This window comes from Lathyrus oleraceus, chromosome 7, assembly GCF_024323335.1.
Source record: "Lathyrus oleraceus cultivar Zhongwan6 chromosome 7, CAAS_Psat_ZW6_1.0, whole genome shotgun sequence".
NCBI classification, from domain to species: Eukaryota; Viridiplantae; Streptophyta; class Magnoliopsida; order Fabales; family Fabaceae; genus Lathyrus; species Lathyrus oleraceus.
The window spans coordinates 151,065,352-151,137,440 of record NC_066585.1 but is presented as its reverse complement, the minus strand read 5'-3'; the positions used below and the strand labels follow the sequence as shown (position 1 = coordinate 151,137,440).

Sequence of the window (72,089 nt, the reverse complement as noted above, 5' to 3'; positions counted from 1 at the left end):
CATTGCTTCACCATACTAATGTCGGATTCCGAAGCAAATGACCATTGATCGCTCAAAGGAAAACAACCATTTAGTGTTTGAATGAAAGAAACAGAAACAGTATATCATATATACCGTACTTTGCATTAGGATTACTTATATCATATATAAGTTGATCGGTCTCAATTGCGTAACCTATGGACGATCGATGTATCGCTGCTTCACCATACTAATGTCGATTCCGAAGCATAGTCAACATCAATCATCCAAATCGTACACACATGATGCCAAATTTAATTACTCGTTTATTCTTTGATTCATTCTGTCTTTTAATCATATTTATACAGAAAATAAACAGTTATCCGATGCATGGTTTTGTAAGTGGCTCTGATACCACTGAAGGAGAACGGCGATCCAAAACGCAGCGGAAATTAAAATTTTCTCCTTTAATGATCCTTACGAATGGGCATGATCAGTGATAGAATATTTACCTCTTGTGACGATTGAAACCTTTGATGCAGATCTACGGAGCGATCACGAACGTTGAACGACGACAACGCCTCTACTCAGTCCACACGAACGGATTCCTTCAATCTCAGTGCTAGCTGCTATGAATGAAGGCTTTGAGTGAGAGAGAGAGAGAGAGAGAGAGAGAAAGAGAAAACGAAAATACAACCGCAATGAATGCTTCTACACAAGGGTTCTATTTATAGAACCACTTGTGTGGGCTTCAAGCTAAAAAACCCATTTAAGTGTATGTGGCCCATATCTTATAATATGCCCAAAATCACTTAAGCATGTGGTACCTTACCATATTTTGTATTCTACTCAAGTACACCGTACCTTACGATGTTCTACAATTCACTTAAGTGCACCGTACCTTACGGTGTTCCTTAGTTACTCTATCTCTCATCAATCTGTCCTTTGTGTGTGACCCTGTAGATTTTCGCGGCATTGACAATTATATTAAATCACGTATTTAACATAATAAACAGTGAGCGGTATCTAGCAACACATCACTGCTACCCAAGACATGAAAATGTCATGTGATCTGACAAATCCTTCTGTGATAATACTTATGTGCATAATTACCCAAGGCATAGACCGTGTCATCCTTGTCCAGTTCAATATTGGGCCCATAAACATTTATCCTGTTATGCAGGATGGGCAAATTCCATCTAGGTCACTCATGTCCCTCAGCATGCTTCGTGGAGTACCCATCAATTGTCTTTATGGTTATCCAGTTACGGACAATGTTTGATCAGCAATAAAGCACTTGACTCTACATCTAAGGTCCATAGTGGTTTCAGGTCGAAGGGTGGTATACACCATTATCACCATGAGAATAACTTATGACACTTTGCATAACATTTTATATAGTATTCTCATAGCGGATCAATCCGGTATAAATATTACTCTTAATATTCATACCTATGTTTAAGACTTGATAACCCCTTATCCATGATCCATGAGATGTGATCATCAGTCTATATACATAATAGTCTTAATGCTTTAATGTTATCCCACTTCACAATAAAGCTCGACTACGAATACTTTAAGAATAGTGTCTTTATATTTAATGTGATCTCATGATCAAGTCACACTTGATACATTAAACGGACTAGCTATCTAGGGACTTTATTAAACAAACGTAATAAAGAAAAGGCCTTTTATTATTAATAAATATTGGGTTGTCACCAACAATTGGCCTCTAGGGCTTACACCAACAATTGGACTCAGGATGCTCATCACACATGTCTAGAAGAAAATATTGGGTTGTCAACATAAATCCCTCAATGAAGAACATGGTGAAATTTTCAAATGACAACACTCTAGCAGCTGAAGGTGTTGGTGATGTCCTGGTTATGAGGAAAGATGACAAGAGGTCAGTAATTTCAAATGTGTTGTACATACCAGGCATGAAGAGAAATTCTCTCAGCATATGGCAGTTAGTCGAAAATAACTACAAGGTGTCTATCGAAGACAAGATGATGAGAGTTTTTGACTCAAATGGAAGGTTGATCTTGAAGGCTCCAATGTCTCAGAATAGAACCTTCAAGATTGAGCTTAATGTGATAGAGCATAAGTGCCTTGCAACAACAGCCAGCAGAGATAAATGAATATGGCATTATATACTTGGTCATCTCAATTTCAAAGACATCAGAGATTTGAAGAGAAAAAAATATGGTTTCAGGATTACCAAAAATCGACATTTCAAATAAAGTGTGTGAAGAATGTGTGTAGTCGAAGCAACACAAGAACAACTTCAGTAAGGATGCAGGAAGCAGGTCGAAGACAATTCTTGAAGTCATATACTATGATGTATGTGTCCATATCCAGGTGGATTTGATTGAAGGTAACAAATACTTTGTTACATTCATAGATGATTTCAATCGAAAACTATGGACTTACCTGATCAAGAAGAAAACTGAAGTTATCAAGGTATCTGTCAAGTTTAAATCTATTGTCGAAAGACAAATCGGTCGAAAGATCAAGATTCTGAGGACTGATGATGATGGAGAATATGTGTTGAAAGACTTCGATGCATTATGTGTGAAAGAATGTATTGCGTATGAGGTGGTGCCACCTTACACTCCACAGCAGAATGAAGTCACAGAAAGGAAGAATAAGACCATCATGAATATAGTTAGAAGTATGTTAAAAGGCAAGCATCTACCCAAACAATTATGGGGAGAAGCTATGTTGACTGCAACATATATCCTGAACAGATGTTCGACAAAAAGCTAGAAGGAATCATGCCAGAAGAATGTTGGTCTGGTGTCAAGCCTAGCTTGAGTCATCTGAAGGTGTTTGGATCTATAACACATAAACATGTGCCAGATCAGTTGAGAAGAAAACTTGATGACAAGTTGAGTCAGATGATCCTGATAGGATATCATTCGACTGGAGGATACAGGTTATTCAACCCAATGAACAAGCAAATGGTGATCGGCATGGACGTGATCATAGATGAGCTTAAGGAATGAGATTGGACTGAGAATGTTAAGAAGGATTCAGTGAGAATTTTATGTGATGAACCAGCTAGTGAAGTCGAAAGCGAAGTTCAAAAAGAAGTCAGAGGTGACGTAGGGCCAAGCAGACCTCAAAGAACAAGACATCTGCCTGCAAGGCTACAAGAATGTGTGATTACATCAGATGATGTGGTAAATGAAGAAGGTGAGCTGGTACACTATGCTTTCTACGCAGATGTCGAACCAGTCAATGCAGCTGAGGCATTGAAAGATTAGAAGTGGATGAAAGCAATGAACGAAGAACTGAAGTCAATCGAAGTTAACAACACTTGGTCACTTGTTGAATTGCCCCAAGACAAGAAGGAAATCAATGTGAAGTGGGTATACAAGGTGAAGTTGAATCCCAAAGGATAAGTGACTCGACACAAGGCGAGACTTGTGGCGAAAGGATTTCTTCATAAAGAAGGAATCGACTTCAAAGAAATTTTTGCACCCGTTGCTAGGATTGAAACAATCGGGTTGGTTATTGGTCTAGCAAACATGAACAACTGGAAGATGTGTCAGATGGATGTGAAATGTACATTCCTGAATGGCCCCTTAGAAGAAGAAGTTTATGTTGCACAACCAGTTGGATTTGTGAAACAAGGCGAGGAAAGAAAGGTGTACATGTTGCATAAAGCCCTGTACGGACTTAAACAAGCTCCAAGAACTTGGAACAAGAAGATAGATGGATTTCTAAGGGAGAAGGAATTTGTGAAGTGCAAAAATGAACATGGAGTATATGTAAGAAGAAGCAAGAGAGAATTTCTTATATTATGTCTCTATGTCGATGACTTGTTGATAACAAGTAGCTGCAAGAAGGAGATCAAAGACTTCAAAGATAATCTCAACAAGGAATTCAAAATGTCAGATCTGGGTGACATCTCATACTTCATTGGCATGGAATTCTACAAGAGTGGTAGAGGTTTGATAATTCATCAAAGAAGGTATGCATGCGAAATACTCAAGAGATTTGAGATGCAAGATTGTAACATAACTTCGACCCCAACTGGGCCCAGATTACAACTGTCAAAAGATTAAGATGACGTCGACCCAACCCAATATAGAAGACTTATTGGATCACTTCGATACCTTTGCCACACAAGGGCTGACTTAACATACACTGTAGGTATGGTGAGTAGATCATGCAAAATCCAAAGGTATCACATCTAGTAGCGACGAAGAGGATACTAAGGTATCTGAAAGGAACTCTCGACTATGGCATTTTGTTTCCTACAACTGATGAAGGAAAATAATGCAAATTAGTGGGATACATCGACTCAAGTTGGTGTAGTGATGCTGAGGATCGAAAATTCACAGATGGCTATGTGTTTATGCTAGGTGGTGCACCAGTTGCTTGGAGTTTGAGAAAGGAGCCAGTAGTGGCATTATCTTCGTGCGAAGAAGAATGCATAGTTACTTCTCTTTATGCATGTCAAGAAACGTGGATGGTGAATTTGATCGAAGAAATAACAGTGTAGAGTCATGGAGCAATTACCATGAAGATCGACAGCATGTCCTCTATCAATTTGACGAAGACTCCGATAGCACATGGTCGAAGCAAGCACATCGAGATGAGGTTATCTTCGAGAGTAGGTAGCAGATGGGAAGATGAATGTGGAACACTGCAGAATTGAGAATCAAATTGGAGACATCATGACGAAGGGAGTGGAAGTCGAAGTGTTCAGAAGACTAAGAGCTATGCTGAATATAAATAGCTTAGACACAATGAATTTGGTGGTGTGTTGAATTGTAATTCCTCGTATCAAAACATGTTGTTTGACATAAGAAGGAAGTATCGAATCACCTAGTGTGTCAAGTTGTACTAGTGTGTCGAAGTGTCGAAGCATCTTATTTTACACTGGTTTTCAACTTAGGCCTATTTTTAGTAGTGTTAACTATTTTGGGATTTTATAGGTTTGAGCTTTGACTGAGAGAGTAAGTTAACCTAAATCTATAAATAGAGGGAGTAACCATTATTCTTGTAATGTTGTATTCATAACATTGTATTCACAAAATTTTGTAGTTGCAAAGTGAATAAAGAAATTTTTCACAGGTTATAGGTAGAGAGAAACTCTGCAGAAAATATTCTTCTTCCTCGTCGTTCTTTCTTTTCTTTCTAAATTGTTCTTCTCTTTTTCATAGAAATTCTCTATAGATCGTGGTGAATTTAAAAAAAAAACAAAAAAACAAATAGATTAACTCAACCGCAAAATGTTATTTCTGTTTTAAAAGTACTTATTGTACATAGGAACTGCACTATCCCCTTAGTTCTAGAGGCTTGCTTCCATCAAATCGCATCGGTTCATTATGAGTGTTAGTCAAAGCAATTGCAAGCACAAACTCAGTCTTTTTAGTCTATATATCAAGTACATGATTAAGACACGCCATATATATATATATATATATATATATATATATATATATATATTATATATATATATATATATATATATATATATATATATATATATATATATATATATATATATATATATATATATATATATATGGCGTGTCTTAAATTGATGCTCTTTCCTTTTTAGCAATAGATCTCGATGCAAAATGTGTCTTGAACAATGATATAATAGGTAAAAATTTGAATTAAATAATGACAAGTGACCAAGCTTAATTCATCTAGCATGTTGGCAATCTGCTAACGCGAACAACAGATGAACACAACATACCATGTCAATATTTCTTTTCTCCTAATCATGATTGGTTATTATTTATTAGGCATTCATAACATTTTAATAAAAACACTTCCATACAGGAGACCATTAACAGAAGAAAAAAAATGTAAAGTGTATATAACTATAACTGTATATAACTAATAACTGTATATAACTAAATATCCAGCCTTGACTAAACTAATGTACATTGTAATTTTATACCACAAAATGTTAAGGATGAATACACACGTGTGCATTTTACAAGAAACAATTACCATATGATCCTACAACCAAAATTTTGCAACCAATCTTGAGTAATGACAGCTCCAATCACTCCTATCCAAAAGTTGATGATGAAGACAACTTTACAAAATTATTAGCAACCAAGCCTTATTGGAAAGCTTTGCATGAAGATAATTATTATTAACGGAAGCTGTCTTTGTGTCAGACAACTGCGAAGATGAACTGCGAGGATATTCTTTGTACATAATGCATACTAATTAGATAATCTAACTCGGAGTCTCGGAGATATTCTAGTGCACAGCAGGGAAAGGAATATATCATTAACAAAACAGGAAACTATAATAGCAACAATCTTCTGTTAGAAAATTCGGTAAAATTAAATGGATCCAGGACTGAATCGTGATTGAGAATCACTTTCCTTAAAAGTATTTCAAGCACTCTTTTATTATGTCTTAGAGTTGGAAAATGTAAGAACACTCAGGATAATATCAGCCTTAATTTCGAGTCTGCACAAGACAAGTGAAGAACCCGAAATGCAAGGAAGGTTTTTCTGGAATTTGGAAGAGAAATACGTTTTTAGTTCTTGTGTTGTTTTTCTGAATAGAATCATATATTTATAGGAGATATGAATGTTGTTTCAAAAGTTTGCAACCTTTGATGAAACAACATCATTTCACCATAAAACACAATGTTTCATATATGACACTATTTCATGAAAAGATATGAAAATTGAATTCAAAATTCAAACAAAACAATAACTAAAAAATTCTGAGTTAAAGTTCCAAAGCATTAAATGCTATTTAACTCTTTTGTCATTTTGGAACTAATATTGCAAAACAATTTCCAACAATCCCCCACTAGTTCTAATAATGACAAAAATCATTCCAGATAGTGAAATATAAAAAGTGTTAATACAGTTATGTATCTTTCGATTTTAAACTTAACCTTAGTGAGGATAACGCAAAGTTTAATCGGAATGTTTGGTAGCAAAGCTTTTAAACCATTAATGCATGGGATCAGACCGGCGTTACCTTACACACACTCTTTAAAGGTTCTTCCTTTACATATCTCGCTTAGCACTTATTTATGGCCATATGCTATCCTTTTTCATGAATTTTTCATGAGAGAAACTCCAACTCTCACTTTGAGACGGCACCATCTCAAAATTCACATAGGTGAGGTTCATATAGCATCCTTTCCAATAGATACTCTTCTTCGTTAATGAACTTCATTAAGAGGTTTTGGAAACCTTAACCCTCAATTCAACACAGTCAACCTTATTTCTCAAATTCTTGACTTACATCCAATTCAACGACTTGTTGTTACCCATTGAATCTTGAAGTTAATGTTTTGTTAACATAAGATTGGGTTGTTGCCGCTGTCGGAACTTTTATTTAAGGAGTTTCAACCCCATTCCTCTCGAGGTTGTTCGTACTAAGTCTCTGGCCAGTGGCTTAGTAAACGGATCTGCTAAGTTATAGCATGTTCGTATGTAGGTGAGTGAAATGATTCCATCCTTAATCAATTTTCTTACGAACGAATGTCTAAGTCCTATATGTCTAGACTTTCCATTATACACTTCGCTGAATGCTCTTGCTAATGTGGCTTGGCTATCGCAATGTATCATCACTTTTGAGACGTTGTCTTTAGCCAATGGAACTTCCAACAGAAGATCCCTCAACCATTCCGCTTCTTGACCGGCGGAAGCGAGAGCCACGAACTCTGATTCCATGGTCGAAAGTGTAATGCATGTTTGTTTCTTGCTCTTCCAAGAAATTGCTCCACCAGCAAGTGTAAATATCCATCCAGTTGTAGATTTATGGTCTCCAATATTAGATATCCAACTCGCATCAGTGTATCCTTCTAATATGGCAGGGAACCTTCCATAGTGAAGACCAAGGTCCTTGGTTTTCAGTAGATAGCCAAAAATCCTTGTAATTGCCTTCCAATGTTCATTACTTGGATTACTAGTAAATCGACTCATTTTACTGACTGCAAATGATATGTCGGGTCTGGTACATTGCATTAGGTACATTAGACACCCTATTGCACTTGCATATTCCAATTGAGCCACTGATCTTCCATTATTCTTTTGAAGTTTGTTGGCATGATCAAATGGAGTGGTTACTTCCTTAAAGTTTAGATGTTTAAACTTATCAAGCATTTTCTCAATATAGTGGGTTTGACTAAGTTCATAACCCCCACTATTTCGCTTAACCTTGATCCCTAAAATTGTGTCAACAAGTCCAAGATCTTTCATCTTGAAAGTGGATGTTAGAAACTTCTTTGTTTCTAAGATTCCTTTTAAATCATTACTAATGATCAACATATCGTCGACATAGAGACAAAGGAATATTACAGTGGTTTTGCACGTCTTTGTGTATAAACACTTGTCACAAGAATTAGGAATAAATCCATTTGAGAGTATTACAGAGTCAAATTTTTGATGCCACTGTTTTGGTGCTTGTTTTAGTCCGTATAAGGATTTGACAAGTTTACACACCTTTTGTTCATTTCCAGGAAGCAGGTAGCCTTCCGGTTGTTCCATGTAGATTTCCTCATCGAGATCTCCATTTAGGAACGCTGTTTTAACATCCATCTGATGGATTATAAGATCATTCAAAGATGCTAAGGCAAACAACAATCTAATAGTAGTTGTTCTTGCTACTGGTGCGTAAGTGTCGAAGTAATTTATGCCTTCTTTCTGTCTAAATCCTTTTGCCACTAATCTGGCTTTATAAGTGTTTAGAGTACCATCGCTATGGTATTTCTTCTTAAACACCCACTTGCATCCAATGGGCCTTGATCCCTTAGGTAAGTCAACAAGTTCCCAAGTGTGGTTTGATACAATTGAATCCATTTCATCTTGGATAGCATCTTTCCAAAAAGTGGAGTCCCTTGAAGTTATTGCTTCCTTATAAGTTTTTGGATCATCTTCCACTTGAAGAATAATCGGAATGCGTTGAACAAAGTTCTTACAATTTCCCTCAACAAGATAAAAGGAAATAGATTGAGAATCAATCTCATCTGGTCCTAGATTCTTTGTTTTCCGAATTCTCTTGCTTATCCTAGGCTCGGGTTGTGGTTCAATGATTATAGGAGTGCCTTCAGTTTGTATTTCTACAATCCGAGAAGAGTTATCTTCATGAGATTCTTTATTAGTGGCCGACTCCGATCCTTTATCCTTTGTGATAAGGTTTTCAAAGAATTCTACATCCCGGGATTCAACAATTACATTAGATTCTAGATTTAAGAGTCTATATGCTTTACTGTGTTGTGCATATCCTACAAAAGCACATCTTATTCCTCGAGGACCCAACTTGGTTCTTTTAGGGTCCATGTTTTTGTAGTATGCCACACACCCCCACACTTTAAAGTAACCGATATTTGGCGCTCTGCCTTTCCATGACTCATATGGAGATATACCAGTTTTCTTTAACGGAATTCTATTGATTATATGACAGGCGGACAATAATGTCTCACCCCACAAGTTAAGGGGTAATTTAGAGTGCATCAACATGGCATTCATCATCTCTTGATATGTTCGATTCTTTCTTTCTGCCATGCCATTTTGTTGCGGTGTTCGTGGTGCCGAACATTCATGTATTATACCGTGCTCTTCACAGAATGCATCAAATTCAATTGAAAAGTATTCGCCGCCCCTATCACTTCTAAGGACCTTTATACTTTTATTTAATTGATTTTCGACTTCTGCTTTATAAGTCTTAAAGGCATTAAATGCATCATCTTTATGCTTTAAGAGATATACATGAGTGTATCTAGAGGAATCGTCTATGAATGTAATAAAGTATCTATTCCCTCCACGTGTCAACATGCCATTAAATTCGCACAAATCTGAGTGCACAAGATCAAGTAATTTCGTTTTTCTTTCAACACTTTTGAAAGGCTTCTTAATCACTTTTGATTCAACACATAATTCACAATTTTTGAAATCCTTTATATTACATGAAATTAGTCCAGATTTAATTAGTCTCTTCATAGAACTAATACCACAATGTGCTAATCTATTATGCCATAAGGAAACAGAATCAAGCATGTAAGCGGAATTAGAAATTTCATTAATAATATTATCATTAGTACATAGTTTGATCATTCCCTCTGCGGAATATCCTTTTCCAATGAATACACCATTACGGGTCAAAATAAGTTTGCCCGATTCATATACAGATTTAATACCCGGTTTTCCCAATAAATCCCCACTAACAAGATTCCTATTCATGTCTGGAACATGAAGCACATTTACAAGTGTAACTTTCTTTCCAGAAGTGAAGTTAAGTTCGACCGAACCGGTTCCAACAACTTTAGAGCGACTTCATTTCCCATTTGTACCTCTTGTCCATCAATTGCTTCAGAATAGGTTTTGAATGCAGCCTTGTCATAAGTAACATGCACCGTAGCACAAGTGTCATACCACCAACCTTGAACTTTTCCTTTGATTGCCATAATTTCGCTCACTGTGGCAATCATGTCATCATCTGATCGAATTGCATTGATCTCATTTTTTGCTTTATTTTGTCTGCAATCTCGAGCATAGTGTCCAGGTTTACCGCATACGAAACATCCGTTCTTTGGACCTTTATGACCGCCAGAGTTCTTGAACTTGTTATGTTCTTTCTTTGGTCCAAGATGACTCTTCATGCCATCACGTCTCTTCTTTCCCTTGTTGGTCACAGCGTTTGTTTTGAAATGAGTAGGGGGTTCTGATTTCTCCCTCTCCTTCGATTCCTCCTCGATTCGAAGATGTTTCTGAATTTTCTCCAAGGAGAAGTCCTCGGAACTGTGCAACAATTTCTTTCGGTAGCCTTTCCATGAAGGTGGTAATTTTGCAATAATTGCACCGACTTGGAAGGTCTCAGGGATGTCTATTTTTACTGCCTTTATTTTATTGACCAGAACTTGCAATTCATGCACTTGGGGAAGAATGGGCTTAGAATCTAAGAATTTAAAATCGAAATATTTAGATATTAAGAACTTCTTCGTACCTTCCTCTTCAGCCTTGAACTTGAATTCTAGTGCCTTCCATATTTCTGTTGCCGATGGATTGTCTGTGTAGAGGTCGTAGAGACGATCAGATAAAGTATTCAGAATGTGTCCACGGCAAAGCAGTTCGTCCTCCTTGCGTTTCTTGCGCTCCTTCTTGAGTTCTTCCGAATCATTTTTTGTTGGTTCAGGTATTGGTTGTAGGTCGGGATCAAGAACATAGTGAACCTTCAGGGCAGTCAATAGGAATGTCATCTTGTCTTGCCATCTTGTGTAATTTGTTCCATCAAATCGATCTAACTTGACAAGATCCTGGTTCATCACTTTGATGCTTGAAACAGCAGCGTCTGAAGCCATTATGTTACTAATACTTTTAAGATTGTTAGAAAATTCGGTAAAATTAAATGGATCCAGGACTGAATCGTGATTGAGAATCACTTTCCTTAAAAGTATTTCAAGCACTCTTTTATTATGTCTTAGAGTTGGAAAATGCAAGAACACTCAGGATAATATCAGCCTTAATTTCGAGTCTGCACAAGACAAGTGAAGAACCCGAAATGCAAGGAAGGTTTTTCTGGAATTTGGAAGAGAAATACATTTTTAGTTCTTGTGTTGTTTTTCTGAATAGAATCATATATTTATAGGAGATATGGATGTTGTTTCAAAAGTTTGCAACCTTTGATGAAACAACACCATTTCACCATAAAACACAATGTTTCATATATGACACTATTTCATGAAAAGATATGAAAATTGAATTCAAAATTCAAACAAAACAATAACTAAAATTCTGAGTTAAAGTTCCAAAGCATTAAATGCTATTTAACTCTTTTGTCATTTTGGAACTAATATTGCAAAACAATTTCCAACATCTTCTGTTTAAATTTTCTTTTATAAAAAAAATTCCCTTGGAAACTATGTAAACAATTTTGGAGGACTTCAACAGAAGCCTGGCTTGAATGTACGAATGCATCTTTTACAAGCTGAAAGCTTTGAGCAACGGCTCAAATGTATAATGAGAAAGAATAAAGGGTAGTATCTGATATTGGTGACATGATTATAGATCAGTGTCAAGACGGTAATTCAACAAAACTCTTGCTTCCTTCTGAAAATGAAAAACATGATAGGATTCATATTAGATTGTACATGTATATAATACAAAATTACAATTTAAAAATTAATAAAATTTAGGTGTCATAACACTGCAAATCGAGTTATAGCTGATAGCAGCAGAACTACTAATACAAAACTGGCTCATAACATACATAAGATGACAACCCAATACAAAGCTAACAGTCAAGAAAACCAAAGTTTTATGCTTTGCAGAAGGGTAAAGGTCTAACAGAGACCATTTAATATTATCGTACTATTACCAATCCCAGATACAAGTTCCGAATAAAGAAGAAGATTAAAAAACCTTACTTCCTTTCAATTATTATAATCAACAAAGGCAAGAATAATAAGAAAATTCCAATTCATATTAATATTGGTGATATATATAGCAAGTATCAATTTTAAGATTCACTAACATGATCAACCCTCCAATATTAATGCTGCTAGATTCAGCAAAAGATACCGTATCTTCTGCGCATATAGACAACAAGGTTTCACATGATTGTTCCAATCTCTCCAAAGAAAGGCAAAAGAACAGCAAAACCAAGAAGGTTAACTTGAAAATAAAGTCAGCCACAAAATATTAATTATTTCCAGTTAAAAAGTAGTTATTGTACATAGGAACTGCACAATCCCCTTAGTTCAAGAGGCATGCTTACTTCCAATCCCATGTGTTCATTCAATATGAGTATTAATCAAAGCATTTTGCACTCTACAATTACAAGAACAAACTCACCCTTTTTAGTCTAAATATAAAGTACATGATTAGGACACGCCGTATATATAGATTTACAGAATTTAAAGCAGACAAATCAATGGATGCTCTTTTCTTTTTAGCAATAGCTCGATTCTTGATGCAAAATGTGTCTTGAACAATGATATGATAGGTAAAAATCTGGTTTAACTATATTAAATAACAATAGTATATTGTGTTACTATTGTAGATGATTCATAAATTCAAAGGGTACATAACTATCAGGTTCATTCATTGTATGAATTTGTTTGGTGTCAAAACCATTGAAAGAATAACATGGGTAAATACTATTAACAAGTAGTAATGGCTAAAACGAAGGCAATACAAAAGAAGAAATGAGCAGAAGGCATAAAGTTACAAAATTCACTGCTTTTTCAACAATAATTGATAGTTGGTCAAAGCTCAAATTTGAGGAAGCTATTGAAGCATACACTAATCTGATGAAGTTGATATTATAACCTTGTTTCGCACAACATGCTAGATAGAATTCTGATCCTCAGGCATGAACTTAACCCTTGAAGTTGACATTTCACAAACGAAAGAATAAAAAAGATTTTGGTTGCTTCAGTGTTTAGCTTGGATGAGCCTAGTTGGCTTTGAAGATTCTTGCCCAGTTGCATCTCACTCTATAGTCGAGTTGTACATACACGGTTTGTACAATTAACAGAAACTATTTTTGCATAAAGACTTAGGAGTCCCTATCTTCCATTGAAATTTACTTAAAGATAACTCTAGAAATAAAATAAAATTGTCAACAATTGTAGTTCGGGTACCATGATTGAAGACACTATGAGAATAATAACTCATAAATATTTTATTTGTAGAGTGCCCGTGAAAGGAAATTTCAAAAGAAGATAAGAACTCTTGTATAGTCTTTCGCATAAAAGCACTGTGTAAGTCAATTGTGCAAAGATGAAAGTACAACCATGCTGTAAAGTAAGTGCAGTATGAGGGACAAGAACATTCAAAGACAATCAAACAAATTCAAGAAAAACAATAGAAGAGCAAAAATCTTTGTTAAACTTTTGGTGTAGACTTATCATCTGTTTTTGTAAAATGTCAACTTTTAAAAGTGTCAAGTTCATGCAGAGAAACAAATTATCCATAGTCAATAACCTCATGATCTGACAAAACGCGCACAAGTCACAATTATGTTCCTTCAAAGTAACTACTTTCTCTCTGCAGATGCTCCCTCCAAACTTCCCATTAACAAAAACTTATGATATTTGTGATGCAAGCGGTGACCTCTAAGATTTATAGAGAAAGTTACTACCAGATCTTAATGGGTGATGATGAAACTCCAGCATGCAATCTGACAAAAGTACCGTAATGATCTAAATATGCAAATTACTTCTAGGAGCCTATGAGTAACATACACTGGATGTTTAGAAGATGAATCACTACTTTTTAGAAGATCCAGCTAGATCCGTCTAAATATGTAGTGTACCTTTACTCATGGCTCACCGAAAGTAATTTGCATATTTTAGATCACATTACAAGAACCCGTCACTTGCATAAGCATAAACTACTTACAAAACCTCACGGACCAGGGTCGCATTCAACTCCACGCAATGCATAACTGTAATTATGCCCATAGAAAGGCAATTGTATAACTGGAAAAATAAAATATAATTAGTAAATTTTCAGAGTAAATGCATTATATCAAACAATTGTACTGCATCCATGGAATTCATAGTCAAATGCTGCCACTCTTCTTTTCCGTTTAATTTGAATACAGGAGATTGAAGCTACAAACAAAGGAAGGGTTTCAAAAGAGACTCACCATAGCAAATGAAAGAGTAATGCGATCACGATGTTGTTTGCAAATTGCATAGCTATATTTGCATTGGGGCTTCTTCCATGGTCTTTCATCTATTTTTGTTAAAATATTGGAAGGAACTTTTGGGTAAGTGGAAAAAGACTAAGAATTTCGGAGAGGATGTGAAATTTTTGGGAAAGATAAATACTTACATTATTAAGTGTTTATAATTTTTTGTTTTGATATAAATTCAACTAACTCATCCCTATTTATACTAAACACATTTTCAAATTAACGGTTAGGATTTTACCATCATAAAATCAATCTAATGATTATAAATTACTTTCTAGATTTTCTCTAATATTTCAAACAATACATGTATTAATTTATACTTATCTTTTAAAAAATTTCATAGACGTTTCTAGAATAACCTTCTAGAAATTGGACATATAATATAAATTTGGATTTCTATTTTCTAAGGCCAAAAAACTAACAAATCCAAAATCAATTTAAACTTTTAGCACCCCTTTAAACTTAATTTTACTACTCAATATCTTAATTTTATCTGATTTAACTGGGGGCGGGTGCAAGATAAACCTGATTTTTAATTACAGAGACGTGGGCGAGAGATACTAGTATCGTCCCGCACGCATTCCGCCCCGGCCTATTAAATTTATTTTATTATATTTATTTTTTAATAATAATTTTACTATCCATTTACTTTTCTTAATCTTAAGATAGAAAATTTATTATAATTATTATTCTTTTTTTTTAAATAAAGATTAAATAAAAATGATCAAGTATTATCTTTATTATTAAAATGATCAAATATTTAGTTTCATTATTAATTTGTATGTATATGGAGAAAGTATATGCGTTTTAAAAAAAAAAATAAACTTTAGCAGGTGGGGGCGGGGCGAGGAAACTCACACTCTATAATAGATTAATAGCTTGTTTCAAGGTGCCTACTTTGATCATGGAAAACTGGATTATTTGCCAAAGTTATTGTTGACTTGTTTTTCACATATATCTTGGTCGACTCCTTTTGCGGAAAACTCAACTCCCTTTAATAGGTTTCGTTTTCTATTGTGTCGCTCTTATATTGTAACACTGGGTTGGGAATACCTTATTTTGTTATTCTGATTTATTTCATTGAATACTTTATGTCAAGAATGAAGTTTGTTTTCTGCTTATGATATGATTTTGTGAATGTGAGAGAAATATGACACCATTTTTATATCTTTATATTTTCTGCATGCATTATAAATTATATTTTCGGGTTTAGGGTGTTACACCTTCAAAATTCAGGGGTGATGTCGGATACGCTTCGAGTGTCCGACTATAACAATCAACTCCTCATAGTGCCTGATGTGACTTCAGAAGACATGGGTGATGTAGGATACACTTCAAGCAACCGATTATAGCAATCAATTTCACGCATAGCTGGCGCACCCTCCCTTTGGGTCTAGCTAATCTTAGGGTGGACGTGATGAAGCCTGAAGACGTCCACCTCGATCTGGTTTATAGCCTCGGGGTAGGGATGTGGCTCATCTACCTCTGGCTGGTTAAGATCCTTTGTGACGTGTAACATAGTTCAAACCTTAGCCGTATCTAGCCGATTTCATGTCCCTCGTCTTTAAGTATAATTTGAAACACCCCCACGACTAACCGAACGTATACTTTATCCATGTGAACATGATTAAGCACAATCGCGTCTAGCTTGTATGAAATGAAATACTTACAGGTACAACAAAGAGCATAAATGATTGAAACCGATCTCGCGTTCCACTATTTTGAATTCGACATACGAACATTTCAAACTGCAAAAAAAGCTTCCTTCGAGCAAGCATATTCCGAGCACATCCATGCACTACTACCTCGACATTCTATCAAGACATTGCGTACACCTTAATGCAACTAGCTTCCGTGTGAAACAACCATACACGGATCTGCAAAAGACTTAAGCTCATTTACACTTTAAGAAATTATTATTTACCATTTTCTACAACAAACAATTATGCAAATTGCAAGATTCTAAAGCAATTCATAGTTATCCTCGGATCCAAACTCTCCTCGGATCCAATCCGAATAATGATGATTGTTGAAAAAGGAACAACATCGTACCAAAAAGCATAAATATGCAAAGGTAAAAATTGAAATACATATATGAAAATATTGTTTATAAGTTAAGGCTCAAAGGCCCGACCAATATTACAAGAGAAAATAAAAAGGGAAAAAACAAAACGACGCTTAGACGTCGGCGCCTAGCTCTTCATACCCAGGACCACCTATGGAATCCTTCTCAAAAACATCTGCCAAAGGGTACAGTTAGTCAGAGGTGATGGCATGTCCGAGACAAAACATTCGAGCTTGCTTCAACATCTCATCCTGAACTCCTCGCATGGATTCTAATGCTCGTTGGGAAGATTCCTAAGAGTTTTGCTGAGAAACAGCGACCTCCTCCTTGAGAGCCTTCAAAGCATTGATTTTTGCTTCTCTTGAAGAGCTTCCCGACCCGCTTCGAACGTCCGACACGCTTCAACCGCATCTTCAGAAGCCTTCTTACAGTGCTTCTCCCCGTCAGCAAGAGATGCCTTCAACCTTTCTATTTGAGCATCCAAAATGAATGGTCGGCCATACCGATCCGCCTCTTCCCGCAAAGAGCCGATAGCATCAACGTTCACCCAAATCTATACCAGTTCCTTCTCAGCATCCGAACTTTTACGCTCTAGGACTTCACACATCTCCCTCAACTCATCTCGTTCCCTTAAAATCTTGCCATAACCAAGAACGTCATCTTGGCCAGTAGGTACAACAGAAACAAGGGACCCGACCCTGAATAAATTACATGAAGCATATGCAAAAAGACTCCTTATGTCAGTCGTAGATAAACCCCAAACGAAATTTAGGTCCTCAATAGCCACGACCCCAGCAAACTCTTCTGGGGTGCTAGGTACCCGATATGGTAGATATAAGGAAGCCAAAAGAAAGGATTCAAAACATCTTGCTCGCCACCCTCTGCCAAGGGATCCCGTTTGGGAGAACCTCCTTCTATAGGAGTGGACAAACTATCACCCGACCCCTCTTGGCAGAGGAATGAGAAGGTGAAGGTCCCCAAGCTGATAAATCAACCGTGATAGTAGTTGGATGACCCATTTTAGGAGTTGGAACAGGGATAATAGTTTCGTCTACCTCTAGGGCAGTCACCACATCAAGAATCTGAGCCTCCAAAATAGAAGTAGAAGCAATGATCGGGGTCGTCGACACCGGAACTGACAAGCCAAGAGTAAGGCCCTGATCATTCGCAAGCACTAGAGGTTTCCGCAATTGACTCAACTCATTCATGTTATTAGCGAAAGAACAAGTTGCACGATTATAAAAATTATAAAAAAAAGCACCTTGATCCCTATCCTCGCCAAAGAGTTTTTATCTCTCGGAGTGTTTGTAGGCATTAATAGTCGCGTGGGTATTTATTCGTCTTTTCTTTTGCTGAAAATAAAGTAATTCACTAGGACCAAACCCTTCTTCATATCTGAGTCCTTGATACCAGTCATATAAATCCTCATTCATTTTCACTTCCTCGAAAGACAGGGCAGTTCGCCCAAAATGATAAGAAGTGATAGGCGGGGAGAAATGAACTTTGGACCAGTATTTGCAAAAACTACCTCTGCAAGAACGAGAACTCCCCACTAGAGCCAAAGACGAGCAAAAGGACATATGCGCCTCAGAAGTGACATGTGTCACTAGTAAGAAACACTTCAGAAAGTCCCCAAGTCAAAAGCGAAAGAGTTGAACCAAAGTACTTAGGGATAAAGAGAGATAATCCTTGATCTCGAGCATCGTCCAGTGAAGTCTGAGCCATAAAGAAGAGATAAAAAAGAGCCCCAATAAAGGTTTCCAAGATTGGTATCCAGCACAAAGCTTGAACAACACCATTGAGGCCCAAACTTTTTCCGTTCTACGAGGGGTGAAATTTTAGATGGTTCATCATGGCCACCTTAAAGCCAAAGGAGGGAAAACATATTCCCAACCGGGTGAAGAGACATTTGTATATAGGAATCGAACAAACCTCTAAAGAGTTGCATACCCTCACATCCGGACCTACTGACAGAATCGCCCAATCTAGAGAATTGCCAATTGTGATGTTGGCCTAGATTACGACCTAAATGGTATTTAGAACTAAACGAGTCTTGGCTATTTCAGAATCTACCCAATGAGACCTACTTGCATTAGTCGGCTTATCAACCGATTACCCTTGTGAGCCAACACATTAGATCTATGATGATCACTAAGATTGACCCAGAATACGTTATCATGTCGCCCTTTGCACTCCAAGTGACGATCAATCTCAACACCACTAGGGTCATGACCAGTTGACTCCCGGTGTGTTTGAACAAAGTGATCGACATGTTCCCTCCTTTGATGCACAACCACTATTTCCACCTCTGTCAAAATAGGAGGAGACATTGATCCCTCAACAAGGTTTTACCCCCCGTCATATGTCACATGAAATAGAGATTATGAAGTATTCATGGAGAGAGCATAATTTGACATAGATTCTCCAGACGACTCTTCCATCTTCGGATCATCACTCAAGATGATAATTCCCAATTCAAGACCCCCACTGACATAGGGGAAGGAATGCAATTCATACTCTATTCCCTTTTTTGAAGATGAAGAAATACTACCCTCCAAGTCACTATCAATGATAATAGGGTTACCACTCATCGTAATGAAAATTCGATAAAAACTTGAATAAAAGCTAAGGAAAGGAGAAGGTACCTTGAAATAGGAGGATAGAGGCGCTGAAACGAGAAATTGAGCTGGAAAATCGAAGCTTTAGTGTTTTTAAAATTATGAACATGCAATGATGATTACTCTAGGAAGTAAGTGCTCTCAGATAAGAGGGAAAAACTTGAAGAGACCATGGAAAGTTAGTCTACAATAGGGCTAAAACGTTTCTCTACGATCTCTCTCCATCTTTATATATGCAAGGGCAATCAAACTGATTGGGTCGAAAGTAGAAAATAAGGACAAGTCAATAATCAAATTTTATTCGGGGAAGACAACTACACTCGAGTACACAAAAAGTTGTGTCACATCGCCCTATATTTTTTCAAGCCACACGTAAAAGAAAAACAACAAAAGGTTTCAATGATGGGATTACACTTAATATTCGCATTCACATCACACTTTGGCAAAACCAAGTCGGCGCATGCCATTCGACACCTGGATGTAATTTCTTTGAGGCTGACCACTATTAATGAAAGACTCTTATGACATCAAACATGCCCGACGAGTCTTGAGGGAAATTATTTTCAGGACCAACTGTTCTGTGTCGGCCAAAGACCTGATACCCAATGCTCTGCATCGATCAATGACTCAATAGCTCGAGGCCCATTATCTAGCCTACTTCGTCAGGCTCAAGGTATAAATACCTTCGTAAAGGGTTCTAAGGTACAGAATATCTAATTTTCACTATCTTGAACTATAAACTGACTTAGGCGTTGGAATGCTACCTATATGTAGGTACCTCCTGAGTCCACCGTATCGAAGATAGCAACACCGACTAACAACATCACATCAAGATCGATCTCTCTGGTTCAAGAAGCATTGTGATCACAACCTTTGACCCACATTGTTGTATCAACACAGTGCATCGAAAGCTCTGTTTCACTATAGTTTCTACAATCATCATCATTTCTGGTTCTGCAACAAAACAATTGTATTATTTGTATTTTTTTGAACAAATTATGAATCGTGGTAATGTTTTCGATTAATTGATTAAAGTTTGGATTTACATTATTGTTTGAATTTATATATGACATCCCGTAATTACATTAGTATAATTAGCATGATGTTATGATATCCTTAATATAAATGACCTAAAATATAAGTTGACCTAAAAAAATATCAATTTCAGGACAATCTTACTGCCTAAGAGTGATGTTCTAATTTCTGAGGGTTTTTCGGAGATGCACTTCCAAAATAACATATTAGCTATGCAAAAACACCCTCCCATCAGCTTAGAATGCTTTCAAAGGTTACTTCAGAGACACACTTATAGACACACCCTACCAAAATTACGGAGATGCATTTTCGAAGGCAAATATGGGGACTGAATGACTCACTTATGAAACAATATGTGCATTTAAGATGTGTTCGGAGATGCATCTCCGAAATATAAAAATAATGAATTCAAGTTTTCAGTGTGTTCACGTTCACTCTATGGTGTTGATAAAATAATGCCCTAAATTTCCAAAAAAAAAAAAGAGAGAGAAAATGTAACAAAAATAATTGCATATAAAAATGAAGAATTCAAGTTTTTATGCTCCCTCTATGATGTGAATAAAATAATGTTCTAAATTTATCGCAATTAAATTTCCAAAAGAAAAGAGAGAAAATGTAACAAAAAATAGTTGCATTATGTTATTCTCTTCTTCTTGATTACATTTGAATTAAATAATGACAAGTGACTGAGCTTTATTTATCTAGCGCATTGGCAAATTCAAAATTGTTCATCAAATCCGAAGTTGTTAAAAAAAATTGTGAACCAAATTGAATTGTTAAATTGAACTTAATTAAAGTTAAATTAATCGAATTGTTATCTTTGATTAATAAATCGAATCAATCATTTATTAACGATTCTAGAACCGATCAAATTTTAAGTAACCATATATAAACCAAAACTGGACCATTATTTTTTAAAAGAAGAAAATTGGAAAGAGTATTAGAGCACTAAACTTCTAACTAACGTGAAATGATAAAAAGAAGAATACACTGCATAATAAAATGAATTGTTTCAAATTATAAATTAATAAACATAAACATAATCTTAAATTTTTTATCTCCAATAAATCTAACACAAGTTAAAAATAATTTTATATAACTAAAAAAAATGATGTGAATTGAGAATTTAATTTCAATTTAAAAATATTTTGGTCATTTAAAATATAAACGACTTTTAAAGAAAGTAACTAAAATAATCACTGTTTATATTTTTAAAAATACTTTATTGTAAATATATAAACAATTTTGTAAATGAACATCTAATTATACTTTATTCTTTCCTTACAATGCAAATATATATTTATAAATACATATATTTTTATAAATGCAAATATATTTTTGAATGGATTTGTGATTTGAATTGATTTGCAATTCTAATTGTCAAAAAAAATCATGTAAAACAATATATTAAGAAAATGTTTACCAACAAAAAAAATGAAAAAAAATTTAATTATATTTTTATTAAAATAAATTCAAAAACAAATATAACGCTTCGGTTTTTTTAACAAATGGTTTGGTTTAGAAAAAAATTGTCTTCTAGTGGTTTGGTGCGGTTCAGAATTTCAAATTGTTATATCAAACCAATAATTTTGGTTCAGTTCAGTTCTAAACCAATTAAACGATTTGATTCAATTTGAATAACATTTTACTATTCGTACACTTCAATTTTTTTTTTAATAAACTGTATCATGAACAACCTAGTCAAATCTTCTGCAAATGCAAAAGTAGAGGTCTGACCTTAACAATACAGTTGAACAAAACATAATATGTCAATATTTCTTTTCTCCTAACAATTATTGGTTGTTATTTATAAGGCATGCATAACAGTTTTAATAAAAACACTTCCATAATGGAGGGCATTAACAGAAAGAAAGAAAAAAAGTAAAGTGCAAGAATAACTTGTAACTCTGTATATAACTAAATATCCACCCTTGACTAAACTAATGTACATTGTGATTTTATACCACAAAATTTTAAGGATGAATGACCATATGATCCTACAACCAAAATTTTCCAACCAATCTTGAGGAATGACATCTCTTACCAACTCCTATCCAAAAGTTGACGATGAAGTCAGCTTTACAGAATTATCAACTTTGACGAAAGCTGTTTTTTTTCCAGTCAACTTTCTTGATGAAGTGCAAGGATATTCTTTCAACATAATGCATATTCTAATTAGTTCTAGTGCGCAGCAGGGAAGGGAATATATCACTAACAAAACAAAAAACTATAAAAGCAACAATCTTATGTTTAAATTTTCTTTTATCCACTAATATAAAAAAATTTCCCTTGGAAACTATGTAAACAATTTTGAAGGATTTCAGTAGAAGCTTGACTTGAATATACGAATTTCATTCTCTGTGCAATGATCCAAAAGCATCTTTTACAACCCAAAGCAACGACTCAAATCTATAATGAGAAAGAAAAAATGGTATTATCTGATATCGATATCATGATTAATAAGTTTTTAAAAGTTTTGTTGAGTTCTGCTTATTTTTTGAATAAATGCTTAGTTTCTGAATAAACAATTATTTACATCTTTTAGTTGTGCATGTCATAACTTGAGTTACAAGAATCAGATTGACACGTTCTAATATACGTTGTAAAGATGAGAGGATAACATAAAAGTTTTGTGCTGAAGTCAGAAGAAAATTCGGAGTTCAGAAGAGTCGCATAATTTGTTTTCAGTTCCGACTTAAGAAAATACTTAGTTTTTTGGTCGGTGTTGTATTTTTTTTTGGTCGGTTGCTATTAGGCCCGAATTCCCTTACTCCGTTTAAACAAATTAGTAGTTTTAGGATTGATTATTCAACATTCGCGGAATAGAGAATGAGACATACAAATTCTATGGAGAGCTGATTTACTGTATTCTAATTCCATTTTGAAGTTTTTATAAATTTCAATTTAATTTTGATTTCTTTTGCTTAATTCTATTGTTGCTTATAAAATAAAGTTGATTAAATTCTATTGTTTTTATGATCCTTAACTATAATCACACTAATGTAGTTTTTTCGTTATCGTGTTTGATCAAGTCACGCTTGATTAATTCAACGATTGCTTAAATCGGTTTGCTTAATTCGGAAATTAGGAACATTCATCATATAATACTAATTGTACTTGTCAGTGGGTATTATAATCGAATAAGATCGAATCCTCTTAGGGAACTGAAATTATAAGAATTGTTGATAAGTCAGAAATTGATACAATAGATTAGCTTATTTATAAATTTTGCTTTTACCTTAATCATCTTCGATTTAAGTTCTAAACCTTAAAAAAAAACTCATTGTTATGATCGCTTGGTTAAAATATTCAAGAGTCTTTGCGATACGACTTGAGTGTCGTTTCCGTTTTATTACATTTTTAATTCTCATTTTTGACCCGTGTGCAATAACGAATCACGGGGCATGGCTGGTAATGTTAAATTTTGCATATGCCTCGCCTCGTTGCCATGCCTAATATCAATTGCTTGGTCATGCATCTTCACATACTCCAAGAGCACATCGTTGTTAGAAACACACTCTCTAATAGAGTGATAGTTTATGTCATGATGCTTACTTCGATAATGTAAAACTGGGTTATTTGCCAAAGTTATTGTTGACTTGTTTTCCATGTATATCTTGATCGACTCTAAAGCTAGCGGAAATATACCCGAACGCGTCGCACACTCTAAGATACAATAGAGTCGTCATCGAAATTTATTTATTTCCGAAGGAAAGGAAAAATATCGATAAAACCCGGGGGAAAGAGAAATGGGTAAGAAAGTAGGTTATGCAAGGAGAATGTATTAGCACCCCTCACATCCGTTGTATTCAACGGGAACCATTTTTTATTATTTTATGCTCGGATGGGTGTTCTATATAAATATTACTCGCAAAAGAATAAAGGAAAAAGAAAAGAACATATAGAATGCTCGGTGAGGATTAAAACCCTCTTGGTATCCTTATAGTGAAATAAGGAATTAAGAGCTTCGTATTTCATATAACTAATGGTGAGGGATGAAAGAAGAGTGTTAAATGTATGGTTTGAACCAAAGGTTAATGTGGTTTGAATCCATGAAGTTATGGAGTTTGAACTAGAGAGTAAATGTGGCATGATCCAATACGTGGGGGGCCAAGGCATGAACCATTATATGGTGGGGCCGAAAACAAAGGGAATTAAGTGTTTGATATCAAGGCAAACATCTCTCGGTTCAAAGGCAGACAATGGATGGAGCTCAAAGAAATAGTATATTTGGCTCAAAAAGAGAGTATATCACATGGAGTGAATGATTGGTAGAATATGTTGAATGTAAGTAATGAATGGTGAACAATGTAAGTGAATGGTAGGAAAGGGAGAAATAATTAAAGTAGAAGGAATTGAAAGATTGGGTAAAAGTGACAGAAGGGTATAACTTGGGACCAAAAGATAATAGTGTTATTGGGATCCATCAAGGAAATGAAATTTAAACCATAGAGTAAACAAGAATCAAGCCAAAAATAAAGGAATTAAGTATTTGGCATCAAGAAAAACATCTTTTGGTACAAATGTGGACATTGGTTAATTGTCCTAAAATGGTGTATATGAAATCCCAAAGAAATATGGTATTTGGTTTCAAAGAGAGACAATACGTCACTGTGATGGATGGTTATGATTAAAGATAGATGGTATGGATCATAAAAGGTATGGATGGTACCCTAAGGCAGAAGAAGGAATAATTATGCTCGCCAAGGGTTTGAAGCCTTGTGCCTACGTATTCTCACCGGAAAATGATATTTGGTCAAAGGAAACAATATATCACTATAGGGGAACAATCAATTTGAAACCAAGAGATAATGGTAAATTGAATCCATGAACGAATAAACTCTGAACCAAAGAGAAAACAGACATCAAGCCAGAAAACAAAGGAATTAAGTGTTTGGCATCAAGAAAAACAACCCTTTGTTCATGAGGGCGGACATTGGAATTGCCCTAACAGGATATGCATGGAATCCAAAGGGATAAGATATTTGGTTTCAAAGAGAATACATTATAATAGTGTTGAGGCATGATAATGATTCGAGAACTGGAAAGAATAAATAAATGTGCTCGCGGAGGATTTGAATCCTCGTGCCTACATATTCTCACCGTGCAATAAGAAAGTTAGAGCTCAGTAGTTCGTGGAACTAAGATAGAACAAAAAAAGAATAAAATTGCCAGGGTATACAACCCTATAAGGCCGAAAAAGGAATGCCAAGGTCTATAACCTTACATGGGAAGATGAAAGATTTCCATAGTCTATAACTCTACAGGTAAGAAGGAGTTTGCCAGGATCTATAATCCCATGGGGCAAAGAAAATGGATGCCAGAGTCTATAACTATATAGAATGAAGGGTTGCTAGAGTCTATAGGAAACATGGAGTTTGACAAGGTCTATAACCTTATTGGAAACAAAATATTGCCAAGGTCTATCACCTTAAAGGCAAAATAATGAATTGCCAGGGTCTATAACCTCATAAGGCATGAACATAAATGCCAAGAGTCTATAACCCTAAAGGCTAATTAAAAGGGTTTTCATGGTCTATAACCCTACAAGCAACAAAGGAAGTGCCAAAGTCTATAACTCTATAGGCACATAAAGAATTTTCCAAGGTCTACAACCTCATGGGGCAGAGAAAGACCGCAAATGTCTAATACCTTATAGGCGAGAAATATTGCCAAGGTTCATCACCTTAAAGGCAAAGGAATGAATTGCCAAGGTCTATAACCTGACAGGCAAGAAAGATCGCCAAGGTTTATCACCTTAAAGGCATAAAGAAGGCATTTGATTGAAGGAGGGTGCACAACCACAAGGTGTTTAAACCACATGATCTGAATATCAAAGAGAATGTGACCTAAAGGGAGGGTGTGATTGATGTGCTTGAAGAAGACCTTGTTAATTACTTGATTCAACTTACACTAAAGTCTATAAATGAAGGTGAATGCTTTGAATAGCTAGGGTCTACGCCCCGTATGCAAAGGCACTCTAGAGAAGGGTAAGAGAAACTTCATCTCATCATTCTTCGCTGCTTAAGGCTCGTGGCGTGCAACTCTTATCGTGATTGACAAGTAGCTGTTAGGAGATTCTGATTATTGATCCTGATGATGCAATGTTGATTGTTGTAAGAGGAGACTTGACAATCATTTGATTCGCATTATATTAAAGTCTATGAACGAAGGCAGATGCTTTGAATAGTTAGGGCCTAGGCCCCGTATGCAAAGGCACTCTAGATAAGCGTATGAGAAACTTCATCTCATTATTCTTCGTTGCTTAAGGCTCATGGCAAACAACTTGAATCAAGATTGACAAGTGTTGATACACCTTTGTTGTGCTTGAATAATATTCCACTTTGTCTGCAACATGAATGTCTTGCTTTATACTTATTTGAAGTCTTGAACTCTTGATCTTGAATCATGAGGTCTTGAGCTCTTGAAGTCCAGTATATTCAATACAACTTAAACACAAGGGACTTGTCATATCAAGTGATCAAAGGTATTTTGGTCAGAATAGGCTTGGGAAATTGAGCACAATACAAAGGATTTGGTTGATCAAAGTGACTTTTGATCAACACAACCAATGAGAATGAAAATGAATTGAATCAAGTACACAACATACCTAAAGATTAATCAGTTAATCAGATTACAAGTCCTAATGTAGGGGAACACGCATCTCAAGATTTAAAACCCTAAGTACTAAGGTTAATGGCACAATTATGAATCAAGATCTAGTTAAAACTAAACAAACCTAATTCTCTAACTATCAGTATTACTAATCATCTAATTAATTTTAAAAATCTAATTATCATTAATCTAATTTGAATTCTAAAAATCTAATTATCATTAATCTAATTTGAATTCTAAAAATCTAATCAAGTTCTAAAAAAAACCAATTAATCTAATTAAATTCTAAAATTCTAATCAATTGTAGAAATTCTAAATCAGCCTCTAATCTAATCAAGTTCTAAAAAACCTAATTATCTAAAATTCTAATTAGCCTAAAATTATAATTATCACCTAATCAAATTCTAATTAACCTAATCAACCTAAATCCTCTGAATAACCTCTAGTCTAAATCTAGAATCCTAAAAACCGAATTATCTAAAATTCTAATTAGTCAATTCTAATTAACCTCATTCCCTATTTGACACCTAATCAAATTCTAATTAATCATGAGAATCCGAGTCCACTCCGTCTTTATGTTCTTCGTGCAAGCTGAAGAAGAAACATGAAAAAGGAGAAATGCGCTTATCCAAAAAAGCTCCAACGCGAATGAACGCCATCAAGTTGAACAAAAAAATGATCACGTAGAAACCACACCGAGCTGACCAACGCCTATGCAACAAATCCGAGCAAGTTCATGATCGTGTGCGACGTTATCACGGCTTCACGTTCATCAAGCACGGTTCATAGATTCGTGATTCGCGTCGTTCCATCATCAATTCAAAGATTTGCATCGTCAAATTCAACTCGTCCTGTTATCGTATGCGCGAACAGAAAGAGAAGCGGTATCGAAAGTGAATAAGATAACTTACCGAATTGAACATGTATTGAATCTTAGCCTTTCTCCGTTTCAGTTTCCAATTGCTTCCTCTTCTTCTCCCTCTGTTGGATTTCGATTTGTGAATTCTTGCGAGATTGCGTATTGTTGATAGTTGTTGTGATTGATGTGAATCATTATGATTGATTCTTGTTGAATTGCTGTTGCAAATTTGCTTCCTCCTCTGCTGAATTCTCTATTAGCAAAGAGTGAATGGAAGAACAATTTGATGAAAAATGAATGAAAAATATGGATTGAATAGAAAAGGGTTAAATGAAAAAATATGTTGTATAAAAAATTATGGACTGAACCTCTCTGATTTGAAGCGTGTGAGTGAATATTTATAGGATTCAAATTCTGTTAGAAACTCAAATGAAATTCACAGTTGGTTAGAAATTGCAAAGTTAGTTGAAATCCAAATTTAAATGAAATGAAAATTCATTTTCCTATTTTTGAAATGCACTCTGCTAAATGTTTATAGTTAGTGAATTTTTTTGTTATATTGTTAGATTGAATTTAATGAAATGTGTAAATGAAATTCATTTTCTGCTTTATGAAATGCACTGCTGCTATATAATTGAAACACACTCTGTTAAATGTATTAAGTGTTAGATTCTGCATAGTTAGTGAAGATCTGTTATGTTGATTCTCTGTTAGTGTTGCTGCAGGTTACTTGGAGTGCTTGGTGAGATTGGATCATGGTCATGAGATTGTTCATGGAGTTTGTGGATTGGAATTAGATGGCCATCCTTGGAATCAATGGGGTTGTTTTGTTCATTGGGATTGTTTTGTAATTGGTTTAGGTTTGAATGTTGTACATAATATAATTGGAATTGTGTGTGTAGTGTATGTATGGAAATTGGTGAATGTAATGTATTAGGGTTGATCATGTGAGGTTTGAATGAACATGATATTTTGGTAGGCTTTGTGTTTGGTTATGTAATGTTGAAGTTCGGATGAAATGGCGGTTTGGAATTTGAATAGAATTGGAATTGGAATTGCAATACAATGTATTCAAATTGAATGGAATTATTAGAGATGACTTTGTAATGAAATTGGTATATTGGAAAATAGAAGTGAAAATGTGCAAATGGCCTATGGTTATCATGGTTGTGTAATGAAATGTTTCTAATGCACTTGGATTGTCAATTGGAAATAATGGTTTACGAAGTGAAAGTTGAATTTGGTTGAATATGGAATTATAATGGAATTAATGGTTGAAAGTGGTTTAACAAATGAAAAGAAGTGAAAAAATCTAAAAAGTGGTTAAAACTAAGTTGGTCTAATTGTTGGTCTAAAATTAGGTTCGACTAAGTTTTGGACCTGATCATGGACCAAGTTCCTTGGTCCAAAAGTAGGTCAGATCAGGAAATGGACCAACCCCCAAAGTTATGCAAAAACAAATAAAAAGTGATTTGGGTGATGAACATGATATAATGCGTAGAAACAATCCTCAGATGGTCAAAGATGATGAGTTAACTTTGATCAACTGGTTGACTAGAAAGTCGACAGTTGACTAAATGTCAACTTATGAAAAAATGCTGAAGTTTGCAACCTCTTTTCAATGCCACTAGGAAAATGAAACCGACTGAATGGAATATGAATGAGAATCATGAATGCAAGCATATTTCTGACCAACCAAATGGCACCAAGAATTACGATTTAGGCTTAGTCAAACCTCAAGTCAAACAATAATCAAACCTCAAACCAAATGAGCAACAAACATCAATACTCTGCCAAGCTGGGGTTTTGATGTCATGATAAATGTTAAAATGTCTCCTTGAACCAAAGATCAAAGATCAAGAAATTAGGGTTTTTCCCCAATGATGAGTAAATGTCACAAGCCTCAAACAAAACCAAGTTTTTATTATTCACAAGCTTTGAATCCATGATGGTTATGAGAAAGTGTTAATATGAATGTGTGATGCATGTGAGTGAATGCAGATGAATCTCAAGTCATAGGTTGGATAAAAAATGAAAAGGGGAGGGAAAATTTTAGGGTATGACAGACTCCTTCTACGGAAAACTCAACTCCTTTAACAAGTTTTGTAACCAAATTGCGTGACAAGCACATAAAGTCATCACCACGTACTTTGCCTCACATGTGGAAAGAGTGATAATCACCTGCTTCTTTGACATGCATGTGAAGGTTGTATTTCCAATGTAGAAAACAAATTCACATGTGCTTTTTCGGTTATCTACGTCTCCTCCCAAATCACTATCATTATATCCAATGAGCATGTAATCATCATAAATAGAGTAGTACAAGCCTAAGTTTGTTGTGCATTTTATGTAATGAAGAATCCTATTTGTCGCCTTTAGATGAGTTGTTTTTGGATGCTCCCTATATTGACTGACAACTCTGACTGCATGTATGTGAGACCTCGTGCATGTTAAATATCATAAGCTTTAAACCAAGCTCTTAAAGAGTGATAGATCCACTCTTTCTCCTTCCACTTGCTTTGACAACTTGATTCCATATTACATTGGCATGATGACTGGGTTTGCGTCATCCATCTTGAACTTCTTGAGTAACTCCTTATTGTAGCCTTCCTAAGTGATTACGATTCCATGTTCTTCTTATTTCACTTCAACGTTGAGGTAGTAATACATGAATCCAATGTCGGTCATCTTGAAATCCTTTTTCATCTCTTTCGTGAACTCTTCAAACATGTTTGAATTGTTCCCCGTGAAGATCAAGATATCTACATACAAGCACACAATCAAAATATCTCCACCTTACGCTTTGATATAGAGTGTGTGCTCATATGGACACTTAATGAAGTTCTTCTCCCGGAAATACTTGTCAATTAGAGTGTTCTAAGCTCTTGGGGCTTGTTTCAACCAGTAGACTGTCTTCTTTAGCTTTAAGACCTTCTTTTTTCACCCTTGAGTTTGTAGCCTTCTGGTTGTTCAATGTAGACTCTTCTTCAAGGACATCATTTAAGAAGGTTGAATTGACATCTGTTTGATGTATCTTTCACTTGTTTTGAACTACCAATGAAATGAGTAGTCTAACACTTTCTAATCAAGAAATTTGAGCTACTACCTTGTCATAGTCGATGTCGTCTCCTTTATTGTATCCTTTTCCCACCAATATTTCCCTGTATCTTTCAACTTATCCTTTGGAGTTCTTATTTTCTTTATACACCTATTTCACACTGATCGCCTCGTGCTCTTTTGGAAGTGAGGCTAACTCCCATGTTTTATTCTTCTTGATTGCATTGATCTCTTCGTCCATGGCAGTCCTCCATGTCTTGTTCTTCAATTATTATTCTCCAATTCTTCTTGCAAGTTCATGGGCTCCCAATCTGCAAATAGAAAAAAAGAGTAAGATTTTCTTGATTTTCGGTTACCTCGTAAATATGTTGCAAGCTTCTAAAGTGAGAATTCATTTCAGTTGAGTTTTATCCTTCTTTCGAACTCGGGGTCGGTGAAGCCGACAGGTTGCCAGTATCTTCTATTGGTTCTTCTAGTTCCACATTATCTTCTTCAAATTATGGAAAGAAGTAATAGTCTTCATTACCCAATCTCCAATCCTAGTCTCATTCTTAATCGGAGACGACATTTTGACTGATGACAGTGTTCTATGTATTAGGATTATAGAGCTTGTAGCCTTTGGAGTTGCTATCGTAACCAATGAAGATGTAATTTTTTGGTTTTGTTATCCAAATTGCTTCTTTTCTCGCTCGGTACATGAGCATGGCCTATGCTTCCAATGACTCTTAGATGGGAAATTCTAGACTTTCTTCCATTCCAAGCTTCTTCTGGTGTTTTACCTAACACACTTCTTGCAGGAGGCCAATTTGATAGATAGACTGTGCACGCAACAATTTCTGTCCACATTTATTTGGTAGTCTCTTGATTTTTTAGCATGCTCCTAGCCATCTCAACGAATGTCCTGCTTTTTCTCTCTGCTATTCCATTTTATTAGGGGGGGATCTTGGCACTGTTAGATGTCGCCAAATGTCATTGTCTTCATAATACTTCAGGAATTTGCTTGAAGTGAACTCTCCTTCTCGGTCAATCTCATGGCTTTGATCATAAAGCCATTTCCTTATCAACATGGGCTTTAAACTATTTGAAGTTCTCAAACACTTATGATTTTTCCCTCAAATAATACACGCATGTTTTTCTTGAAAATTTGTTAATAAAGGGACAAGAGTAGTTACTCTTACCAAGTGATCTTGGATTGATCGAACCACACACATCTGTGTGTATGAGCTCCAACGGCTTTCGCTCTCTTGAGTTTGACTCGATAGGAAAGTTCATTTCGAACTGTGTTATGAGTATACATCTTTCACGTACTTGATTGGGGTGGTTGATGTAAGGCAATCCTCTAACTATTTCCTTTTTAGGGAGAAAATTTGATCCTCCACAATTGAGATGCTCAAATCAAAGATTCCAAAGCCATGACTCCTCTTTGTAGAATATCTTGAGACATTGCACGACATCATTTTGAATGTTCATCACGAAAATTCTATTTCTTAACATCGACACCTTAGAAATGAATTTGGTTGAAGATCTCTTATATAAAGGTTATTATCCTTTAATTGAATGCATAACCTTTCTCTAAGAATTATCGTAAACTCAAGATGTTTCTCTTCATGTTTGGCCCATAGTAAACATTGGAAATAAAATGATGATCTCCATTTTTAGATCAGATGAGAACACTTCCTTTAACTCTCACCACCACTTTTGATTAATCTCTGAAAGCGATTTTCCCACTCACCGAGTCATCTAGCTCTACGAACATGCTTTTTCGCCCATACATATGGTTGATAACACCGTTGTCAATGTACCATTTATTGTCTCCACCTCTTTCAATGTATTTGTGCGTTAATAATAGTGTCTCGTCTTCTTGGCTTATTTCTTCAGCATAGTTTTCCTTCTCTACAACTCTATAATTGCTAAGAGATATACATTCGAAAGCATAATTCCAAACTTCTCACGCTTATAACATTTGACTCATGACTTATCGTACCTTGGTTTTGGATCTCCTCTCCACTACCTCTTGATGAGATTTCTTCTCTTTAATTTTTGTCATCATTAGGCCTTCAGCCTCGCCGCCCCCATATTCATGATTGTGTCCATGTTCTTGATCGCCATCTCCTCTTTGGTTGCTTCAACCATATTATTCTCTATGTGAATTGACTCGCGTCTTGAGTACGTATTCCTCATTATCTTCCTTCTTCTTTGTCTTTTGTTCATAAGCTTGTAACGACCCATGAAGTTGCTCCATTATCATTGCATCCAAATCCTTTATCTCTTCGATGACAGTGACAATATGCTCAAACTTTGGATCTATCGATCTAAGAAATTTCTCCATGATTCTTACATCATCATACTTCTCTCTGTTTCTTTTTAGGTTATTAGTAAATTGATATGGCCGCAAGTGCGCAACTTTATCAGTTTAGTATAAAAGATTGTCGAATCCCACATAGACCAATCGACAAGTATCACTATCTATCTATTATTATGTTTATCTAAAGCTGCACGAATGGTTGGTTTTCCACAAACAGTAAAAATAACAAATTTAAATTAAATTTTAATAAGGAGAGGCTAAAACATGATTTCAGTCCACCTATGTTACTCATATAAATTGCAACATTTTATTGGAACGAGAAAATTATTTTTGGTAGAAAAACTAAGTTAGAACTACCATCTGCTTTCGCGTGTCTGCTACCAGATTTTAAACTCGTATTTGCCTACTTTCGTACATCCAACTACAAACTTAAAATTCCTTTTTAAAAGATAGTAATTTCTAATTTAATTAGAAAATTCTTTTTCTATTTAAAAATCAAATATCTGAATTTTCTAATTTTGATATCGTTTCCGCTCTTTTGAGTCGAAAACGGTATTTCGATGTTTCTACCATCGTAGCAAAAGTGTAATTTGTAAAAGCAGAAAATTAAGAACAAAAAGAAAATCTAAGCATTCTCTCAATAGATTATGATTCTACCCAGCTTTCGCATGACCATCATAATCTATCATTCAAATTTTTACGTCAGATACCACCTCATAGGTTCGTAAATGGTATCTCTGTGTTTCTATTTTCGTAAAAAAACATATTTTATTTAAAAATAGAAGTTAAGAGATAATATTTAGCGCTCGTTACAATCAATTAACTGTGTAATTTATACGAGTACCATCGGTATGACGATCCTTACATTTCGATTGCGATATAATTACTCACACATAATAAAACAAATATATAGCATGTTTTCATAGCATACATAATAAAAATAAAATAATAAAAAGAACCCGATAATTAATATTTCAAAATGATAGTGATTGAAATACCTAAAATTTGCGCACTAAACAACATATAAACTCCCGCTAAAACATATACTAAAATATTAAATAATTTCTAAATTATTAAATAATCCTTAAATACATGCTGAAATATTAAATAATCTATAAATTGTTTTTTCATTCTTTAACTCCATATCTCCATTAATTTTGACAGTTAAGTGTCAAGTTAATAATATTTTTACTCTTGTATAGGTAGATAATTCCATCTCTATACGTTTTTTTAGATTAATAAAAAATGATGGAGTGAAATGGATTATATTTTATTATTTTATTTTTAAAAAAATGAATATAGTGTGAAGGAACATATTTCATCCATTATCTCTCTTTCAATCCATTTTCATTTTTTTAATTTGGGATAGATTTAAGGGTAGTAAAATAGATATGATCCGTCTATTATGTTGTTGTGATTGTATTTTTGTTGGGCGGATCAATATTTTAGTCTCGCACCGTCTAGAATGTGTGTCTCTTTTTGCCTCATTTCTTTTGAACTTTTAAGGACGAGGATATTAATAAGAATTGTTGTAACTTTTAGCTTTTAAGGGCGTAAGGCTCGCATGACTGTCCTACCCTTCTTTTTTCATGGAGTGGACATATCAGATTGTCATCTCTAGATAGATCTAATGACATAGAATAGATTAATATAACAATTACAATTTTGTCATCCATGCCTTTCATGGCAATTGACACCTCTAATTGCTTCTTTAACCTATCAATATTATAAATATTTTTCCTACAATAAGTATGTCATCAACATATAATAATAAAATAACAAAGTAATCATTAGAAAGTCTTCTAACAAAGATACAATGGTCATAAATAGTATTGTGGTATCCTTAATCATACATAATTGATTCAAACTTTTTATACCACTCTATTGGAACTTGCTTAAACCACTATAGGCTTTTTTTAGTCGACACACGTGGTTTTATTTACCTTCAACATGAAAACAATCTAGTTGTTTCGTATAAATCTTTCCTCACAATCATCATGGAGGAGAGTCATTTTAACATCCATTTGCTCTACCTTTAAATAAGAGTAACAATTAAACTCACGACGGTTCTAAATGGCTAAAAACATGAGAAAACAAGAATGATCTAGAGAGGTGATGAGAGAAATGAAAAGTGAGATTTTTACATTTTCTGGATGTTTTAAAATGATAGAGAATCTATATATTTATAAACCAAGAAATCGTGTAAATTTGGAAATAATGCATAGGCCAAATAAATTACCTAATCGATTAGGCAATGTAAATAATCGATTACTGTGGCCCAAATTAGAAGGTTTCCCTAATCAAACATACAATATCCTAATTAACTTGTTAGGCCTAATTTTTTGGGTGATTTTAATTAAAAGTCAGGGACTTCTCAATGATTTTAATGTGTGTGCATGCATGTGTGTGTGTGTACGCGCGTACGTGTATGTATGTGTGTGTGTGTGTGTGCTTGTATGTATGCGTATGTGTGTGTGTGTGTGCATGCACGTGCGCATGTGTGTGTGTATGTGTGTGTGTTAGCGTGTGTGCGTGTATGTGTAGTTTAGCCATAATACTTCCGAAAATTCCCCCCACGTCTTTATAATATGTTGATCACTCAAATGGACACAATCAAGCGAGTTTTCTTCACACCCTGAAGCTTTAAGTCTTGACATCTTTATTTTTTATTTTAGCATTACACAAGAACCTTGGGTCTTCTTGACGAGGCTTGAGATATTTCCATGTTAGTTGCCATCATCTGAGATGTTGAAAGGTTAAACCATCAGTGGTCATAAACCACAAGTCTTCAGTTGAGAGTTCTTGGACTACACTGTTGACTTCAAACACATGTCTTTAGATTTATTCAGGATGATAACTTGATCAACCATCTTGTGCATTGTAAGTCTAGTTCGTTCGCAAGATAGGTGTTAGACATAATATTTTGGACAATGTGTTAACGTGATTATAACAGATTAACATATGTCAAGAAATAAATCATAAAGCAATAAAGAACACACAAGATTGTTAACCCAGTTCGGTGCAACATCACCTGCATCTAGGGGGCTTCCAACACAAGAAAGGAAACACACTCTCAATATTATTAGTACAAATAGTCAAAGATGAGCATACCTTATTCAATAAGAACCCCTCTCACTTTCTCTTAATCGCCAACCTTAGTGATCAATACATAAAACATATTAATGATTGTTTAATTACAACTTAACTAACAAAAATAACCTCTATGCCTTTGATATGGAACTTAAGCGCTTTAGGGGTGCACAAATAACAACAAGTACAAAGACTCAAATAACAAAATTAACACATTAGATCTTGAACTCTTTCTATCTACTTCCCTGTTAGGAACAAGCCTTCTTATATAGCAAACACTCAGCTGGACTTTTCTCCAATGGGCTACTGATTTAAGAATAATCATATATGATTTTAATGTAGATTTGATTTGCTTATCATAAATGTCCACCAAGAGATTTGATCTTTGTGCAAATTAAATCTTATTTAATTTGATTTGGTCTTGAAAAATCTTTTTAGAAAATCTTTCTCTTAATAATATATTCCTAAAAGATACAATAATAAATCTCTTTGGAATCAAATGAAAACACGCTTAGAATTACTCGTGAAAGTTGGCTTACAAACTGAGGCCAGACGATGCACTCATGCTTTAACATCTTGTCTTACTATATAAGGAGTTCAAGAAAGAGATGAAAAAAGAGTTTGAGATGATCGACGTTGAATTCATGTCTTACTACCTCAATGTTGAAGTCAAACAAGAAGATCATGGAATCCTAATCACTTAGGAAGGCTAAACTAAGGAGTTACCCTAGAAGTTCAAAATGGATGACGTAAACCTAATTATGATGCCAATGGAATGTGGAATCAAGCTATCAAAGCAAGATGAAGGAGAAAGAGTGGATCCATCACTCTTTAAGAGCTTGATTGAAAGCTTATGATATTTAACATGCATGAGGCCTCACATCTTGTATGCGGTCAGAGTTGCCAGTCAATATAGGGAGCACCCAACAACAACTCATCTGAAGGTGACAAAGATGATTCTTCGTTACATAAAATGTATAACAAACTTAGGCTTGTACTACTCCATTTCTGATGATTACAAGCTTGTTGGATATAATGATATCGATTGGGGAGGAGACGTATATGACCGAAAAAGCACATGTGGATTTGTTTTCTAATTGAAAATACAACATTCACATGGATGTCAAAGAAGCAGCCAATTGTCACTCTTTCCACATGCGAGGCAGAGTACGTGGAAGCCACTTCATGTGTTTGTCACGCAATCTGGTTACAAAACTTGTTAAAGGAGTTGAGTTTTCCGCAAAAGGAGTCGACCAAGATATATGTGAAAAACAAGTCAACAATAACTTTGACAAATAACCCAGTTTTCCATGATCAAAGTAGGCACCTTGAAACAAGCTATTAATCTATTATAGAGTGTGAGTTTCCTCGCCCCGCCCCGCCCCCACCCCACCTGCTAAAGTTTTTTTTTTTTTTTAAAACGCATATACTTTCTCCATATAAATACAAATTAATAATGAAACTAAATATTTGATCATTTTAATAATAAAGATAATACTTGATCATTTTTATTTAAAAAAAAAAAGAATAATAATTATAATAAATTTTCTATCTTAAGATTAAGAAAAGTAAATGGATAGTAAAATTATTATTAAAAAATAAATATAATAAAATAAATTTAATAGGCCGGGGCGGAATGCGTGCGGGACGATACTAGTATCTCTCGCCCACGTCTCTGTAATTAAAAATCAGGTTTATCTTGCACCCGCCCCCAGTTAAATCAGATAAAATTAAGATATTGAGTAGTAAAATTAAGTTTAAAGGGGTGCTAAAAGTTTAAATTGATTTTGGATTTGTTAGTTTTTTGGCCTTAGAAAATAGAAATCCAAATTTATATTATATGTCCAATTTCTAGAAGGTTATTCTAGAAACGTCTATGAAATTTTTTAAAAGATAAGTATAAATTAATACATGTATTGTTTGAAATATTAGAGAAAATCTAGAAAGTAATTTATAATCATTAGATTGATTTTATGATGGTAAAATCCTAACCGTTAATTTGAAAATGTGTTTAGTATAAATAGGGATGAGTTAGTTGAATTTATATCAAAACAAAAAAATTATAAACACTTAATAATGTAAGTATTTATCTTTCCCAAAAATTTCACATCCTCTCCGAAATTCTTAGTCTTTTTCCACTTACCCAAAAGTTCCTTCCAATATTTTAACAAAAATAGATGAAAGACCATGGAAGAAGCCCCAATGCAAATATAGCTATGCAATTTGCAAACAACATCGTGATCGCATTACTCTTTCATTTGCTATGGTGAGTCTCTTTTGAAACCCTTCCTTTGTTTGTAGCTTCAATCTCCTGTATTCAAATTAAACGGAAAAGAAGAGTGGCAGCATTTGACTATGAATTCCATGGATGCAGTACAATTGTTTGATATAATGCATTTACTCTGAAAATTTACTAATTATATTTTATTTTTCCAGTTATACAATTGCCTTTCTATGGGCATAATTACAGTTATGCATTGCGTGGAGTTGAATGCGACCCTGGTCCGTGAGGTTTTGTAAGTAGTTTATGCTTATGCAAGTGACGGGTTCTTGTAATGTGATCTAAAATATGCAAATTACTTTCGGTGAGCCATGAGTAAAGGTACACTACATATTTAGACGGATCTAGCTGGATCTTCTAAAAAGTAGTGATTCATCTTCTAAACATCCAGTGTATGTTACTCATAGGCTCCTAGAAGTAATTTGCATATTTAGATCATTACGGTACTTTTGTCAGATTGCATGCTGGAGTTTCATCATCACCCATTAAGATCTGGTAGTAACTTTCTCTATAAATCTTAGAGGTCACCGCTTGCATCACAAATATCATAAGTTTTTGTTAATGGGAAGTTTGGAGGGAGCATCTGCAGAGAGAAAGTAGTTACTTTGAAGGAACATAATTGTGACTTGTGCGCGTTTTGTCAGATCATGAGGTTATTGACTATGGATAATTTGTTTCTCTGCATGAACTTGACACTTTTAAAAGTTGACATTTTACAAAAACAGATGATAAGTCTACACCAAAAGTTTAACAAAGATTTTTGCTCTTCTATTGTTTTTCTTGAATTTGTTTGATTGTCTTTGAATGTTCTTGTCCCTCATACTGCACTTACTTTACAGCATGGTTGTACTTTCATCTTTGCACAATTGACTTACACAGTGCTTTTATGCGAAAGACTATACAAGAGTTCTTATCTTCTTTTGAAATTTCCTTTCACGGGCACTCTACAAATAAAATATTTATGAGTTATTATTCTCATAGTGTCTTCAATCATGGTACCCGAACTACAATTGTTGACAATTTTATTTTATTTCTAGAGTTATCTTTAAGTAAATTTCAATGGAAGATAGGGACTCCTAAGTCTTTATGCAAAAATAGTTTCTGTTAATTGTACAAACCGTGTATGTACAACTCGACTATAGAGTGAGATGCAACTGGGCAAGAATCTTCAAAGCCAACTAGGCTCATCCAAGCTAAACACTGAAGCAACCAAAATCTTTTTTATTCTTTCGTTTGTGAAATGTCAACTTCAAGGGTTAAGTTCATGCCTGAGGATCAGAATTCTATCTAGCATGTTGTGCGAAACAAGGTTATAATATCAACTTCATCAGATTAGTGTATGCTTCAATAGCTTCCTCAAATTTGAGCTTTGACCAACTATCAATTATTGTTGAAAAAGCAGTGAATTTTGTAACTTTATGCCTTCTGCTCATTTCTTCTTTTGTATTGCCTTCGTTTTAGCCATTACTACTTGTTAATAGTATTTACCCATGTTATTCTTTCAATGGTTTTGACACCAAACAAATTCATACAATGAATGAACCTGATAGTTATGTACCCTTTGAATTTATGAATCATCTACAATAGTAACACAATATACTATTGTTATTTAATATAGTTAAACCAGATTTTTACCTATCATATCATTGTTCAAGACACATTTTGCATCAAGAATCGAGCTATTGCTAAAAAGAAAAGAGCATCCATTGATTTGTCTGCTTTAAATTCTGTAAATCTATATATACGGCGTGTCCTAATCATGTACTTTATATTTAGACTAAAAAGGGTGAGTTTGTTCTTGTAATTGTAGAGTGCAAAATGCTTTGATTAATACTCATATTGAATGAACACATGGGATTGGAAGTAAGCATGCCTCTTGAACTAAGGGGATTGTGCAGTTCCTATGTACAATAACTACTTTTTAACTGGAAATAATTAATATTTTGTGGCTGACTTTATTTTCAAGTTGTTCTTTAGCCTTTCTTTGGAGAGATTGGAACAATCATGTGAAACCTTGTTGTCTATATGCACAGAAGATACAGTATCTTTTGCTGAATCTAGCAGCATTAATATTGGAGGGTTGATCATGTTAGTGAATCTTAAAATTGATGCTTGCTATATTAATATGAATTGGAATTTTCTTATTATTCTTGCCTTTGTTGATTATAATAATTGAAAGGAAGTAAGGTTTTTTAATTTTCTTTATTTGGAACTTGTTTCTGGGATTGGTAATATGATAATATTAAATGGTCTCTGTTAGACCTTTACCCTTTTGCAAAGCATAAAACTTTGGTTTTATTGACTGTTAGCTCTGTATTGGGTTGCCATCTTATGGATGTTATGAATGAGTTTTGTATTAGTAGTTCGGCTGCTAACTAGAACTCGATTTGCAGTGTCATGATGCCTAGATTTATTAATTTTTAAATTGTAATTTTGTATTATATACATGTACAATCTAATATGAATCCTATCATGTTTTTCATTTTCAGAAGGAAGCAAGAGTTTTGTTGAATTACCGTCTCGACACTAATCTATAATCGTCTCACCAATATCAAATACTACCCTTTATTCTTGTTAAAGTTGATAATTTTGTTAAGTTGTCTTCATCATCAACTATTGAATAGGAGTCAGTCAGAGATGTCTCTCCTCAAGATTTGTTGCAAAATTTTGACCGTAGGATCATTTGGTCATTGTTAACCGTAAAATGTACGAGTGTGTATTCATCCTTAAAATTTTGGTGTTTAAAATTGCAATGTACTTCAAGGGTGGATGTTTAGTTATATACAGTTATTCTTGCACTTCACATTATCATATCAAATTAAAAAAATACAATATAAACGAAATCGAATAACCAATAGGGATAGGAATAATCAAATAAAATAACCAATAGGAAGATGAATAACTAAATAGATGAATCAATAAAAAAGAGAAAGAGAAGCAATTAAACATAAGAATCAATAAGAATGAGAAGAATCAAAGGAGAGACAAACAATCAAATAGAAATAGAGAGAGAACTGACAAAAATAGAAGAGACGATAAGTGTAACGTTTATCGCGTAAGTTAAATATAAAATAAAATCACGTAGGATATCACACATTCATAACACACATGACTTGCTCCGTAACACAGATTTCAACAGTAAATTTCAATACACACATTTGTAATAAGGATGTTTACACGACATCTCACTTATCTGAATCATACCTGGGATGTTTACATGACATTCATCTCATCTGATCAGTATTATATATTCACATAATAAGACATTCATAACTTGTTACTGCATGCTCACTTCCATTTTAAAGCATCACCGAAGCGGAATTATCATCACAATTATGGAAGATAAAACAAGTAATAACATCTAGTCTCAACTTCAATTGTAATAATAAAATAAGAGAGTTGTAATCAATCAACTCAACATCTTAAGAATTCTCAACAAAAAAATTAGTCTTATGACTTCAAAATAATTATACATAAGGAATAAAATAAGCGTTTAACCCAACCCGATGTTACATGATCAGAGCAAGGTACCAGTAGTAAAAGCGACAAAATAAAGAAGTAATCTAAGAGCTACATTCCACTTACTTCAGCAATACTACTCTTGAGTATATGCACGATGCCCATGTAAAGGCAACATTCAAATAGAAGGGGTGAGAATTCATTTCAATAATAACGATATAGAATGAAGAATAAAGTACAACATTTACACAATCATGCACAACAATATATCACATTCTTACATCCAAATCATAATCAACATCATACACAACAACATCTCAATATCATCAACATCATACAAAACCACATCTCAATTATCATTAACATCATATGCAACAACATCTCATCCAACAACACATCAACAACAACTAATACAAATGCAACACTTATGCAATGTACTCAACACCGACTCGACATGCATGTGGTACCAAATATGAACACCCAAGTTCATCTCACTTCATGATCCCCACCATAGGATCGATTCCCTCTTGGAACCGGAGCACACCAAAATCGCGACCATCACCATAGGTAACGCTTCACTAATCCTCCATAATAGGAATTAGCTACTCGCACCCGATCCATCACAATGACATTGAGGCTCACAAAAACTCGTTACCATTAATATAGGTAACGCTTCATTAATCCCTCATAATAAGAATTATCTACTCGCACTCGATCCATTATCATAGAATCGAGGCTCACTAAAATTGGACTGAAGCCCGTACACCAAGATGCATGACTCACAAATAACATGCATTAACACAACAAGATTCACCTAAAGAATCCCCACACACATCTCATCATTTATGCATCACATCATTCATCATGCAACAACCAATTCATGTTACCACATGAATAATTTCAACAAACAGCAGCAACTCATCAACATCTTAACATCATCAACATAACAACATAATTATCACACCATGATATTACAACAATGCAACGATTCATCAACCAAACGTACATACCAATACATTTATTAACATAGTAGGCATACGAATATTATTAAAAAATCTCAACAATCACTACCATGTTATAGGTCTGAGCATTAGCTTTCTAACGCTTCAAACGACATCAAAATCGGACTTACGAAATAAAAGTTATGACCAAAATCGTCGGGATATGTTAACAATTCATTAATCGAACGTATGAACAAAACTTTACCAACATAGTAGGCATAGGAATAATACTCAATAAATTCACATATCACCATCATATTATATCTCTTAGAGTCAGTTTTCTGATACTTCAAACCCCAACCCAAAATGATTCACGAGTTGAAAGTTATGATCAAAACCGTGCACGAAGGCGTTACTAAAAAGTTATTGTTTTCTAAAATTTCCAACACAATTTTCATCTTCTTCAACCCCAAAAATGTCCATGAAATAATCACTAAAATTATTTTATTCCTGAAACAAAGTTATAGCCCTCTATTTCATATATCTAACGCTTCAAACGGAACTCGATTTAGACTTACGGATAAAAAGTTATGACCAAAACAATTTCGAACGAAAAACATAAAAAAAAGGCTCTCGCGCTGAGCGCGGCCGTGATGGAGAGAATGCAGAATTTTCAGCGTTTTTCATTGTTGGAGGTCTTCCGGACCTCCGATTTCGATTCCGTAAAAACCCAAACGCTCAAAAAATTACAAACCATGCAATACTCTAATTATCTAAAATTAATTTATAGTTTTAACAAAATTAAATCATTTAATCACAATTTTAAGATTATGCCTAAAACCTTCGAAATTGCAACAATGGTGGGTATATGTTCAATCATAAAAACAGAAAAATACACGCACATAAGATACACGAAATTCATCATATAACAACCATGATAACACTTAAATTTAAAATTATGAATCAAAACACCAAACCCTAAGGAGGTTAAAGGTTTCTCCATTCTACCCTTCTATCATATCCATTATTATTTGAACAAGTTCTCATCCTTACCTGAATTCCTTGCAAAAATTATGAATTGAAACTTTCACTCTCTTCCCTTGATTACTTTGCCTCTTGCCTCTTTTCTCCTTTTTCTCAAATGTCACGTACTGTGAAAATCTCCCTAAACCTAGATTTCTCTTAACTTTTTATTTTTAGGGTAAACTTTTCCAAATCACTAACTTGGCCCAAACTTAATTATCTCATATTCCTTCCTCCCACTAACTTTCTCAATTTCTCATATTTGACCCAATTTTTCTATCTTCACTAATTAATATAATAAAAATAAATAAAACATTATTTTTAATTATCAAAATAATTCTAAATTATTCTACTTACTTCTATCATCTCTCTATACCCCTAACTCAAGGATACATATTCCGCCAACACCCAGCCATAAAATAAATCATCAAAATCCATAATTTAAACAATTAGAATATAATAAAATATCTAATAAAAAAATAGGGTGTTACAACTCTCTCTCACTTAAGAAATTTTCGCCCATCGAGAATTACTTGAGGAAAACAGAGTCAGATACAACTCCTTCATCTACTTCTCACGCTCCCAAGTCATGCTCCCACCAGCTGGTCCACCCCAAAATACCTTCACTAAGGTAATCTCTTTACCATGCATCTACTTCACTTCTCGATCCTCTATACGCACGGGTGATACCTCAACAGTCAGGTTATCTCTCACCTGCACATCATCCACCTGGATCATATGAGATGGATCTGAAATGTATCTTCTCAACTGAGACACATGAAACATATCATGAAGATTATCTAACGGCATTGACAAAGTAATATGATAGGACACCTCTCTCATCCTCTATAAAATCGGGTACAGACCAATAAAACACGGCGTGAACTTTCGAGACTTCAAAGCTCGACTAACACCAGTTACCAGCGTAACTCTCAAAAACATGTTTTCTCCCTCCTGGAACTCAAGTTCTTTCCTCCTCTTATCATGGTAACTTTTCTGACGACTCTGCGACGCTTTCATCTTTTCTTGGATCATCTTGATCTTTTCAGTCGTCTGGTGAACAATCCCAGGTCTGAGCATAACACTTTCGTCTGACTCATACCAACACAAATAAATTCTACACCTCCTATCGTACAACGCCTCATATGGTCCATTATGATACTAGAATAGAAACTATTGTTATAGGTAAACTCAATCAACGACAAGTAGCTATTGTTGATGACTTCTAGGTAAGTGTATTGATAATGTCGCAGTAATAAAAAGATTGAATCCACAAGGACTGCTTCTAACAAGACAAAATGTGTGTAATGTATAAAAACTAGTAAGAGGGGGGTGAGTTTTAATGCGAAAAGTAAATAAGAGATTAAAAAAAATTACAATAGTGGTCAGGTTGGGGTTTTAGAATCCCATATTTCTCTATTGTTGATGTTTGATGCATTGTATGAATGATCTTATCACTATAACCCCACGACGAATTAACAAAACCGTAATAGTTGATCCCTAATGAAATAACTCACCAACCACTACTCTAAGCTTCCTATCCCTAGTCCGCCAGCGTAAGAAGGATGGGCGACGTACAAAATATTAATTCCCTATGCTACTACTTTGGGTCTCCTATTCCTATTCAACCAGCGTACGTATAACACTTGCCCTAAGTCCAACACATAGACTAATGGTCAGTATTCCCTATATGCCCAAAATCAGATTAAAAGAGTATCTCACATAAAAAATATTAAGAACAATAAGAAATTGAGTGGCATTATACATCAAAAGATTCATACAAAGTCAAATCAACATATTACCCAACAATATTGAAATAGGTTCATGATAACAGAACCTAATCTAGATGAGCTTATCCACTCATAATTTAGATTACAATACCTCAATTGATTGATGAAAATAACATATGAATTCCCTTGAAGTAATGGCCCCTAATGGCTTCAAATGCCCTGAAAATCTCCTTTGATGCTCTCCAAATCATGCTTTTCACTCTAATTTTCATAACCCTTGTCAAAGTGCAAAAATTCCCCTCAAAAGAGTTCATAATGGATCATATGCGTCAGAAAAAGCCTAGAAAAAGGGACCATCGTGCACGTGATGGATTGAATCGCGTACGCGATGTAGCTTTTATTTCCCTATCGCGCGTGCGGTGCTCCGTGATGGTGCATGCGATTATTTTCGAAGTTTCACTCTTTTTGATCCCTTTTTCACCCAAATTTTCACTAAGTCTACAATCTTCTCACTTAGCTATGTTGTCATAATTCTTTGGTCTTTCTTCTTCATTTTGGATCATCCTTCACTATTTTTGATCTGATTCTTTGACTAAATTCATGCAATGACGAACTGTCATCATCTATCCAAGTCTTTCAGATTGAACCTAAGCTTATCATGGAATCCAAAGATCAGCAAACTTTGAACACTAGAATCTTTTGAAGCAAGCAGCCACTTTCACAAGGAATGAACCTACAATTTTCGAACGTGCTTTACCAACACTTTTGAAGGTTATGCTTCAAAGGAATTTGTCTATATCAAGTCATCAACTCTACAAGTGTTTATCTAGGCTAATTCTGATCAAGACTCTGATGAAGACAAACTCAGAACCTGTGAACTACTAGACTCTGAAGTCTCACTCTAACCAGGTTCCGAAGACATACTTCAACTTCTGATCAATCTTTAACTAATTCTATAAAAAGCCATTGAATCAAGAAGTTAAGTATAAGGATAGTAATGACTCTGAACAAGCTTCAATAAACGTCTATAAGAAGGTTTCAAGTCCTAAGTTATCCATAGAAGATCACGTGACAACAATACAATACTTTTTGTCTAATCAACATAAAAATATAGTACAATACTTTTTGTCTAATCAACATAAAAATATGTTGTTAGGATCTTATCCATCCAATTGCTCTGAACTCTACTCTCTTCACCCAACGTCTTTATGCTAGTTGAGTTTTGACTCACTCTATTATCCAACAGCTAAAGCCTTTCAACAACTACTTGTACCATGGTAGTTTCAACGACTATTTATACTATAGTAGTTTAAATATTCAATGGATCTATTCTAGAATCTATTTGTAGATGAAGATTGAAAACATTCAAGAGAGTTCTGAACTTTTGAATTTCATGGAACAATCTCTATGAGTCTGCTATGACCAAGATGAATGTGGGTTGCAGAGTATATGACTGTGTTCATAAAAATGTGATACCATTTCACTGTATTGGTTGATAGCAAGTCGTGTTTTTAATCAGAAAACATAGATCTATGAAACATACATTAAATAGAAAATATAACCAGAAGGGTTAAGTGTGTGATAGCAGGGATGAAACGTTTTCACATACATTATGAAGATAGAATATGTGAATATGTTCATCATAATAGAAAGGCACAACAAGAGAAAATATGTGCAATGAGAGAATAAAAATGACCACTTCATTCTTCCACACTTAGGAGCAATCAACTCATATCTGCTCAAGAGTGTAAATCTTTGTGTATCTGCTTATTCAAAATCACTCACATGAACACAAGATTATACCAGATTCTTATGGTTAAGAGAATTTGAAGACTCTAGCCGTTGAGCTAAGAGTAAGTCTCTTGTTGGATACTTGAGCATTAAAGTCCTAATCTAATTAGTTAGGCAAACAAGTATCTTTCTATGTGATTGAGAAAAACTCCTTAACATGAGCTTAAGGTGGTAAAGTCCTAAACTGGATGTGTAGGCATTGAAGTCTCATGCTTGCGGGCAGAGCATGAAGTCTCGGTCTGGGTGACTGAGCATGAAGTCCTTAACACGAGCTTAAGGAAAGGAAGTCCTGAACGAGGAGTTTGGGAAAGGAAGTCTCGATCAGGGGTGATTGAGCATGAAGTCTCGAGTTGGGTGCTTGAGAAAGGAAGTATTGATCATGTGTGATTGAGTAGGAAGTCTTGAACTGCTGGCTTAAGCAATTGAATCAGTATGGTTATAGTTAAAAGTTCTTGTGCTGCAAGGGGACTGGACTACTCTCGGTTTAAGAGGAACCATGATATATTGTGTGTTTATTTATTTACTTTTGAATTTCTATTCCACTGTGAAAATGAACTTTGAAGTCAGACTCAAGTATGATTCAGAGTCTTACTTATATCAGAATCTGAGCTTGAAACCTTAGGTTCGGAAACTGAGTTGAAGAAGAAAAAAGTAAACTTCTCACTTCTGATAATTACTCTGGTATCAGACTCTGAACATGATTCGAAATCTGATGTTCCAGAATCAGAAGTGAAAAGATATTTTTTAGTCATACATAATTCAACCCCCCTTCTTTTGTATTTTTCTTACCTTTAGTTGGTATTAGAGCCTTACTTTGCTCAGTTTAGTTAACTGTGAAACATACAAGAACAGTCAGAAAAAGCTACTTAAGTAGAAACTCATCTTTCCTTGAAGTTTCCTTCAGTTGTTACAAAATAGAAACTACAGAAGGAAAAGAAAGTTGAGCTAAAGGAGATCAAGAAACTTGTTTCTTCTCTAGGCCACTTGTTTTGTGAGTATGAAATGATTTTTAATCTTTAAGACTGACTCGTGGGATAAGTCTGCTTGTTAAGGAAATCAAGAAACCTTTTCTGCTATGAGTCATTTACCTTGTGATTATGAAAGGATTTCTTAACCCTTAAGACTGACTCGTGGGGTAAATGTGCTTGTTGCAGGAATAATGTTTAATCTTGATCTGCTTGTTTAAAAAGAAGACTGATCAGATTTCCAAATTCTCAAAAGCCATAAAAACCAAAAGAACCTTCTGACTGAGAAGATTCTAATGGGGATTCTGATGATGAGGAAATGGCATTACTTTTGCGAGAGACTTCCACAGCTTACCAAGAGTAACAAGAGACTATCTGGTTGAAGCTCTAACTTCAAAGGCTTCTGTTCCAAGAATAGAGAAGTTGATCAGAAGATCTGCTATAACTACAACTAGCCTGATCACTTTTTAAATGATTGTCCTAATCTCTAAAAGACAAATCAATTAAAGAAATCCTTCTAAAAGAAAGTTTTAGAGAAAGTTCAAGAAAGATCTCATGGAAACATGGGATGAACTTGTTGATGAAAACGATTCAGAGAGAGAAGCTGAAGAAGCCAATCGTGCATTGATGGCTCTTACACTCTCTGATTCAGAGACTGAGTCAGGTTCTGGCTCTGAATCTGATAACAAAGATTGGGAATACCCTAACCTATCTTATTCTGATCTTATTCATAATTTCATAAGCCTTTGTCAAGAATAGGCAAGGCACATGAAAGCTATTCAGAAACAACTTGAGTTTCTTAGAAGGAAAATTGAAATTTTTTAAAGAAATAGTTGAGACATTAGAAAAAAAATCTATCTACTGCCCGAGCATGATATAGCTCTCAAATATTTCTTAACAGTAGATCTCAACAAGACTCTACTTACTGTTAGACGGTGTGGCTAGTGATCGAGAGGGGGGGTGAATAGATCACCTCTTTAAAATTTAACGGATTTAAAGTTTTATCAGAGTTTTTAAAGTTGGCGGAAAAAATCAGTCCCGAATCGACTTCCGTCTATTCTGAACCGCTACTAGAAAACCGGACACACGAGTTTAATGCTGGATTTGAATAAGAATGACAGAAACTATCAACACCAGAATTTTAGCTAATTGAATGCACTTATCATTAAAGTCTATTTCCAATGAATAAAATCTATCTAACAATTTTGTCAAACAGTTGGTTTGTGTGTGATCAATGGTGAACAGCAGTAGAGTTTAATTAAAAAGGTTTTCGTGCCACTGCTGTCTTGCAAAAGGAACAATCACAACACACTAACTGAAATTGCGAAAACTGTTTTAAACGTAAAGAGGAGTAAGGTAAGAATACGATACGCAGAGATTTGGTAAGGAAGTTCCCCACGTCGTCCTCGCGTGTGGGTACGTCTCCCTCTCAATTTCAAACGAAATTGAGAACTTTGATTATCAATTATTGCCGAATTCGTTGATACAAGGTTGTGATACAAAGACAGAATTCTAAATTCCAAGAACTTCTTCTTGTATGAACCTTCACTTGATCTGAGCACGATCAAGAATTTCCTGCACGAAACTGCAAACAATTCACCGGTTCCACGACCTGCTTGCGAAATCCCCCGATCTCCAAACGCAACGCTGCGGCTGAATATGTTCTGCAAACGTGACTCCCAAACCCTCAAGAACACTCCAGTTCTTGAAGGACAAACCAGTAGGTTTTTCCTAGAAACCCCCTTCAATCTTCAACTCAGCTAGATCCTTGATCGTTCCACTGAAAACCACAGCTAGATCCTTGATCGTACCACTGAACGTTATCTCGATGCTTCTTTTTATCCAAAGAACAAGAATGGTTATGTGTAAATGTTCTTGAAGAAAAGTGATTGAGAAGATGAAGAAGATGAAGTCTCTTTCAGGTTTCTATGTGCTCTCAAACAATTGCTCCAACACTGCTTTTTGATCTTGTGTTCAATTGTTTTTCCTCAATGAATTCGTTTTTTCCACTGCTGTCATAACATGTCTTATATATGCAGCAACAACAGAACTGTTAGAGAGCAAAACAGCTTTATGCATTGATACATGAGAGTATGCATCGATGCATACTGTAAGATAAGTGAATTTTTGGTGAAATGGATTAATCATGTATCGATGCATAATTCGTATGTATTGATGCATGTGATTTTTCCACTAGCATGTATCGATGCCTAATGCGTATGCATTGATACACAGGCTGTTTCAATTGGTCATGTATCGATGCAAGGATGCTGTTTCAATTGGTCATGTATCGATGCAGGGATCGTATGGATCGATCCATAGAGCCTTTTGCCTTTCATGTGTTGATGCATGACTCGTATGCATCGATGCATACTGAACAAAAAGAGTTTTGTGATATACCACATGCTGTATGTATCGATGCACAGGCTTATGTGTTGATGCATACTGACACAAAACGTATTTTATGTGTTATTTTAAGAGATGTGTCAATGTAGGCCTTTATGTACAGTTATGCAATAATAGGATGGGATAAGACCACAATAAAAACACAAATGTATCATGTAATGTAATGCACAGCTAACATTTGGATGATGATCACACAATTTGCTATCATTCAAAATTAATTCAAAGTAAAGAATTTTCTCACAAACTCCCCCTTTTTGATGATGGCAAATTCTTGGCAAGATGTGTGATACTCCCCCTGAGTTTGTGCATATCTGCATTTTCTCCCCCTTTGTCAACATCAAAAAGAAGAAAAAAAAACAGGTTTATCAAGGCAACATGTAGCAGAACACAACAAAATTGATAGATAAGCTAACAATCACACAGAATGAAGCTTACAAAGTAAAGAATCACTCACAAAGAATGACAAATAAGGGCAATAACATCAGAAGTAAACAGAAGGTTATAAGCATTTAAGTAGTATGAACGAGTTTAAGAATTACATAAGCTAAACCATATATTGTGCAACAATAAAAAAAACTTAAGCAACATGAAAAAAATGCATTTAATCCAAATAGCAGTCAGTATGTGTCGATGCATATGGCCATGAATCGATCCATACCATGCAATTTTGTTTTTAAAGGGTCTATGTATCGATACAAACGACGGATGGATCGCTACATCCTGAACCAGTTTTGAGAAATTTGAAATGCATAAGATATGAATCGATGCATACATGTTTGGATCGATACATACTGATGCCAAACCAGATTTTAATGAATTTTTGTGCAGTGTGGATTTGCATTATGCCCAGAAGTATGTCATGATAATTATGCCCAAGTATGATTCACAAATCAGAATTTTTAATGTTCAAACAGTAAAAAAAAACTTTTGTTCTAACATACACAATCATATAATTCTAAATGAGATATAGATAGGAGTGATATTACCTCTGTTGGTGTAACCTTGTGAGGAATAAGTGTAATCTAAAACAAATCTCATCAACCAAGGTGAGGCATAATAAAAATAAGAAGAAACATGCTTATCCTTATCCAGATTTCCGTTGGTAGGCATAGGGGTGTCAATTGATTTTGAGTCATTCATTCCAAAGCGCTTGAGTAGTTCTCTGCAGTATTTTGTTTGACATACTGTTGCACCCTCATCAAGTTGCTTTATCTGCATTCCTAGGAAGTAATTCAGCTCCTCCATGAGACTCATCTCAAATTCACCCTGCATAACCCTTAGAACGAGTCATTACTCCCTTTGAAATATCTCCCAAGATGTTGTCGATAGGATGGTCTTTTGAAGATTTCCAAGCTGGTGGAAGGTCATTCACTTCAGCTGTCCTTTCTTCCTCATCTTCTTCATGACTAGTATCTTCCTCCTTCTCATGGGCAGCTGTTCTGGACTGATCAGTTTCCGAAACAGCTTCCTTGAGTATGTCTTCTGTAGATACACCTGCGTCATCAAAAGAAATACCTTTTCCGACACTTTTCGGATAAGACTCATCAACAGATACATGGACAGATTCTTCAACAGTAAGTAAACGCTTATTATATTATTTACTCTTACTCCCTTAAACACAATGTTCTGTTCAACATGTTCAATTATGCAGCAAGTTTTTGTGAAAGAAACTTTATAACCCTTGTCACACAATTGACTTATGCTTAACAAGTTGTGTTTAAGCCCCTCTACTAAATGGACATCAGAAATAGTAGTGGTAGAGGGATTACCTACACTACCTTTACCGAGTATAGCTCCTTTGTTATTGTCTCCATAAGTAACATACACTACGCCAAAAATGACTTTTAACAGCGCATCTTAGACAGCGCTTTTAAAAGAAAGCGCTGTCTAAGGTTAAAATTAAAATAAAACACGGAAAATGTTCCAAAAAAATAATGAAAGCGCTGTCTAAGGGGGGGTCTTAGACAGCGCTTTCTAAAAGCGCTGTCTAAGACCCCCCCTTAGACAGCGCTTTTAGAAAGCGCTTTTAAATATAGACCTTAGTCAGCGCTTTTGATAAAGCGCTGTCTAAAGTCTTTAAATTAAAAAAAAATTAAAACCAAAGCGCTGTCTAAGGGGGGGTTTAGAAAGCGCTTTTGGAAAGCGCTGTCTAAGGCATATCTTAGAAAGCGCTTTCCACAAAAGCGCTGTCTAAGGTCTAATTAAAATTAAATTTCAGACTTCTATTTTCGTTCTCAGTCTAAGGCATGGAATTGGTAGGGTTTGTCACGATGGCGGAAGAACCACAATACGCCCTAAAACGCAAATACGAAGACCAACCCACCGCCACTGACATTCAACTCGAAGTCGCAAACGCTAAACAGAAAGCTCAAGAAGTCGCCGCTCGGCTCCTCAGTGTCACCGGCGGCGCTCCTCCACTTTCCTTCGATCCTAAACGTTCCAAGTCCGATAATGGTGCTCCTCAATCTGGCTTCGATTCTTACGATTTGAAGCCGCAATATTCAGCTGGTTCTTATGGTGGTTCTAGTAAGAAGATTGAGATACCTAATGGTAGGGTTGGGGTTCTTATTGGGAAAGGAGGTGAGACTATTAAGTATCTTCAGTTGCAGTCTGGGGCTAAGATTCAGGTTACTCGTGATATGGATGCGGATCCTAATTCTACTACGAGGATGGTTGAGCTTATGGGTACTTCTGATGCTGTTGCTTCTGCTGAGAAACTTATCAATGAAGTCCTTGCTGAGGTTTGTTTTAAATTTTCTCTAATTATGTTGTGGAATCACTGTAACTTTGGCCTGTTAGTGAAATATCACTGGTTAGAGTTGTTTTCAACTGATTTTATAAATGCAATGTGAAATGTTTAATGATAAATTTGCTTAAATTATATTGGAATTAGTGCGCTCTGTATCCTGCCAGGGAAAATTCACTGATAAGAGTGGTTTTGAATTGACTTTCTATTTGTAATATGGTGTGTTTTCTGGTTAATTTGCTCTAGTGAGGTTTGAATGACTGCAACTGTAACCTGCTAGTGAAATATTGCTGACAGTATTTGTTTTGAACTGATTTTGTAACTTTAGTATGATTGTTTTGTGCTGAATTTGTTAAAATGATCTTCAAAGTCGAATGGCCTTAACTGTAACCTGTTAGTGAAGCGTCATTGACGATGGTTGTTTTCTACTGATTTTTAACTGTAATAATCTGGGGGAAATGTAACCATTAACATCACTGATAAGAGTTGCTTCTTTACTAGGCTGAAGCCGGGGCTTCTGCCGGTGGTGGTACTAGACGGATGGCTGCACAATCTGGGGGTGATGAATTTTCGATGCAAATCCCAAACAATAAGGTGTGCAAAGTTGCCCGAAATATGTACACCCATGTACTTTCTACAGTGTTTTGTTTATAGTTGATTTGGTTTCTTAGGTCGGCCTTATAATTGGTAAAGGAGGAGAAACAATTAAGAGTATGCAAGCTTCTACTGGAGCACGGATTCAGGTTATCTCTTGTTCTTTGTTTTCTCTGCTTCTTTTGTTATATATTTTCAAAATCATAATTATGTTTGAAGTTGGATGGTGTTAAGGTTAACAGCTGACTGCCCAAACTCTCATGTCTCAAGACTTGGATTTTCCATTGTTAGTAACTTTTGACAACTAATGCCTTATAATTGAACAAATTACTTTTAATGTTAAACACCAATTGCGAATGGAAGATCGAATTTGGATCCAACTCCAATCCGGCTCAGAATTCCGGTGCGGTGGATTTTCAGAGAATCGCAGGTATTAGCTTCTCTTCCTCTTGTTGTGTCACTCGTTATGTATCTTATTCTTCTCAACTGTGATTGCGATTCTTCTTCTTCTTCAACTCTTCTGAATTGTGTTATGGAATTGCAGAGTCATCACTGCGGTGGTTACGTGGCGAAGTGGTCACGCGAGAGGGAAGTGAAGTGAGCTTCTCAGAGATGAACTGTGAAGAATGAGCTCTAATCTTTGAGCAAAAAGCAACCGATTCTGAATATGAGGGTAGAGAGCTTGAGAGTGAAGAGTGAAGATTGAAGGTGAGGAATGAAAAAACTAGAAAAGCTTCTGATTGCACTGTTATATACATGGTATTCTCAACCAAATCGGGCAACGGATCGGGCAGGTTAGTTATGTTAGGGCAGGTTGTTAGGATTTTTGTTAAAACTCTGTTAGTTGCAAGTTAATTTTATATGTGAATTGATTTTCTATTAATTATTTCCATCAGTTAAAATAGTTGTATTGCTTGCAGGGATAAGTCAAAATTGGACCTTAGCTTGCAGTTCAGCTGGATTTGCACGTTACTTCTATGAAGGTTTGTTGTGGTTGGAAGTTCTGCTGTTAAAATGTTAGTTTGTTTTGTTAGTTACAAGTCTGTCAAATCAATTTAAAATTAGTTAGGTTAAGTTAGAGAACTAGTTAGTCATGGTTATTATGAAATTAGAAAAAAAAACTTAACTGTTAGTCAAAGTCCTGCTGTTAGTTATTTCCCATTTTTTGACTCTGTTAGTTTTATTTATAATCGATTGCTTTGAAATTATGTTACTACAAAAGGTTAGATTGATGTTAGTAAATCTGTTAGCAAGTTGATGGTGAGATCTGTCATGGCCTATTAGTATCAGAAACATTATTAGTGAAGGTCAAGACCATGACCAAACACTTGCCTGATTATTTGATGTAGAACTTACTTGCTGAAACTTTCCGCTATGCTAATGATTGTCTTGGTGCATGACTTGTCATTGGGCATGAGCGCCGGGAGCTGTTACCGCAGCAAGTTGTATCAGTTAAGTTGTTATGACTAATTTTGGGAATCTGCTAACGACTCGTTTTAGACAGCACTAGCTAGTGTGTTTTGAGTTGCTCACTTGCCAACAACTTAATAATTGTAATGGATTTGAAGTTAATTGAGAATTTTGCCACCGATACTTAGTAAAACTCGATTAAAATGTCGTTTACGATGGTTATAACATACTGCTATGTTGTTAAAAAGCTGTTTGAATGGTTTGAATTGCGAGTTGTTTAGAAAACCATGTTAATAACTTGAAGTAGGGTTAGTGACTGTATTACATGATTATGTTAGATTCAGTTATATTGGTTAATGTTAACTTACAACATTCGTTCTGTTGTGATAATTATGCAGGATGTACTACCTTGGTTTCGAACTGATTTCAGAATTTGCATCTGTACCGAATTGGGGTGGGCTGCCACGGTTAATTCTTGCACTTTTGGTAATTTTTTATTAGCGAGTTTCAATGATGTCTATGTGTAATTATTAGGATTTAATTAAGGGTATACTTATTTTCCTGTGGAATGCTAACTGTGGCGTTGTTATGTATGTTCTAAAACTTTTGATTTGTGCCGTTTCTGACTTGTGGAAAATTCATGGATGAATATATGACAATTCTGCTTCATGAATGAATGAAGAATTTCTTCTGTGAAACTGGAATTTTGTGAATGAGTGAATCTTTAAAATTGGAATGGATGAAGAAAATTGCTTTTGTGAAACTGGAATTTCGTTTATATATCCTTCAAAATCTGTTACAATGCTCATGAAATTAATGCTAAACTTATATGAAATGCAATGGTTAGTTACAAATCAAAATGTTAGTTTCAATTTGGACTTGAGTGGATGTGTAACTTAATTTGGCTTTGTTTTGTTATATTGGTTAGTTTTGTGAATTATGAATATAATGTTATCGTGGACTTGTATAATGGTATGTTGTTATGACAATTGGTCTATTCCGTTTCTGGTATGAATTAAGAACTTCTGTTATAGTTTGCAGGGTGGTATGAACTTTTGTCCTGGCCTTTTCTGTTAGTTGCAATTCCGAAAGGTTTTTTTAAACTGTTATTGAAACGTGCAGGTTGATATTCATTCTGAACCTGTTTATTACACACTTATGCATGCTATGCTTGGATTACGGAAAGCCCACATCCTGTTGAAAGGGGCAACAGTAGTATATAGCAAAAATAAAGATGCGGAGAAGTTGTTTTTTATACCGTTTAATACCGGGTTAGCATTTCATTCTAAATTCATCTATTATAATTATTTTCCAAGTTACCATCTAACATTTGCCTAATCATTACAGTGGACATTGGTTGTTGCTCGCAATCAATCCTATCCGAGAAATTGTGTATTATCTTGACTCGTTAGGAAATGATTGGACAACATACCCGGATATGAAGGTCCTAATTGACACGTAAGTGAGAATGTTCAAAATTTTTCTTAGTTTATGTGAATTGTTCTAATTGCTTCATTTTATTTTATTAGCGTCCTACAAGCTTTTCGGGCCCAACGAGATATCCAAACCTCAAGGAGGGGCGCCAACTCCATTACATGGATTAAAGTGGCGGTATATTTTTAATTACCACATTTTTTATTATATTAGTGATGACACTTGATAAAACTTAGGATTTATAATCCATATTTTTTTTTTCATATGTAGTGTCCTCAACAACGTAATCAAATAGATTGCGGGTATTTCATGTTGAGGTTTATGCGAGATACTCTTGCTTTGGGCCGATTAAAGATTCCCACCGATGTATGTATTTCTAACTTATGAGTTATTTTTATATTTACACATATCTCATATAATTAAATAGTTGGAATTAATTCAAAATATGTTATATTATTATGTAGTACTTTGATGAATTCAAGTGTGCATTTTATACAAAGGATCAAGTGGACGAAATCAAAGAGGAGTGGTGTCAATTCATGATAAAGCTCAATGTTTGTTCATAAATTTCTGTAATTAATGTGTACATTTGTAGTATATGTTATGACTTATAAATGTGTACATAAATTTGTATATATTTTGATACATTTAAGGCAAAATTGGTTTGAATTGGTATATATATATATATTTGTTAGCCAAAAATTGATAGAAAAAAGGCCAAAATGGCATATATAAAATGTGATAATTGTCTGTCAAAATCTGGTTGAAAACAGGTAGAAATTCTGGTTTATAAACCTGGAAAAAATGTGGTTTAAAACAAAAGCTTCAAAAATTTTCGTATACCTTAGACAGCGCTTTTGTAAAAAGCGCTGTCTAAGGGGGGGGGGGGGGGGGGGCTTAGACAGCGCTTTTTGAAAAGCGCTGTCTAAGGTATACCTAAAAAAATTAAAATAGGAGGGTCTTAGAAAGCGCTTTTGGCCAAAGCGCTGTCTAAGGTATACCTAAAAAATTTAAAATAAGAGGGTCTTATAAAGCGTTTTTGGCCAAAGCGTTGTCTAGGGGGGGGGGGGGGGCTTAGACAGCGCTTTTAAGATTTAAAAAAGCGCTGTCTAAACCTTTAGCAGCGGAGGTTTAGACAGCGCTTTAAAGCGCTGTCTAAGGCTAAAAAAAGCCCTGTCTAAGGTCTTGTTTGTTGTAGTGATATCCCTTCTTCTTTGCTTTGAAGTCTATGAAAAGCGATATGTCACCGGTCATGTGCCTTGAGCAGCCGCTGTCAAGAAACCATCTTCTATCTACGGAAGCAAGGCACTCATCCTACAATATCAAAAGAGAGAAGTTGGTACCCAATTTTCATTGGGTCCGAGTGGGTAAGTGCTAACATGGTTGCCTTTTGGCTTCCATTGATAAATACCTTTAGGAACAAGAAATCTCCTAAACTTGCATTTCTCAATGGTATGGCCAGCACGACAACAATAATGACATAAACCATGATGATGCGTTTGTTTATTCTTGTTCATTAAATCCTTTGGAATAAAAGAGTATTTTGCATATGGAGGATTTAATGACTTCTTAAACAACCTAGAGTCAACGGCATAAGTAACCTTAGGTTGTAAAGCTTTTTCTAATTTGACCTTGAGAGTGTTTACCTCTTTTTGCCAAATATGACAAGCGTCACAATACCTAACTTTACTACATCCATCAATGTCAATATATTTTGAATTTTCTGCAATACTAGCTTTTAATGATTCTAAAGCATTTTCAGCTTTGTATACTTTACCTTCCAGAAATGAAAAAATTTGTTTATCGGAAGATAATCTTTTAAAAGCATCTACAGCTTTGTTATGCAGTTTTTCAAAAGCTATTTTCAGTTCAGCAAAAGTCATAGAAGAGAAATTATTATAATAGGCTTGTTTTACCTTTTTATCATTGATTTTCTTCTTGTGGTAGGACAGATTTTTGGTGTGAGCCGTAAGGCACAGATTTGCGGTTTCATCACTATCACTTGAACTTTGTGTGCTTGATGAATCACTATCACTTTCCCATGCAATGTAAGCTCTTCTTTGTTTGTTGTACCCTTTTGGTGGAGCTTTTCCTTGATCCTTATACTTCATAGGACAATCTGTTTTATAATGTCCAGATTTACCACAATTAAAACAAGATCCTCTTCCTCTACTCTTCTTATTCTCTTCCTGTTTTGAATCTGTAGATTGTCTTCGAAACTTCATGAGATTTTTGTCGGAATGCTTGACTCCGTTCTTTCGAATGAATCTATTATATCTCCTTACAAAATGTCTCATTTCCTCATCATCCGAATCTTTGTCACTACTAGAATCATTGTCACTTTGCTCTTTTCGTGAGGACTTAGAGCTAGAGGCCACAAGAGCTATTGGCTTCTTCTCTCCCTCTTTGTCTCTTTTCTTCTCCTTTTCCTTCTTACTTTTGTTCTCATATTTTTCAAGACTTTCCAATGCTTGCTGATGTTCTTCCAGCTTTCCAAACAGAGTTGTAATCGTAAGTGTCGTTAGATCGTTGGCTTCCTTAATAGCTGTTACTTTAGGTAGCCATTCCCTGCTAAGACACCTCAAAATTTTATTAGTAGCAATTTCATTGGAAACAGGTTTTCCAAGTGCATTCAACCTATTAGTGAGATGAGTGAATCTCTTTTGCATGTCGGAGATAGATTCTCCTTGTTTCATGCGAAAGAGCTCAAACTCTTGATTAAGTGTGTTAATGCGGGACTGTTTTACTTCAGTCGTACCCTCATGGGCAACTTCTAAAGCATCCCACATTTCTTTAGCTGTCGTGCAATGGGATACTCGATAATACTCATCAACACCAAGTGCTGAAATTAGTATATTTCGAGCTTTCCAATCACACGACCACTTTTTCTCATCTTTCTCATTCCAATCAGCTTCTGGTTTAGGAACTATGGCGCCAGCCGCATTTGTCATAGTGATTTGAAAAGGACCATTTTCAATGGCAGCCCATACTAGCCTATTCACAGAATTTATATGAACTCGCATGCAGTCTTTCCAGTAGCCGTAATTTTCACCGTTGAAAATAGGCGCTCTATTATACGCCCCCTTTGGTTCAGAATCCATACTGTTACAGGCAGCCACAGAGCACCAGCGAACCGGCGCTCTGATACCACTTGTTAGACGGTGTGGCTAGTGATCGAGAGGGGGGTGAATAGATCACCTCTTTAAAATTTAACGGATTTAAAGTTTTATCAGAGTTTTTAAAGTTGGCGGAAAAAATCAGTCCCGAATCGACTTCCGTCTATTCTGAACCGCTACTAGAAAACCGGACACACGAGTTTAATGCTGGATTTGAATAAGAATGACAGAAACTATCAACACCAGAATTTTAGCTAATTGAATGCACTTATCATTAAAGTCTATTTCCAATGAATAAAATCTATCTAACAATTTTGTCAAACAGTTGGTGTGTGTGTGATCAATGGTGAACAGCAGTAGAGTTTAATTAAAAAGGTTTTCGTGCCACTGCTGTCTTGCAAAAGGAACAATCACAACACACTAACTGAAATTGCGAAAACTGTTTTAAACGTAAAGAGGAGTAAGGTAAGAATACGATACGCAGAGATTTGGTAAGGAAGTTCCCCACGTCGTCCTCGCGTGTGGGTACGTCTCCCTCTCAATTTCAAACGAAATTGAGAACTTTGATTATCAATTATTGCCGAATTTGTTGATACAAGGTTGTGATACAAAGACAGAATTCTAAATTCCAAGAACTTCTTCTTGTATGAACCTTCACTTGATCTGAGCACGATCAAGAATTTCCTGCACGAAACTGCAAACAATTCACCGGTTCCACGACCTGCTTGCGAAATCCCCCGATCTCCAAACGCAACGCTGCGGCTGAATATGTTCTGCAAACGTGACTCCCAAACCCTCAAGAACACTCCAGTTCTTGAAGGACAAACCAGTAGGTTTTTCCTAGAAACCCCCTTCAATCTTCAACTCAGCTAGATCCTTGATCGTTCCACTGAAAACCACAGCTAGATCCTTGATCGTACCACTGAACGTTATCTCGATGCTTCTTTTTATCCAAAGAACAAGAATGGTTATGTGTAAATGTTCTTGAAGAAAAGTGATTGAGAAGATGAAGAAGATGAAGTCTCTTTCAGGTTTCTATGTGCTCTCAAACAATTGCTCCAACACTGCTTTTTGATCTTGTGTTCAATTGTTTTTCCTCAATGAATTCGTTTTTTCCACTGCTGTCATAACATGTCTTATATATGCAGCAACAACAGAACTGTTAGAGAGCAAAACAGCTTTATGCATTGATACATGAGAGTATGCATCGATGCATACTGTAAGATAAGTGAATTTTTGGTGAAATGGATTAATCATGTATCGATGCATAATTCGTATGTATTGATGCATGTGATTTTTCCACTAGCATGTATCGATGCCTAATGCGTATGCATTGATACACAGGCTATTTCAATTGGTCATGTATCGATGCAGGGATGATGTTTCAATTGGTCATGTATCGATGCAGGGATCGTATGGATCGATCCATAGAGCCTTTTGCCTTTCATGTGTTGATGCATGACTCGTATGCATCGATGCATACTGAACAAAAAGAGTTTTGTGATATACCACATGCTGTATGTATCGATGCACAGGCTTATGGTTTGATGCATACTGACACAAAACGTATTTTATGTGTTATTTTAAGAGATGTGTCAATGTAGGCCTTTATGTACAGTTATGCAATAATAGGATGGGATAAGACCACAATAAAAACACAAATGTATCATGTAATGTAATGCACAGCTAACATTTGGATGATGATCACACAATTTGCTATCATTCAAAATTAATTCAAAGTAAAGAATTTTCTCACACTTACATCCATGATCTATGGAGTAAGCAAGAGCAAAAGAGATGGTTTGTACTTTCATGAGATGTGTGGTTTTTAGAACCTTGACATGAAAGAACCCTATATAACCATCTTATTTAGGTCATGCTTATGACTATTTGGTGTATGATATTGAAAGGATAAATATTATGAACCCATCAGAATCAATAATAGAGAAGTCAAAGGTTCTGATAGAACCAAAGAACTCAAGGTCAAAAGTTCTGCACAAGTTATAACCTGAGATCTCAAAGTTAGTGGTTTTGGTGAAACCAGACACCGTGATCCGAAAGCGAATAAGTCAAGGGAATTAAGCACGCAAGACTTCTGGAAGTGATCAGAAGCTATTGTCAGCTTATTCATGACATAATTTCTTTAAGAATAAAGTTTGGAATAATGCTATGCATTAATCTATGGCAAGGGCACTCATTGAGAAAAAGCCTAGAGTAGCAAGCACAAAAGGACTCATAAGATTATGGGTACTAAAATTTGAATTTGTGTTTGCTAATATGCTTGAGGTAGTTCATATGTTCTATTTTCTGGACATCAGATGATTATATAGGCGTTAGTCAGCTCGGTATGGTTTCTACGTGATCATTTTTTTGTTCAACTTGATGGCGTTCATTCGCGTTGGAGTTTTTTTGGATAAGCGCATTTCTACTTTTTCATGTTCCTTCTTCAGCTTGCACGAAGAACATAAAGACGGAGTGGACTCGGATCCTCATTTTTGTGCATCAAGCCTTGGCTGTTTTGGCCTAAGGCCCAAACGAGCCTCTTTTGTCTTACTCTCATACAGTGGGCCCGCACCTCTATAATTCTCTCTTAATTATTTATTTACTTAATCATTTTTAGGTTGATTTCTCATGATTAATTAGAATTTGATTAGGTGTTAATTAGGGAATTAGAATTCTAGGCTAATTAGAATTTTAGATAATTATGTTTTTAGGATTCTAGATTTAGATTAGAGGTTAATTAGTGGATTTAGGTTGATTAGGTTAATTAGAATTTGATTAGGTGATAATTATAATTTTAGACTAATTAGAATTTTAGATAATTAGGTTTTTTAGAACTTGATTAGATTAGAGGTTGATTTAGAATTTTTAGAATTGATTAGAATTTTAGAATTTAATTAGATTATTTGTTTTTTTTAGAATTTGATTAGATTTTTAGAATTCTAATTAGATTAATGATAATTAGATTTTTAAAATTAATTAGATGATTAGTAATACTGATAGTTAGATAATTAGGTTTGTTTAGTTTTAACTAGATCTTGATTCATAATTGTGCCATTAACCTTAGTACTTAGGGTTTTAAATCTTGAGATGCGTGTCCCCCTACCTTAGGACTTGTAAATCATCTAATTAACTGATTAATCTTTAGGTATATTGTGTACTTGATTCAATTCATTTTCATTCTCATTGTTTGTGTTGATCAAAGGTCACTTTGATCAACCAAATCCTTTGCATTATGCTCAATTTCCCAAGCCTATTCTAACCAAAATACCTTTGATCACTTGATAGGGCAAGTCTCTTGTATTCAAGTTGTATTGGATATACTGGACTTCAGGAGCTCAAGACCTCTTCAAGATGAAAAGTTCAAGACTTCAAATAAGTATAAGGCATTCATTTGCAGACAGAGTGGAATACTATTCAAGCACAACAAAGGTGTATCAACACTTGTCAATCTTGATTCAAGTTATTTGCCATGAGCCTTAAGCAACGAAGAATGATGAGATGAAGTTTCTCATATGCTTATCCAGAGTGCCTTTGGATACGGGGCACAGGCCCTGGCTATTCAAAGCATTTGCCTTTGTTTATAGACTTTAACATAATGTGAATCAAATGATTGTCAAGTCTCCTCTTAAAACAATCAAAACTGCATCATCAGGATCAATAATCAGAATCTCCTAACAGCTACTTGTCAATCACAATGAGAGTTGCACGCCATGGGCCTTAAGCAACGAAGAATGATGAGATAAAGTTTCTCCTACCTTTCTCTAGAGTGCCTTTGCATACGGGGCATATGCCCTAGCTATTCAAAGCATTCACCTTCATTTATAGACTTTAGTGTAAGTCGAATCAAGTAATTGACAAGGTCTTCTTCAAGCACATCAATCACACCGTCCCTTTAGGTTGCATTCCCTTTGATATTCAGATCCTGTGGTTTAAACACCCTATGGTTGTACACCCTCCTTCAATCAATTGCCTTCTTTATGCCTTTAAGGTGATAAACCTTGGCGATCTTTCTTGCCTATCAGGTTATAGACCTTAGCAATTCATTCCTTTGCCTTTAAGGTGATGAACCTTGGCAATCTTTCTTGCCTATAAGGTAATAGAGCTTTGCAGTATTTCTTTGCCCCATGAGGTTGTAGACCTTGGAAAATTCTTTATGTGCCTATAGAGTTATAGACTTTGGCACTTCCTTTGTTACCTGTAGGGTTATAGACCCCGAAAACCCTTTTAATTAGACTTTAGGGTTATAGACTATTGGCATTTGCCTTATGGGGTTATAGACCCCGACAATTCATTATTTTGCCTTTAAGGTGATTGACCTTGGCAATGTTTCGTTGCCAATAAGGTTATAGACCTTGGCAAACTCCATGTTTCCTATAGAGTTGTAGACTCTAGCAACCATTCATTATGCCTATAGAGTTATAGACTATGACATCCATTTTCTTTGCCCCATGGGATTATAGATCCTTGAAAACTCCTTCTTTCCTGTAGAGTTATAGACTATGGGAATCTTTCATCTTCCCATGTAAGGTTATAGACCTTGCCACTCCTTTTCCGGCCTTATAGGGTTGTATACCCTAGCAATTTTATTCTTTCTCTGTTCTGTCTTAGTTCCATGAACTACTGAGCTCTAACTTTCTTATTGCACAGTGAGAATATGTAGGCACGATTATTTAAATCCTCCGTGAGCATATTTATTTATTCTTTCTAGTTCTCGAATCATTACGGTAGCACCTCAAATTTGCACCTATCATTGTACATACCATTTCATATTAGGTCATAGCATATCATGATACATTGCATAGCATTTGCATTGTCCCCAGTTGCCTCAAGAGCAAGCAAGCAAGAATTAGGTCAAACTGATCAGGAGATCAGTCGGCAGTCAGTCAAAGCAGTGGATGGTGGCCATTCTTGTGGAATTTGGGCACCATGATCAATCATCAAGAGTTCATATGTCTTGGGACATCATTTGAAGTCAAAGTCTCAAGGAACTAGGGTTTGGAATTCATCAGAAGTGCATAGACAGTCCAAAACCCTAGAAAGGTCAAAGTTGGTCAACTGTGGTTGATTCTTTGGATTTGATGGATAGAAATGGTTTGAAGGAGTTTATTCATGTCCTAATAGGCCTCATGTGTCATGGCAATCAACATCATGGAAGAATTTGAAGCAAATCAGAAAATTCCCAAATAGAAACTGGACCTGTAATTTCAACTGCCAAAAATGGAAACTTCTTGATCTTAAACTTACATCATGATACAAGCTTCAAATGAATTTTTGCCCAACATGAAAGTTGAAGATCTTGTTCTCCCATTTTCAAAAAGTCCAAGAACTCTCAAATCCCATGCATGGTTGTCAAGATATGATCAATTCATTTTCACCAATTTTTGAACTTCAAAGGGGCATATCTCTCAAACCATAAGGCCAAATTTGGTGGGGTTTTTTCCTACAAACTACATTTTTCATCCTCTTTCCAAAAATATAAATTTCATGTCCTAAAACCTTGCCAATCAAAATGGCATTTTTTGACTTTTTTCATTAAAAATCAAAGTTTGACCCAAGGTTGACTTTTTGATTTAGGGACTTTTTGCACAATTGACCAATTGGGATCCACTTTATACCATATTTGTGACATGTTCCAAGCATCATTTCATGTTCATACCATTACCATACCTCATTTTGGACCAAAGTGCAATCTTGACAATTTTAGCAAAATGGTTTGATAAAAGTAAAACAAGTACAGCATGCAAAGGCAGACCACAAACAGCAATTGGTAAGTCATTTTGCAGCCTGTAGCAGGCCCAACTCGTGCACACACACCTCCCTTGTTCACTTGTTTCCAACTTAGCAAAAATGCAATTTGTTTCATTTACACTAAACCAGTTTAGCACTCACTTAAAGGACCCTAAACAGACAATATAAGGTGATTTTCTGTCACAAACAAACCCTAAGAAGCTGCAGCCTACTAACAAAAATACACTCTCACTCTCATCTTGCATTTTTGCAAAACCACAAATTCTGCGCAAACCCTTCAAAAACCCTTGAGTAACCTTCATTCCTTCATCATCCAAGCACCATTTGGAAGTTGTTTGCAGCCTCAAATCCTTGCTGTAACTGCATTTCTTCATTCTGTTTTCACCAACCACCAACAATGGCATATCACGATTTAGTTGATTCCAAGCAAGATTGAGCCAAACAAACTCAAGGGACATTCATTACCTAGCACCATTTCCTTCTGTTTCAGCTTCAAACCATCAAATGACTACTGTTCCATTGAATTCTTCAAACCAAGTAAGTTTTTCGACCCTCTATTTTCTCTTATCCATGCTATGCCATGTGTAGCCTTTGACTTGCTGATGCCAATGAACTTTAAATCATTCAAAATGATCCACTGTGTTGAGAGAAATATGGTTTTGAAGTTCTATGCTCAAACTCATTTGTGTGGATTTCTTTGCTATGTGCTCGAGTTAATGATGATTGATACCACATTCTTGTTGCCTGATGCTTAATGATGCTATTAGAGTGTTTAATTTTTAATTCTGGGCATGTCGATTTTCTGAGCTGCATGAAGGTGATGAAGATCATGTTGCACTATGATAAACCCTAGCCATTGTTGTTTCTAGAATCTAGCTCATGTATGTTGGGTGCTGTTTGTTATATGAGCATCATGAGTGTGTTGCCTTTGTGGTTTCCATGTTGTTTGTTTGATTTCGATATGATGATGAACATTGGATGAGGAATTGTATGCCCTGCTGCTGTTGTAACGAGTATGCCCAGGAATTTTGTCTGAATGTGTATTGGTTTGTTGCATCATTGCCATGATTAGTTGTTGCTGTTCATGTGTTGCTGATTTAATGATGAATGATGAGGAATGAATGCTGTTGCCGTTTGAAACCCTAAATGCATGAGCTCTGCCCAGAAATTCCATGTGATGTGTTTTGTTTGTTTGTTAACTACTGTTGTTTAGTACTGATGTTTAATGGCCAGGCTTAATTATTGAGGTTTGTTCATTGATTCATATTTGGATGTTGATGCACGATGATGTTAATGCCCTGCTGTTTGAGATCCTATGAACTCTGCACAGAAAACCTTCATGAATTGCATTTGGTATGCTGTTGTTTGGTTGCTGTATGGACATTACATGAATGCCTTGCCATTGTTAAAACTCTAGCTGCATGAACATGAAATTCCTAGAATTGGCATGAAGTTTGGATTGTTGTATGTTGCTGAATGATGTTGTTGGAACACTAATGCCATGCTGTTTGATTGAGTTTGCTGAATGTTTGTTTTTGGTGATTACATGAAGATGTATACATTGCCTTGCTGTTAAAACCCTAAGGGTTTTGAAAACCCAGAATTCTGAAGCTTTATTGGTCGTTCCACTGTTCCATTGGCTAGTAGCCAATAGGAACATTTCCTCAGCGCCCCCAAAACGCTGCAGTTTGGTTAAGTGGCGCCCAATATTACAAGACTGCCACGGTTGACTATTGCTTTGACCCTATTGCCATGTTGTTTGTTCATACTTGTTCCAATTATTTCTCCATCTTCAAAAATCAATTTCTCATTCATTTTAATTCCGAAAATTATGAAATTTTTTCCTCATGATCATGAATGTGTCCTTTGTTTTATGATGATTTTTAATGATTTTTCCATTGGCTGGATTTTTTATGGTAATTATTTTCCCAACATGTGTGCATAAATGATACCCTTGGCCATTTCAATTGTGAAATATTGATGTTGCATCCAATAAGCTTGAAATTTTTTGTGATGAAAATATACACATTGACCTTCATTTTGGTATAAAGTTTGTGGATTTCCCATTTGTGGTTTGCTGGTTATGATTTTTTGAAGTCATGTGTTACATTTGTTGCTATACCATGATCATGCATCTTCCCTAATTTTGTTCACATGCTTCCCTACATCCAATTGAACCCAAATTTTGCATGAATGATCCTTCACATGTCTAGTTTGTGTAGGAATTTTCTTGGAATTAATCTTGCTGTTTTCCATTTGATTGTGAATTTTCTTCCATGCTTAGTCATTTGTTGACTTTTTGTGCTACACATTGCCAAACCTTTTGGGAAATTCTCATAACATATTGTATGATCATGAAATTTCATGTGTGATAACTAGACATCTCAAGCTTTGCATTGGTGTTAATCTCATTCATTTCTCATCTGTTTTCAATTTGATATGATTTTTTGAAGTTGACCCATGTTTGTTGACTTTCACCATGCTTACTTGAATTTGGTTTGACTTCATGATTTTGCTTGACTGCCTTCCTCTCATCCAAATGCCATGAAATTTTACATGCTTACCATGTTAGATGTTAGGATTGAGTGTGATTTATTTCATAATTTTTGAGATTGTTTGAGTTGACTTTTGAATGAAGTCTTTGCTGTTGACTTTTGTATGCTTCTCTTGCCATGCTTTGCATCCTTTTGCATATGAAATGACCATGATGCATGATATAATTATGAACCCAATTGTGATAGCTTCTCAAATGTTTGCCTTTGGTTTTGGTTGACTTTTCCTTGCTGCCTTGACTTTTCCTTTCATGCTTGACCCTAGGCTAGCCCTAGTGGTCCTTTGGACTTATGTTGAGTTCATCTGTTTCAGGTTGAGCATAGTGCTTCCAAGATCATACCAACATGATTGATTTTTGTTTGTCTATATTGTGCTAACCTTTTGTTTTGTAGGCTTGACCCATGTGCCCGAGTCTTATGCTTTGCTCAGTTGATCCCCTGTGTTGACTGTTTGCCATTTCTTTTTGATTTAAACTTTTGAACTGTTTGCTAATTGTTTTGACTTTTTCAGGTACTTTAGTTGCTTAAGTTCTCTGAACTTGCTTGCTTTGCTATTTAGCATTTGCTTTGAGGTATAAACATTTCTTCTTCATGTAGTCTGGAGTCCCGGTTTGTTATTTTGACCGGGCAAACTGTCTGAAGTCCTCCTTAAGAGGCAATGCCTGTGTATGTTTACTTTGTCCCTGTACAGAGTCAAAGACCTCCTAAGTGAAGAGGCAATTGGTGGAAGGTAGGGATATGCAATCTATCCCCCACTATTCAGTGTATCTTCTGTCTTGCTCACACCACTGTGTTGATGCACTTCAGATAAAAACCCAAGATCTTGTGCAATTGCACAGTTGAGTCAGTTTAAATGTGTAGAAGGGTTCCCGCTTTCTGAACCCACACATTCTTGTCAAATGCTCTCTCTGGCCAGGGATAGAAGCAATGAGGCACACCCCTCATCTCCTTTCATCTGCTTCACCTTAGCCTCTCAATGGCAAGGTTAAGAGCACACTTACCCCATTCCAGTTGGCCCTAGTGCCTAACCTTTGATGTTTGAGCCCCCCTGTTGGTGTGTTTATTTTATGCTGTATGTGTTTGTGATTGCTTTGTTTGCCTCTTTAGGTTTTAGTTTTGCTTGCCCTTGTGCAATAGGTTTGCGCTTGACTTGCTTCCTGTGCAAGTCAAGTCTGTGTGGCTTAACCCTTGTGTGAGCCATGTTTAGAACTGTTCGGCCGAACTACGGCAACTCTGATTCTCATGTTCAGATGAGATACGTAGGCACGAGACGCGATGTCTTGCCGAGTTTGACTAACGACTAACAGCTAATCCGGGCTTGTTTTCGCCCTCGTTGCGATCCTTTCTCTCGCCCTCGTTGCGATCGAGCCTTTTCCTTTCTCTCGCCCTCGTTGCGATCGAGCCTTTTCCTTTCTCTCGCCCTCGTTGCGATCGAGATCCTTTTTCCCAGCCGGCCGAACTACGGCAACTCTGATTCTCATGTTCAGATGAGATACGTAGGCACGAGACGCGATGTCTTGCCGAGTTTGACTAACGACTAACAGCTAATCCGGGCTTGTTTTCGCCCTCGTTGCGATCCTTTCTCTCGCCCTCGTTGCGATCGAGCCTTTTCCTTTCTCTCGCCCTCGTTGCGATCGAGCCTTTTCCTTTCTCTCGCCCTCGTTGCGATCGAGATCCTTTTTCCCAGCCGGCCGAACTACGGCAACTCTGATTCTCATGTTCAGATGAGATACGTAGGCACGAGACGCGATGTCTTGCCGAGTTTGACTAACCACTAACATCTAACTTTTTTCTCTCACCCCTGTGTGATTGAGATCTCTTCTTTTCTCTCGCCCTCGTTGCGATTGAGACCTCCCCTTTCTCTTGCCCTAGTTGCAATCGAGACTTTGCTTTTTCCTGTGTCTGCTTAGGATAGGTTGGCCCTTGTGCCATTTAGCTAGAAACCTTAACTTAGGGTTGACTTTTGCATGACAACATCTAGGCTCGAGTCGTAGTCTCCCTAGAGTTGTGTCTCCCTCTGTTATCTGGTTAGGCTAGATCCTTTATCCCTGCGTAGGGGAACTACATCGCCCTGATCTTCACACCAGATGAAGTATGTAGGCAGGAGATTGAGCTGATCTCTCCGGGCGCCCTTTTTTTTTGTGTGTGTTGTCTGACCTTTGCTAGGCTCGAGTCCTTGACTCCTTAGCATTTGCGGTTTGTCTGTTTGTTTGTGTTTGACAGTTGTAGGCTGAGTCCCCGACTCCCTATCTATCTGTTGTGTGCGTTTAGGTGCGGATGTCAATGTAAGTCCAGTGATTGGCATTTGGGCTCCATGTTTGCCTCTTTGCGTGTGTTTAGGTTCGGATGCTGACATAAGTCCAGCGATTGGCAGTCGGGCTTCACGTTTGCCTGTGCTTTGTTTGTTTGTGTGCGTGTCAGCCGAGCTACGAATGCTCTGATTCTTCTCTCGTCCGAGAAGATACGTATGCATAGGATGCGATATCCTAGCGAGCATGTGTCGTTTCCCCAGTCCGAACTACTTGGACTCTGATGTCTATTGCCTGATAGACTAAGTAGGCCCAGGATGCGACATCCTGCCGAGTCAGTCTCAGTCAGTCTCTTTCGTTTCTTTCAGCCAGTGTGTGTGAGTTTTTGAGCAGTGTTTAGCAACCAATATTCTTTCCTTTTGTGCGTGGATCCCGTAGAGTACTACGGATGCGTAGGGTGCCTAACACCTTCCCTTCGCATAACCGACTCCCGAACCCATCCTCTTTGGTCGCAAGACCATGTCTTTTCTTAGGTTTACTTCGAGCGTTTCCTTTCCCTCTTTCGGGATAAATAACGCACGGTGGCGGCTCTGTTGTTTCTTTCTTTTCCCGCCGGTTTTTCGCGCGATGCGACAGCTGGCGACTCTGCTGGGGAAATAGAGAAGTTGACCTATGCTGGTCCATCTTCCCTGAGCGAGTCTCTCCTAGCGCTCTCTAGGATTAGGGTTTTGGTTGCTTTCTGCTTGTTGTATTTTATTGCATTCATTGTATATATGTACATTTATTGTTTGCATTGATTGTGTGCATTGATGTTTGCATTTCATATTCATTATTCATTGCTGGCTGGCTGTCTGTTTTCTCTGTGTGGGGGGGGAGTCAGTCGAGGTAAAAGGTCCAATACCCAGACCATGAGTGAAAATCTAGGATGATTAGGAATAGAGTGATTCATGGGAAGCGGGTGGTATGGCGCCACTTAGCGGAACATTGATATCACGAGCAGTTCAGACCCTGGTGGGATATTATCGGTGCATACATCGGGTGTGCACAGGATGATATTCCGCGAAAGGTTATTTATGTTGCGTTTCTCTCAGCTTTACCCTGGCCTAGACTACACCCGTGAGTGGGGAAGGGTTATTCATTACAGGTACCGTTGGTGACTTTGGTTCTGATGGTGACTTTATGTTCAGACAGTGTGATCAGTTTGACCTTAAGTTGGATTTAAGTTCCGAGTTTTGACTGAAGCTTCGACCTAGTCAGAGTTTGCACAGCCAGTCCAGTCTGCATCATGTGCATCATAGCATATTTATTTTTCAAAAGAAACGCATTGAAAAAAAAAAATCGAAAAAAAATTGAAAAAAAAAGAGAAAAAAAAAACTAATCTCTGCATGCATAT

At 35.7% G+C, this 72,089-nt stretch overlaps 1 protein-coding gene and 3 long non-coding RNA genes across 4 annotated transcripts; all 4 read left to right on the top strand.

The window, feature by feature from the left end:
* The first annotated feature begins 27,365 nt into the window (after positions 1-27,365).
* Positions 27,366-28,852, top strand: LOC127107339 (uncharacterized). The gene is made up of 2 exons (XR_007795688.1): positions 27,366-27,860; positions 28,522-28,852. It is a non-coding gene; the product is annotated as an uncharacterized LOC127107339 (long non-coding RNA).
* A 9,370-nt stretch (positions 28,853-38,222) lies between these two features.
* On the top strand, positions 38,223-40,170 carry LOC127100970 (uncharacterized). The gene is made up of 2 exons (XR_007794550.1): positions 38,223-38,514; positions 38,685-40,170. It is a non-coding gene; the product is annotated as an uncharacterized LOC127100970 (long non-coding RNA).
* Positions 40,171-53,084: 12,914 nt separating this feature from the next.
* Positions 53,085-54,439, top strand: LOC127100969 (uncharacterized). Its single transcript, XM_051038286.1, has 3 exons — positions 53,085-53,585; positions 54,092-54,184; positions 54,262-54,439. Exons 1-3 carry the CDS (start codon positions 53,091-53,093, stop codon positions 54,415-54,417), a joined length of 744 nt encoding a protein of 247 aa, XP_050894243.1. The 5' UTR covers positions 53,085-53,090; the 3' UTR covers positions 54,418-54,439.
* Positions 54,440-54,491: 52 nt separating this feature from the next.
* On the top strand, positions 54,492-55,452 carry LOC127100973 (uncharacterized). Its single transcript, XR_007794552.1, has 3 exons — positions 54,492-54,614; positions 54,729-54,978; positions 55,105-55,452. It is a non-coding gene; the product is annotated as an uncharacterized LOC127100973 (long non-coding RNA).
* The last annotated feature ends 16,637 nt before the right edge of the window (positions 55,453-72,089 follow it).

Coding starts and splice junctions, on each gene's coding strand:
- LOC127100969 (XM_051038286.1), top strand. CDS start 53,091: ATGGAATTGGTAGGGTTTGTCACGATGGCGGAAGAACCACAATACGCC. Junction 53,586..54,091: donor TCAATGAAGTCCTTGCTGAG/GTTTGTTTTAAA, acceptor CTTCTTTACTAG/GCTGAAGCCGGGGCTTCTGC. Junction 54,185..54,261: donor TGCAAATCCCAAACAATAAG/GTGTGCAAAGTT, acceptor TTGGTTTCTTAG/GTCGGCCTTATAATTGGTAA.